Source organism: Callorhinus ursinus, unplaced genomic scaffold (assembly GCF_003265705.2).
Source record: "Callorhinus ursinus isolate GAN/ISIS: 27379988/994484 unplaced genomic scaffold, GSC_fseal_2.0 scaffold6, whole genome shotgun sequence".
NCBI lineage: Eukaryota > Metazoa > Chordata > Mammalia > Carnivora > Otariidae > Callorhinus > Callorhinus ursinus.
The window spans coordinates 20,532,573-20,604,661 of NW_027397068.1; the positions used below are offsets into that span (position 1 = coordinate 20,532,573).

General features: G+C 38.3%; 1 protein-coding gene across 1 annotated transcript; it reads right to left on the reverse strand.

The window, feature by feature from the left end:
- Positions 1–27,141: 27,141 nt before the first annotated feature.
- Positions 27,142–54,812, reverse strand: MCHR2 (melanin concentrating hormone receptor 2). The gene is made up of 6 exons (XM_025860357.2): positions 54,781–54,812; positions 51,354–51,561; positions 43,156–43,365; positions 38,979–39,173; positions 36,355–36,474; positions 27,142–27,457 (listed from the first exon to the last, which is right to left on the reverse strand). The coding sequence occupies exons 2-6, from the start codon at positions 51,533–51,535 to the stop codon at positions 27,142–27,144; spliced, it is 1,023 nt and encodes a 340-aa protein (XP_025716142.1). The 5' UTR covers positions 51,536–51,561; positions 54,781–54,812.
- Between the last annotated feature and the right edge of the window lie 17,277 nt (positions 54,813–72,089).

Consider the following 72,089-nt stretch of genomic DNA (forward strand, 5'->3'; position numbering starts at 1 on the left):
ATTCATTAATTATTGCATCAAGGCTACCCTTTCCTGACTATTATAGACTAAATATCTCTGGTAAATAATTGTCTAGGTCCCTGACTACGATGAATATACCCAGTTGCTAGCATTTGATAGCAAGAGTGTGGAGGAATGGGTGAGAGAGCTTCTCTTACTGCAGAGGTGACAAAGGGGGTTTAGAGGTGTGTAATTATGTAGTATAAAGATGTGCATCACCTCTTTTATTCGGGCTTGTGCTTCCCTCTCTTATCCCCAATACTTGGCCTTTTCTGTGTTCTGCTGGGTTTGCTTCTCTTTGTCATCTCTCTGTGTAAGCACTTAGATTTCAACTTCTACTCTTCCATCACTTACCACTTTTCTATTTGCTTTCAATTTTCCTTTTTTGGGTATTGCTCACTTACTTTTGTATTCTCTTCGCCTTGCGGATTACACGTTTTCCCCCTTTTACTGACTTTTTGGTGCAGAAGAAAGAGACCATAAAAATGCAGGCAGAATTAACCATATTTATCTGGAAGTTTGCTTTCATTTTCAATACTCAGGTTACCATTTTTGATTTCAGAAGGGATTTCTTGCTCTAGATATCATATTTCTGTTGATCTTTGTGGCTATTACTGACCCTCATGATAACTTTCAGGTCTTGGACAAATTCTGATGCCTGAATGTACATATCTCTTTGCCAATCAGATGTGTCTGTGGGGAAGGCTATCCTATTGAGGGCGATGGCCTAGCCTCTGAGCCTAGTATCACCCAACATTCCAACATCTGCCTATTGGTCCAGCACCTATCTGAGTTCTCTCTAACCCTTCTGGCCCATTAGCCCCTCCTGGTCCATATTCCAGTAAATCTGACACAAAATACTCTCCAAAACTTCCACATGCATGAAATGCCCTCTGCCTGGCTTGTCTTGCCCTATTTTATATACCTGGTGAGCTTTTACTCAGCTATCAAGAGTAACCCGAGTGTTCCCACTTGTTTTGTTTTTGCTGATGCCTTTCCCGCTCTTACCCTTAGGTAGAGGCAGAATTTATCTTCTATGCCGCATATCACCTTGCATTTATTTCCAGTATGTAGCACTGATTGACTGATTGATTAATTTTTACTGGTCTGTTTTGACTTTGAGGGCAGTGAGTTATTTATCTTCGGATGCTAGTGCTTAGAATTGTCCTTCCCACCCAATAAGCACTCAGGACATGTTTGCTGAAAGTATTCAGGACACATTTTTTTCCATTCTTCTGCTACTTCAGAAAGGAAAGTCTGAAACATCCAGAACCCAGGTCTCTTGGCATTTGTCTTGTAGAGAGATGGGAAAGGAGAAATTGTGATTCTCATTAGAAGCCATTTACTCTCAGCTGGCAAATTTTCCCTAATTAACTAAATTCTCTCAAGCTAAAAGGAAATATATATTCCAACCCCAATATATTCCCCCTGAAGCACATTTCCCCTTCTCCTTGCTTCTCCCTCCCCCTCATTTTTTCTTTTCTTTTTGTTATTTTCTGAACCCTATAAAATAGTATTGTTAAGGTGAGAAAAAAAAAAAAGCGAACCTAATCCTCTCTCTTGTTGGAGAAATGGCTGTGTATAACACTGGGGTCAATCCTCTGTGGTTTATGCAGGGTAAGGGGATTACCCAGTCTCTTGACTAGCATAGAAAATGGTAGATGGCACTTTTTCCCAGAGCAAATACTCCAAACGAGTGCAGAGGGGACGTTGTCTCAGCAGGATGCTAACTGCTTCAGCATACCTGCTATGTCATCTTCTTTGCTTCAGAGAACAATGTCTGATAGTTCAAGCCAGAGGGATTTAATATTGCAGAGATAAACTCAGCTACTCTAAACCTGAGTCAAGGTGAAATCAGAATCCTATGCCTGTCAGCTTGCTTTTGGTGTTTAAGAGAATGTCAGTGAATACATTAGAGAGGGCCACTCTTTAAAAAAAAAAACAACAAAATAAATCAAAACAAAGCAAAAAAAAAAAAAACAACCAACCCTTCCTTGAATGCTAAATGTATTGCAAAAAGAGAAGATTCTATTTTATCTGTTCTACTTAATCTTTTTTATCCCTAATTTTTAATAGCATAAAGCATAAAACAAACACTTAAACCCTACTAAGAACCTATGATTACAGATTTATTGTAACCATATATACAAAATGCACTTGAAACCTGAATGGATAACTCTCAGTTTATAGTTTTAAATAACATGAGAAAGTAAATCAGAATAATAGATTTTGTGTTAATAATAATACCTAAACATGGGCCTTAAAATCATGTAAAAATCTTGTTAGTGGCTTTTTAAATTTATTTTTTAAATTGAAATATAGTTGACACTCAATGTCACATTATTTTCAGGTGTACGACATAGTGATTGGACAACTGTATACATTATGCTGTGCTCACCACAAGTGTAGCGACCATCTGTCGCCGTACAGCACTATCACAGTATCATTGACTGTATTCCCCATGCTGTGCCTTTCATCCCCATGACTTATTTATCCTATAACTGGAAGCCTGTAACTCCCACTCCATTTCACCTGTTTTGCCCACCACCCCCCTTCTGGCAACCATCAGTTTGTTCTCTGTATTTGTGGGTCTTTTCCCATTCATTTGTTTTGTGTTTTAGATTCCATATATAAGTGAAATCATGTGATATCTGTCTTTCTCTGTCTGACTTATTTCCCTTAGCATAATACCCTCAGGCCCATCCATATTGTTGCAAATGATAAAAATCTCATTCTTTTTTATGGCTGAGTAATATTCCTGTGTGTGTGTGTGTGTGTGTGTGTGTGTGTGTGTATCTCACATCTTCTTTATCCATTCATCTATTGATGGACACAGGTTGCTTCCATATCTTCACTATTGTAAATGATGCTGCAGTAGGGCACCTGGGCGGCTCAGTCGGTTAAGTGACTGCCTTCAGCTCAGGTCAGGATCCCAGGGTCCTGGGATGGAGTCCCACATTGGGCTCTTTGCTTGATGGGGAGCCTGCTTCTCCCTCTAATCCTCCCCTTGCTTGTGCATGCTCTCCCGCGTGTGCTCTCTCTCTGTTAAATAAATAAAATCTTTAAAAAAATAATGCTGCAGTAAACATAGGGGTGCATATATCATTTTGAATTAGTATTTTTGTTTTTTTAGCTAAATACTAGTGGAATTACTGGATTGTATGGCAGTTCTATTTTTAATTTTTTGAGGAACTTTCATACTGTTTTCCATAGTGGTTGCACCAATTTACATTCCCACCAACAGTGCATGAAGGCTCCCTTTTTTCCACATCCTTGCCAACACTTGTTATTTCTCATCTTTTTGATGATAGCCATTCTAACAGGTGTGAGGTGATATCTGATTGTGGTTTTGATTTGCATTTCCCTGATGATTATATTCTACTTATTCTTAATGAATTGAAGTTTTATGTGAAAGAGGAAACATGAATATAGATAGTAACTAAAGCAGAATTCACAAATTCAGATGCCTTCAGATGACAGACATGACAGACAAGTGACTTAAAGGCTTTATGAAGCCCCAAGGTATAATACTAGCAAGGAGTGGGCTCTGAGGGAATTGGTGAGTGTGTGTTTCACTTAAAGACATTCAATTCAAACTTTTGAAAAGCACTTTGTGGGCTATAGCCCATAGTCTGTGAGTTTGGGATTTCTGAACTAAGATGATGCTATCGAATCAGGCACATGATCATAAGTATTACTGAGGTCTGGTTAAAAGCAAGAATCCCAGGGATATCCCCAGAACTTCTAAGCCAGAATCTTCCGGAAAAGGTTCTGTGAATATCTATCTATCATCTCTCATCTACCTATCTCTATCTACTATTTAATTATCCACTACCCAAGTGATACTTTTGATTAGGAAATCTTGGGACGCTTTGAAATACAATGCATAGCCTCGTGCTTCATAACCAAATGCAGAGCCATCAGATTGGGGAAGAATAGATGCAGAATGATGGGCTGACTTGGGATGAGTGTTAAGAGATGGCAGTGAGGTCAGGGAGGATATCCTGAGTGAGAGATGTGGATGCTGTGAATACCTTGAATATAGTCAAGGAAACTGATAGGGGTATGGTGAGATTATGCATGTGAGCCAGTGGGTTTGCTAATATTTCCACAGTCATAGGGAGTGGTATGAGATGTTTAGAACATGATGAGTAGAACTGCCTTTGAATGTGTTTTGTCCCTACCAGAAACATGCTTGGGACATGGAAATGGAGGCTTCTGCTAATAGACCAACTTGTTTTTTGGATGCCTCAGTTGTCATAAGGTCTGTTTGCCATTTTTCTGGATAAAAAGATTCCAAAAGTTGTCTAATTTTTATTTTTCATTTATAAAGGTCATTGGCAATAGATCACTTAATCTGCCAACTTTTGAAGGCAAAATAAAATTCCATCATGAAAAATCGATGGCTTTCCCTGTGCCTTACTGAAATGTCATGTAGGTATTAAGACCAAGACTAAAAATGACCCTACTACAACTTGGCATATCAAAGGTAGAACAGTTGTCAAGCTATAATCACTTGTTACTTTGCTGCAGAAAAATAAGGTAAGCTTTTGATAAATGTAAGGGAAAATTAGACAACACAGTATGGTAAGTAAAAATATTAAAAATACTTGCTTTATAGATTCCACAGATAAAGTGCATAAATACAGACACTATCTGATCAAACTTGAAAAGTTCAACACTTTGTTTTGATAACAATCTAACAATTGGATAGTGGGAACAGGCAGAATTAAAGAGATTCAAGCTCTGGTTTGTTATTAATAATGACTAATTGATAGTACTACTCATAACAATATGGTTATTAATAATGCTACACAGGCTTTTGTTCATTACCAAAACTACTGCTATTGAGCACTAAATATATGTCAGCTACTATTCTAGCAAATACCACTTTTGTATTTCGCTATTTTTTTTTTTTACAGCAACCATCAGGGTGGGTCTTATTATTTTCATGATGAGGAAAACTGTGACCCAGAAGGGTAGAGCTAGGGTTTGCAACAATCAGTCTGACCCCAAAGCTCCTATTTTTAACCAACTGACTGCCAAAATCAGCAATTAATCTATTAATTGCCTACCATGAGCAGGTCACTAGGCAAGGTATCAGAATATAAAATAAGGAGCTGGGAATATGAATGAGAATGATGATGAATAACAACTTAAAATGGCTACAAAAGCGATGTAAGTTGTAAAGACGACATATGGCAGGAAAAGTCAGTGGAAGGAGTTATCATTGAGGAGTAAGGACAGACTTCATGATCCATCCTGGAGGGAAAAACAGAACTTGGACAAGTAAAAAGACAAGCAGGGTGAGTGGGACTGTGATGTAGTTTTTGAGGATTAACCTGACTTCAATGAGAGAATGGATTTTTCTTGGAGCAGGTGAACGGCCGACGCCTGAAGGAGTCTATTGCTACAGCCTCCTTCCTATGTCCGCGTCTTGTGGTAATGATGGTCTAGAAAAGTGAAAATGAAAAGAGAGGTTGTGGAAACGTAAAATCATAAGCCTTGCGTACTTTACCTCAGCTTAGTCAAAAGCATATGTTAGAGCAGAAATTACTATCCTTAGTTAATGGCTATAAATTAAGAACCTTGGAAAAAGGGGGACTATGGACACAGGTGCTTTGGGAGGGTAAGCATGCAGCTAGCCCTTACTTATTGTTAGATAAGAACAATAGTAGTATTTGACTACCTGTCACTAAAAATTTTAAATTTGATAAATATTTATTTGTATCCTATCACTGTGAAGTTATAATTCTCTCTAAGACATTTTGCTAATCAAGGGGAAGACTTTTCTTACAACAAAGAAAAATTTTAAATACTTCCAAACTGTACACACATTACTTTTAGACTAGAATGTTTATTGTAAGAAGCGACATTTACAAGAACATTGCTATATAAAATTGTGTTCACTTAAGGTTATAAGCTATATCAATATGCCAACTTTGGCATTTATTAATTTACTATAGAATTATCTGCTTTATTATATTTTAGCTTTGATAACTCAATCTGGATAAAAGCCTGTGAAAATTTTCTTAAAAATAGACAGCTGAAGGCAGATATTCCCCTTGAAAACAAATTCACAAGTAAAATACAGTTTCTTACAGATTGGTTTTTTAACCACAACTTAGAATTTGTTGTTGGAGTGGAATGGATTCTGAAGACCTAGGAAGGGCAAATGAATGTGTGATTCACTGACTTTAAGCAGAACGTGATCTGAGTTTCCTGCACACGGTGACACATTCCCAAGATCTTGATCCATGCGCACTTGAGGCAAAATGACCTGTATAGGGGCTCAAGTTCTTATCCTGACTGCTCAACTCATCAATGTGGATAAATCTTTGGATAAACCTTTTTATAAATCTTGTAATATCTTGAAAAGTTTTCTGAGGTCTGATGAATTTCTTAAAATGCTATAATTCTTTGATTTTATCATTTTCTTGGGACCAGTAGAATATATTCAAAGGGTAATTGTTTGGGGTTTGAGAGCAGCCCAATGGCATGAAACCAAGTAGAGCTAACTGGCACTTACAGAGAATGAAACCATGGTTCTGTCACCATGCTTAACTGATTGCTTTCAACTATATCTGACAGTTTAAAAAAAGACATTATGTGGTTCTTAAGACTTTTAACAAAATCTCTGATTGCTCAGGCAACAATACTATTTGCTGCTAGTTAGTTTAAATCACGGTAGATAAAAAATGCCTTTGGAAAAGGTAGTATTGTCATTTTATTCTGGTGTTATATTTACCAAACTGAACATTTCATGCTCAACTCCAAACACGTTTAGACTTGGTTTCAGTAGTTTCAGGGCCCACATGTGTCTCAGAGATAATTTAATACCATATTTCATTTAATGTTCACTTATATGGTCTGTTTTTGCCACACTTTGTTCTAAATTGATTCAGAAGAGTTAATCTTCAAACACTCTTATCTTCTTCTGCCGGCTGGTCTCATTGTAGGTTCTTTAGACGATATTGGACTGGTAAAAATATTATTTTGTTGAGTGGCTATTCTATCATCAGAAGATCAAAACAGACTCTAGTCCATTTTCAGACCAATCAGTTAAATCTTCTTGTGTATAAATGGGCAATGTGATAGCTATCTGAGAGTTCTAAAACTCAGGAATAATTTATTTGGTTAAAGTTTCCTTACCTGTAAAAAGTCAAGTATTTATAAGTACTTAGCATATTTATAGCATTTAATTTTATAGTATTTGTAAATTAATAAAATATAAGGAGTAAGTGGAGAAACATGGGCAATGACGGTAAATATGGTCTCTATTAGTGAGGATTCAGTCAGGAAAATAGAAAGCACTAAATATTTCAAGCAGAGAGGAATCAATGCAGAGAGTTGGTTGATAATTTGTTGGAAGGATGGAGGAGCAAATCAGAAAAGAGTATGTTACCCAGACATCAGCTTCCACCCCTGGTACTGTCACTGCCATGCTGCTGTTGGAGCTGCTGCTTCCAGAAGTTCTTACTCTAATAGGAGGTAAAAAGAGGTGAGATGTTTGCATTGAGCAGCCAGACATCCAGAGGTGAGACGTGTGTCGAGAGGGCTAGAAGAATACTCTGAAGATGGACTGGGGAATGATGGCTCTGTATTTCTTGTAAATGAGAAGTAATGAAGGAGGTACACTCAAGGATAACTGAGACATAATACATTTTTACATAAAACTGTTGAATCAAGGACATTATAGCCTACCTCAAGAATTTGGGGAATTAATTTATTTTGATACTATAATCAGGATGGATGTTCTGTTTCACCGGCATGGGGCAGTTATATTTCCTTTAGTTACAAAATGCAAGCTGTCTCACATGCCCAAGGTCTAAACTTTTCTTGGAGTTTCTCTTTGTAATTCAAAGCATAACTTACTGGGTTATGAATTAGTCCTTGTTATTTAACTGCTACAAGTATTCAGGAAAGAAGGAACATTCTTGGAGACCATCACATCCTTGAAGTCCACACACCTAATGGGCAGTTCTGTCTGTTGGGCCCTTCTGCCTTCGGTACTTGTTTTCTGGAAATCCTTCCTTCTCGGACTATTCTTTTTCTGTTTATCTTATGTATTGGTCCTGAAAAATGGGTGGTTGACAAACATCCCTGTTCTCACTATGGTAGAACTGAACCTAATACACTGACATAGAAATAAATGCTATGAAATTGAATCCTGGTTTTCTTATTTTGGGGGCTGGTGGCTGGGAATGGATCTATGTAGAATGAAGGAATCAACCATTTAAACTGGTTTGATTAATTAGTTATGCCAAATACTTGTGCATTTTCACTAAATTGACCAGATGTTTGACAGAACAGAGTGATTAATTAAATAAAAATGGCTATTTTAGCACTTCATTCTACCTCTGTTTGTTATTTGAAATGTATTTTTATTACAACCAGTGAATTACTGAATACTGGTTTGGAAATAATTTGCTTTGTATGACAAGATAACCACTACAGCTTAATATATTTCCAAAGATTCATCCAAGATATAAGGCCTGAAATGCAGTCATCGACATTTATAATTTTCTTTATACCCTTCCCTTAATCAGTCACTTCTTACCAACTCCTCTAAGTCCAATCTTTTCCCAGTATTTGTCCCTCATAATGTCTCTGTCTTTCCCCTACTTTTGCTTGGCTCTACTTTTGCTTCAGTAGGGTGATTGCAGTGCCTATCTGTGAACACCTAGATCTGTTCTGCATCATTTTGTTGGTGGAGGAACAGAATATAGGGCTTACCATTATAGAAAATAGGAAGTATCTTATTCTCATGACTCCCAATTAAGAGCTCTTTCTCTTGTACAGTTAGTGGGGTTGGATGTAACCTTGAAGGTCTATTGCAATTGAAGGAAAAATAGAAGAATGCTGAGTGTGTTTAATTCTGTTCAATAAACATACCACCTTACAGTAAATGATCACAATATTTACCCCCCAGTAAGTCTCTCAGGAATTGCGAGAGTGTCTGAATGATCTGAGGAAAAATTCCAGCTGCATTTGGACGAGTAAACAAGATGGAGTTTATTATAGCTGATGCATCTCACAGGTTAGTCTGTGAAGTTTGTAATTTACCATGAGATTCCAAATCAAATGCATGGCCATGAGGCACTGGAATTTATTGTTGAGAAATGGTGTGATATAAACAAAGAATATACTCAAGAAAGGGGTTGCAGGGTTTGGCAGAAATCTCCTTACTAGGGATGGACAGGCAGAGGTAGAGTGGGAAGCGGGTTTGGCTAATATCAGAGACTCAATCAGGCAAGTCTGGGATGGTGATCTAGGAGCTTGAATTCCCAGCAGTGCTTTAGGCAAGCATTTGGCACCTTGTGTCTAAGCCAAAGAGGCAAGAGGAACATGCCAATGAGAATATATGTGCATGCCCTCATTTTATCTGTGAGAGTTTTACATGAATAATTCACACTGTAGATAGTCCATTTCTAGATAACTGGGACTTGGCTGTTGAGAGAAGAAAGTTAAGAAGGCATGCTGTATAGATGAAATTTTATGCTTCCTGAGTCTGTGCTTTGACCTGATCTAAACTGTTGTCATCAGAAATAAATTACAATTGACAGTTCATTCTTAGTCACAATTCAGAAATCTTATTCCATGTTCTTGAAAAATCTTTGGTTTGGCAAATAAAAATTGGCAGCCACTATCTATAGAAATCCATTCCCTTAAGGTGAAGTTGACAGCACCATTTAATTAAATCCATTTTTTTCCACACAGGAGATGAATGAAGTCATTTAAAAACATTTCTTTGATAGCATATGGTAGAAAAAACTTTTAAGAAAAATATTATTATGTCTAGGTTTTGGTGACAGGGACATTTTTTCTTAAATAAATGGGAATCTATCATTTATTGATCTCTATTCTCTAATCTGTAAAAGAATATCTTTCAAATATACTTGATTTTGACCTAGAATATGAAATACATTTTATATCACATATGGTGCATGTATATGGATACACAACACATGCATATATACACAAACTCTATATGTTCTATTAATTAAGTGGGGGGAGAGGAAAAACAGCTGGTCGAGAGCCACTAACCTGGTCTCATGGCTCTCTGGTTTGATCTGCACCTTGAAAAACACTATTAGTAATATTTTATATAAACAGATAAGCATTAAAAAAGCCATATGCCAAAACCCTTTATAGTAATAATTTAAAGCAGAGCATAAACTCAAAAAAGTGTTTAGAGCAGGATTCTTTTCTTTAGGGATCTAGAGGTAGTGATGAGTCTATAACATGTTACCTTTGAGTTCATCCTAACTGAGCCCTGTCTTTCCCATGGGTTTCTGAACTTTCTTTATTGCTGTGGGTGATGTAGCAATTAACAGGCTAATTCCCATATCTAGTCTATATGCTATTTTTGATAAATAATTAGATTATTTAAAAAATAATTAAAGATATTAAAGTTATTTCACATGTGTTTTTGCATCCATATGCACATTTTTTCCTAGAAAACAACTACATACTCAGTTCTACACCGCCCCTTCCATTGTTATAGGAATCTAGATGGCAGGTTGGACAGTCCCCAGAGACATTTGCCCATGTTGGCATTGGAACATTTCTCCAAGTCAGAAGCAATAATATGTCTGCTCATTTGCTTAGCTTTGTCAAAGTGGCCAGTTTTGTGGAAATACTTTATACTTTAATGATTGTCTACACAGAAACTTTATACTTTAATGTATGACTTATACTTTATACTTTGACTTTATACTTTATGCTTTAATGATTGTCTACACAGAAATTAACTACCATCTCTGTTTCCCCAAATTAGAAGGTCTAAACACCAGTATAGCTTATACTTTACTATATGCTTTTTATTTTTATTTTTTTTAAGATTTTATTTATTTATTTGACAGAGAGAGACACAGCAAGAGGGGGAACACAAGCAAGGGAAGTGGGAGAGGGAGAAGCAGGCTTCCCACTGAGCAGGGAGCCCGATGCGGGGCTCAATCCCAGGACCCTGGGATCATGACCTGAGCCGAAGGCAGGCACTTAACGACTGAGCCACCCAGGTGCCCCTACTATATGCTTTTTAAAACTTAAATTCTGCCTTCATTTTTAAGGAGCACTCTGTATTCAAAATCTCACAATGTTTCAGCAAGAAATCTGTATAGAGCAGTGACATGCTGTTTTGATTATGTCTCAGCTCATCCATTTAAGAAGGCTGGAAAGTTGTTTCAGCAGATTTCCTGCAGGTGTGCCTGATTACCTGGGCTCCACTGTTTCAGAAAGATAAATGGAAAACTTAGATCTTCATGAAATAGGGGCTGGAGGGAGAAATTCTGCAGTGAACTGTCTTAAAAAGCAAAGAGCTTCCTATCCCTAGAAATATTTAATCATAGATTTGGTGACTGCTGTTGGAGATATTTTGGAGAGGATGGTGATATGGGATTGTAAGGCTCATAGGCTTATATAGTCATATCCAATTGGGAGATTTTATGAGTTTTAAATTATGTGAAAAGATTGACACACTAGGACTTAGGATCTATTGAATTTTCAGTGACAAACACATGGGTTGGTGCCCAGGTAAGGCTGGCACCCAGTGTTCTAAGTTATCACCGCCCAAGTTTGGGTTCAGCATGACAGCATCTTCAGAAAAGATTATGCTAAATTTATTCTTTGACTTAAAAACATCAGTCACTATTCTTTCAGCCTATTCTTCTTTGTGGGATGTCAAACTCTGGATTTGAAGAAAGGTTGTTAAAGTTTAAAGACTGGGGGATCCAGATAGTGTCAAATGTGAAAAATCCTTGAAGAACTCATGATTCTTAAGAAAATGTATTTCTTATTCTAGGTCAAAATCAAGTATATTTGAAAGACATTCTTTTATAGATTAGAGACTAGATAGAGACCAATAAATGATAGATTCCCATTTATTTAAGAAAAAAATGTAATCTCATAATCTTAACTTGATTTTGGAATCACAGGTCTTTTCAGAATCTATCCAGAAAAGTGCACATTGAATTTTATAGGCTCAGAGGACTCACCCCAGATTAAGAATACTTGTAAGGAAAAATATATATGTTCTAAAGTCTCATATTTTCACTTCTTAGGGATTGCCAGAACACACCAATTACTCCTCAAGTTATTCTCATGAGGCACTGAGTCCTTTTCTGAAAATTAAATATCTTAACAGAAGTAATAAATACCCTCTCCCACCCAACAGTAACTGTGAGTTATGTTTACACTAAAAGTCATCTCAGAATTGAAGAAGAGTTCATCAAGCCCTAAAAGCAATCTAAGAAATCCAAAGTAAAAAGGCTAATGGACGACTATATAAAATGAAAGACTGTTCATCAAAGAAAACTATAAACAAGATTAAAAGGAAAATGAGAAGTTGGCAGGAAAATAATTATAATAAATATCTAGTATATAAAACGGCTTTTAGAAATCAAAAAGAAAAATGTTAAAAACCAAATGGTCAGAATGTGTAAAAATACGATTCTTTTTTACAGCAGTTATTGAGTGATTACAGTGTGGCAGAAAAACACCCCTGTCCTCAAGGGGCTTAATTCACAGTAAATGAAATACAAATGACCAATTAACCTGTGAAAAATGCCTAACTTCACTTCATAATTGAAGAAGTGTGCAAAATTATTAAGAAACAACCTTGGCCTGTCATAATAGCAGAGACAAAAATAATACTGAGTATTATTGAGGAGATGGGAAATAGATGCTCTTATCTTTTTTTAAAAAGATTTTATTTATTTGACAGAGAGAGACACAGCGAGAGAGGGAACACAAGCAGGGGGAGTGGGAGAGGGAGAAGCAGGCTTCCCGCTGAGCAGGGAGCCCGATCCGGGGCTGGATCCCAGGACCCTGGGATCATGACCTGAGCTGAAGGCAGACGCTTAACAACTGAGCCAACCAGGCGCCCCTAGATGCTCTTATCTATTGCAGGTAGGAAGTTCCATAGTGGCAACTTTTTGGAGAGTAGCTTTGTAACATGTATTAAGAGTTTTAAAAACTAGGTACTCTTGATCTATTTATTTCTCTTCTATAAATCTGTTCTAAAGAAGTAGTTAAAAACTCAAATACCTACATACAAAGTCCACTGCAGTATTAGTTATAACCTCAAAAAAAAAAAAAAAACAAAAAACCCTGGGAGTAACTTAAATTCTATTTAAAAATATATACCATGGTCCAATATGTGTTAAAACAACATATATACTGAGGAAAAACTAACCTAGAAAACACTGTGATTTTCATTTTATTTTTTGATTTTGTATTTCTAAGTTTTCTATGTTCTTTTTCTTTTTAAAAAAATATTTATTTTAGAGAGAGAGCATGCAGGAGGGTAGGTGGAGGGAAAGGGAGAGAGAGAATCTCAAGCAGACGCCTGGCTAAGCACAGAGCCTGACATGGGACTCGATCTCACAACCCTGAGATCATGACCTGAGCAGAAATCAAGAGTTGGACGCTTAACCAGCGGAGCCACCCAGGTGCCCCTCTATATTATTTTTCTAATTAAATATTATTATAATAAAATATTAGCAATAATTATCTTGGGCTGCTGAATTTGGGATGATTTTTATTTTCTTCTAAAGAAAATCACTTATTTGCTTCCCAAATTTCCTATAGTGAGCATTTTTATATCTTTTATAAATTCAGAGAAGAAATAAGCATGTTTAAAACATATCTTGACAGCAAGAATATATTCAAATGCCCATCAAATTATAATAATTCTGTGGAAGCAAGAAAGAACTTATTCATATAGAGAAAACACTTGGTAGAACTAACCATCTTTAGAACCTGTAGTTATTTGCTTGATAACATTTATGGGATTTTGATTTACTGAAAAAGAAGACAGAATTGAGTATTTTCTGTTTGATACTTGATGTAACTATATAATTTTGAAAAGGTTATTCTTTGAAGTTTCAAATGTTCTTAAATGTACTAGGCATTTTTGAAGTTTAGAAATTGGTTTACAGAGGTCCAAGCTTTAAGTTAAGCACTCGCAACATTTATCAAATATTGTTCTCGTAGATTCACAGTAAGGCATTTGAAACCACATTAAATCCTTTTATCTCATTTACTTATATTTTTTCACATTAAATCTTAAGAAGTGCAAATCAGATGCCTTTTAGAAAACCCTAGGTAAAACCTAACTAAGGCAAAATGTCTGCAAGCATTTTAATACACAAGTGATATACCAGTGCTTTATTGCTACATTCAAAATAAAAAATGAAAAGAAGTTTAAAGAGATTTGTAACATATTTCAATCACAAAAGTCTTTTCATAGTTTATATGAGAAATTTTCCTATATGTTAACATTTAGATATGTATTTTTCCATGCCCGCATATGACTATGGATACACACACAAACACACACACACACACACAACACACACAGACACCCCAACATCTCTTCAGGTATTCTTTGTCTCCTTTCCTGATTTATTTACTCCATCAATTGAGTGTTTCCTGGGCACTTGTTATGTGATAGATACCTAAGTATAACCAGTACCAAGATGAGTTAGATATGTTTTGGTTTGAGGAGTTTACAAATACAGTGGGTAAGACAAGTACATAATGCTATTACTGATTATACTATACATAATAGAGGACACCACAGAGTAGTATGTAAATAACAACAAGGAAATGATTAATTTGGCTTGCTTTGGGAGTGGAAGTGTAAAGAAATGACAATTACATTGGGTCCGAAGAGCAGGAGTTATGTGGAGAGGAAAAGAGTATGCTAGGTAGCAGGAATGGCACATAAAAAAGAATGGATTTGTGAATGTATACTCTGTGTATATGACTGACCAAATTGTAGGGTGAGTAGAGGGGAATGGCCCTTAGGGTTCAATTGTGAAGGGCTTTGTAGACCAGGCTATATTTAAGTCTCAGTCACAGTGACCTGGGACATGACCATTATCAAGCTCTTCAAGGCTAAGGGTCATCTTCTCCCCTGTCTGATCTAATATCCCAGAGGGTTCTGTTTGGGAATGCAAATAAGGCTTCCTTGGTGCAGAAAGCAATCCTCCATTCCTGCTGAGGAAGTGCTTTGCCTAAGCCCATTTGTTTCTTCAGGTGTACCTTCTTCAGAGTCAAATAGTAAACAATCCCCAGAGTGCTTTCACAAGACCTTCTCATTTGCAATGACCCAAGAAACCCAGCTTTGTTAATAAGCAGTGAACACCTACTCAGGCTGGCAACTGGGTCAAAATGTTAATTACTCTTCAATAGCCACATTTTTTTTCTCTCTTCATTTGCTTTTTCACCTCCTCAGAGACTTTAATCAAGTTTGAATTTTCCTTACTGCTGAGACTAGTGTAGTGTTAAAAATAAGTTAGCCCTTTGCCTGTCTCCTGGGCACCTATAATCTCAGGCGTCATTAGCTTCTCTCCCTTTCCAAGTTAATTATATTCAGTGTGAGCTTGAATTTTCAAATCCATCTGCTTTCTCTCTCTGGAGATAGTTTATTTATATCTACTATTTTAAATAGAAAAGAGATGGAACAAGAGTTTCCTCATACTTTAAATGTTTTTAGTTTGATGTAATAGCCATTTCTTTTAAAATAAAATCAGTGGGAGAGAATTTATTTCACAGCATCTCTGTGTCTAAGCACTGACAAAAAACTGTCCAGTACAACTAAGGTATGTCTCTGTTATTCTCTCCTCTAGGCACTTACCACAATTTATAATTATATATGTATTTCGTTGTTCACATTTGTAATGTTAACTGGACCGTAAGCTCTGTAAGGGCAGGAAAATGTTTTGTTCATCAGTTTATATCTGAAGCTTAGTATATTATCTGGAATATGCTAGATGCTCAATAAATCTTCATAGAATGAAGGAAGAAAGGAAGGAATCAAGGTTTATAATAATTGTAATACTTTAGAGACTCACAATTTTTTTTTATCACCAAGGGCCATTTTATTAATTTTTACTTTCATGGGTGCTATTTTGGTTACCTATTGCTGTGGGACAAATTGCCCCAAAGCTATGACTTAAACAACAACAGTTTATTATTTTTCATAATTCTGTGGATTCATTGGGTGGTTCCTCTGTGGCTTTCATTTGGGTCACTCATATGACTGTGAATGCTGGACGGTCAGCTGAACTGTAAGGTCCAAGATGGTCTCACTCACATCTGGGAGCTGGTATTGGCTACCAGCTTGGGTGCCTCAGTTCTCCTTCCCATGGCCTCTGATCCTCCAGTAGGCTAGACTGGCTTTTTATATGGTGTCTCAGTGCAGGATTCTAAGAGGGCACGGATAGTAGCTGCAAGCTCTCTTGAGGCCTACACTTTGGAATTGACACAACATCACTTCTGCCACAATCTATTGGTCAAAGGAAGTCACCAGGTCAGCGTAGCTTCAAGGCATGGGGAAAAAGACTACTTCTCAATAGGAGGCTTTGTAAAATATTGTTCATACATTTTTCAATTTGTCGAGTATTTTGAAGTGATGATGATAATGAAGATGATGAAGGTGATGATACTAAAAGTAGTAAGTATTTACAATAAGCAGTGTTCTAAGTGCTCTAAGTGTTTACAACGCACAAAAGAAGTATGAATTGGGGGATATCATCATCCTCAATTTATAGACGGGGAACTGAGGGTTAGAACAGTTAAAGAATTTGCTCAAAGCATTACACAAATTTAGGGATGCAAACACAAGATGACTAATTTTATGACCTATAGTTTTCCCCTCCTTCCCTTTCTCTGTACTCTTTATGAAGTAATTAATCCCTGCTATCTGTGGTATGTCTTTCCATGTCACCATCAATCCTGATTTAAGTAACCAGAGATTATTGTTGTGGCTGGGTTGCTAATAAACAATAGAGTTGAATAAATAAGTTGATGATTATGCATTGTTAACTACTACTGATTTTGATAACTTCTAAGAGAGTGGGTTCAGTCCTTTTTATTTATTTTTTTATCTTTATTATTATTATGAATGTTATTTAGCCATTTAAAAAAAAAGTAATTTAAGGGGCACCTGGGTGCCAGCTCAGTCAGTTAAGCATCCAACTCTTGATTTTGGCTCAGGTTATGATCTCAGGGTCATAAGAATGAGCCCCGCGTCGGGCTCCACACTCAGTGGGGAGTCTGCTAGAGATTCTTTCCATCTGCCCCTACCCTACTCACGTGCTTTCTGTCTCTCTCAGATAAATAAATAAGTCTTTAAAAAATAGTAATAAAATTGATTTAAGAACAGACAGGCAGAAATTATTTAATGAATACAGATTGCAGCTGGTCCTCCTTTTGGGTTACTATTTCAATTGGTAACTTTCCCATAGGCTAGAAATCTCAAAACAAGTTTCTCTCTCTAGTCTTCTTCAGTCTGCATAACCATCTTTGTTTTTTTGGAAGGTTTCTCCTGTCTGTCTCCTCTTCTGCACTTCCTTTGGACATAACTCCTTGCAGCTCAAAATCTGGTCTATGGACCAGAAATATTGGCATCAACTGGGAACTTGTTTGATATGCAGAATCTCAGACTGCACCTAGAACTGCTAAATCAGAACCTGCATTTAAAAAGAAAGAGAGAAGACAAATAAAATTAGAAATGAAAGAGGAGGGCGCCTGGGTGGCTCAGTTGGTTAAGTGACTGCCTTCGGCTCAGGTCATGATCCTGGAGTCCCGGGATCGAGTCCCACATCGGGCTCCCTGCTCAGCAGGGAGTCTGCTTCTCCCTCTGACCCTCTTCCCTCTCGTGCTCTCTCTCTACCATTCTCTCTCTCAAATAAATAAATAAAATCTTTAAAAAAAAAAAAGAAATGAAAGAGGAAACATTACAACTGATACCACAAAAATACAAAGAATCATAAGAACAATGAAGATGAACAGTCATATGCCAACAAATTATATAACCTAAAAGAAAGAGATAAATTCCTAGAAACATACAACCTTTCAAGATTGAGTCAAGAAGAAATAGAAAGCCTGAACAGGCTAATAATGAGTAAAGAGACTGAGTCAGTAAAACAACAACAACAACAAACTCCTAACAAAGAAAAGCCCAGAACCAAATGGCTTTACTGGTGAATTCCACCAGTAAACTCTTCCAAAAACTTTCTTAAACTCTTCCAAAAACATAAGAGGAGAGAACACTTCCAAACTATTTAATGAGCCTAGTATCCCCATATACCAAAGATACAGCAAGAAAACTACAGGCAGAGATGCCTGGGTGGCTCAGTCCATTAAGTGTCTGTCATCAGCTGAGGTCATGATCCCAGGGTCCTGGGATTGAGCCCCACATCAGGCTCCCAGCTCAGCCGCTTCTCTTGCTTGTTCTCCCCCCCCCCGGCTCTGTCAAATAAATAAATAAAATCTTAAAAAAATATAGGCCAATATTTCTAATAAATTTAGATGCAAAAGTCTTCAATAAAATGCTAACAAACAATTCAACAGTACATTAAGAGGGTTGGACACCACAATTCAGTGGGATTTATCCCTGGGATGCAAGGATGGTTCAACATACACAAACTGCTACCTTAACAGAACGAAAGATAAAAACCACATGATCATCTCAATAGATATAGAAAAAGCATTTGACAATATTCAACATCCACTCGAAATAAAAATTTTCAACAAAATAGGTTTAGAAGGATCTTACCACAACACAATGAAATCCATATATGAAAGGCTGGCAGCTAACTTCATACTTAATGGTGAATAACTAAAAGCTTTTCCTTTAAGATTTAGTAAGAGGCAAGGATGCCCACTCTTGCCACCTCTATTCAACACAGTACTTAAAGTCCTAGCCAGAGCAATTAGGCAAGAAAAAGAAATAAAAAACACCAAATTGGAAAAAAAGAGGTCAAATTATCACTATTTGCAGATGACATGATCATATATGTAGAAAATCCTGAAGACTCCGCAAAAACTGTTAGAACTAATAAGTAAATTTAATAAAGTTGCAGGATACAAAATCAACATACAGAAATCAGTGGCATTGCTATACACTAACGACAAACTATCTGAAAAGAAAATTAAGAAAATGATCTCATTTACAATACCAACTAAAAGAATAAAATAGGAATAAACTTAACCAAAGAGGTGGAGGGCTTATCTACTGAAAATATCAAATATTGATGAAGGATATTAAAGAAAACACAGATAAATAGAAATACATCCTTTGTACATGGATTGGAAATAATATTGCCAAAATGTCCATACTACCCAGACTGATCTATACATTCGGTGCAATCCCTATCAAAATCCCAATGGCATTCTTTTCAGAAATAGAAAAAACAATTCTAAAATTCATATGGAAATACAAATGCCCCCAAATAGCCAAGGCAATGTTGAGCAAGAAGAACAAAGCTGGAGGGCATCATACTTCCTGATTTCAAAATATATTTTAAAAACTACAGTAATTAAAATAGTATGGTACTTGTATAAAGATGGACATGTAAACCAATGAAATAGGATAGAAAACCCAGAAACAAATCCATGCATTTATGGCCAACTGATCTCTGACAAGGGTGCCATAAACACACAGTGGAGAAAGAATAGTCTCTTTAATATAGTGTTGAAAAAACTGGATATCCACATGCAGAAGGAAATTGGACTCATACCATGTAGAAATGTGAGATAATTGATACAAAATCAACTCAATATGGATTAAAGACTTAAATGTAAGACCTGCAATATAAAACTACAAGAGGAAAACATAGGGAAAAATCTTTTGACATTGGTCTTGGCATTGATTTCATGCATATGACACCAAATGCATAGGTAACTAAAGCAAAAATAAACAGGGCGCCTGGGTGGCTCAGTCTTTAAGCGTCTGCCTTTGGCTCAGGTCATGATCCCAGGGCCCTGGGATCGAGTCCCACATCAGGCTCCCTGCTCTGAGGGAAGCCTGCTTCTCCCTCTCCCTCTGCCCCCTGCTTGTGTTGCCTGTCTGTGTCTCTCTCTGTCAAATAAATAAATAAAATCTTTAAAAAAAATAAAGGAAAAATAAACAAATAGTATTGTATCAAAGTAAAATGCAGCTGCTCAGCAAAGGAAACAATAAACAGAGTGAAGAAACAACTTATAGAATGGGAGAAAATATTTTCAAACCATAAATCTTGTAAGGGGTTAAAATCCAAAAAATTTAGGGAACTCAAACAGCTCAATAGGAAGAAAACAACCCAATTAAAAAGTGGGCAAAGGATCTAAATAGATTTCTCCAGAGAAGACATACAAATGTCCAACAGATAGAGGAAAAGTTGCTCAACTTCACTAGTCATCAGGGAAATGCAAATTGAAACCACATTGAGATATCACCTCACACCTGTTAGAATAGCTATTATCCCAAAGACAAAAGATAAGTGTTGGCAAGGATGTGGAGAAAAAAGGGAAACCTTTGTACACTGTTAGTGGGAATGTAAGTTGGTACAGCCATTATGGAAAATGGTATAGTGGTTCTTCAAAAAATTAAAAACAGAGCAGCCATATGATTTAGCAATCCCACTTCTGAGTATATATCCAAAATAAATGAAATCTGGAAGAGATATCTGCACTTCCATGTTTTTGCAGCATTATTCCCAATAGTCAAGATATGGAAACAACCTAAAGGTCCATCAGTAGATGTATGGATAAAGAAAATATGATACACACAGATGACACACACACACACACACACATATACACATACACACAGGAATATTATTCAGCTTTTAAAAAGAAGGAAACCCTGGGCACCTGGGTGGTTCAGTTGGTTAAGCAACTGCCTTCGGCTCAGGTCATGATCCTGGAGTCCCAGGATCTAGTCCCGCATCGGTCTCCCTGCTCAGCAGGGAGTCTGCTTCTCCCTCTGATCCTCCCCCCTCTCATGTGCTCTCTCTTTCTCATTCTCTCTCTCAAATAAATAAATTTTTTTTTTAAAAAAAGAAGGAAATCCTGCCATTTGTGACTGCATGGATGAACTTGGAGGACATTATGGCAACTGAAGCAAGCAAGACACAGAAGGATAAATACTGCATGATCTCACTTATGTGGAATCTAAAATAGTCAAATGCATAGAAGCAATGAGTGACATTGTGGTTGCCAAGGGCCAGGAGGTGGGGTGCATGGGGGAGATGTTGGTCAGACTACAAAATTTCAGTTCTACAACATGAGTAAATTCTGGAGATCTAATGTACAGTATGCTGGTTATAGTTAACAATACTGTATTGTATACTTGAAGTTTGCTAAGTGGGTAGATCTTAAATGATGGGTATGGATGTTAATTAACTTGATTGTGGTAATCATTTCACAATCGATACATATATCAAAACATCAAGTTGTATACCTTAAAAATAGTATTCCTATTTGTCAATTACACTTTAATATATCTGGAAAAAATCCTCTGTTAAAACTTGGGGAAAAAAAGGAATCTGTATTTTAACAGTATCCCCAAGTGATATGTGTGCATTGTAAATTTTGAGAAGCAATGGCATAGTGAATGGATAAGAGCATCAGATCTGGGTTTGAATTCTGAGTGCCCCTTGCTAACTATGTAATCTGAGGCTGGCTACCTCAAGGTCTGAGTTCCTCATCTATAAAATGGTGACAATAACACAATAACAGGATGTAGCTTTGAGGGTTGGTGTGAGGATTATATAAGATTATGCTCAATATCTGGCACATCTAGTGTACTCAACAAATGTTAGTTAAGCATACACACTATTGTCATTGTCTAGTTGGCAGCATTTTTTTTTTTTCTCCCAATGGACCATTGTGGTAATTTCCTGCCTGCTTTTCTAGTTTTAGGCTCTTCCCATTCATTCTATCCTATACTCCAGTGCCAATTATTTCCACTAGCAAAGATCTGATTGTGATACTGCTCTCCTCAAAAAACTTCAGGGCCTCCCACTGCATTTATTAGCATTTTACTGCATTTGTGAGCCAAACTTCTTTGCATGAAATTTACCGCCTCCTACTGTCTGCGTGCAGCCCAGAGAGGATACACTGGAAACAGGGAAGGTGCTTCAAAATTTTGCCCTTGTTTTAACAAGTAAAAGCTGTTTGACTTTGTCTACCCCTCTTTGGGCTCCAATTTTTCTAATTCATACAATTAAGTAGTTTGGTTAATAATTTTTACCAAAGGTCTTTTATATCTAGTGACTGATGAGGCTGGAACTGAAACCAACTCTACTGCACATTAGGAATTCCAGAGCTTTTGCACAACACTGAAAACTGAGGAGAAGGACCCCATTCCTTATTTCTTATTCCTGGAAATAAGTTTGTCAGCTGTTTGAAAATGTTAAAAAGAAAACCACATGTCCAAAAGAGTGTCACTTAGACCAGGTTCCCAAACCACGGCTTATTACCTAACCTCATTACAGTTTCAACCTTCCCCAGAAACATCGTCTTAACTAGTTGGTCAGAAATGTTTTGATCAGTGCCAGCAGGTCTGTTGCATGGGCCCTCTCCATCCCCCAAAGGAAGATGAGGTCATCTTCCTGGTAAGACCTCTTGCCTTTACCCCTAAGAGAAAGCAGTCTTGCCTGGAATAAACCCTTTCTTTCGTTAGTAACTTTCTTGCCCCACGCTCCTTCTGTAAGGACCTTCCATTTTGTACAACTCCTTGAGAGCCCTTCTGTTTGCTAGATGGGATACTACCTGATTCATGAATCCTTTAATAAAGTCAATTAAATCTTTAAAATTTACTCGCTTGAATTTTTGTTACTTAACAGGAACAAATCTACATATGATATTTTAGAAAACTTATTTTTTAAAAAGATTTTATTCATTTATTTGTCAGAGGGAGAGGTAGAGAGAGGGAGAGCACAAGCTGGGGGAGCGGCAGGCAGAGGGAGAAGCAGGCTCCCCGCTGAGCAAGAAGCCTGATGCGGTGCTGGATCCCAGGACCCTGTGATCATGTGATCATGACTGGTGCTGAAGGCAGATGCTTAACCAACTGAGCCACCCAGGAATCCCTAGAGAGCTGTTATTAAAAAGTGCCTACTATTACTTAAATCTTTTAGTGAAAGAGATACTTGTCTTGAATTTTTTTTCAGAGAAATAGCAAGTGTATTATATTAAATTAAGAGGAACAACACATTTTATTATATGTGTTAGAGAAACAACTGTATTCTCAGTAAAAATCATGCATTTTAGAAATGTTTTTTGCTTTTGATTAGGACACGACTTCATACTTCTGAATAGGTTTCTTTCTTTTTTTTTTTTAAAGATTTTATTTATTTGACAGAGAGAGAGAGACAGCGAGAGAGGGAACACAAGCAGGGAGAGTGTGAGAGGGAGAAGCAGGCTCCCCGATGTGGGGCTTGATCCCAGGACCCTGGGATCATGACCTGAGTGGAAGGCAGACGCTTAACGACTGAGCCACCCAGGCGCCCCTGAGTAGGTTTCTGATATAAGAGTATACCTTTGAGGCAGTCTCCCAGAATTACATTCCCAGTAAGGAGTAATGGAGCCCAAGTTAAGTTTTTATTCTCAAGAAACTTCAAGTTTTATTTTCAGGGTGCCATGTTAAGTTTTTCAGTGGTTAAGGTAGCAAGTACTTGTGGCTTTGTTGCTATAGAAATAAAATTTATTTCAAAATTATTTACATTTCTTTCTCAATCCTGTGCCTGAAAAAAAGTAAAACATTTTGTGAGGTGTTTAATTAATTAAGATTCTTTTATATGATTCTTTTATGTATTTGGGTTTAGGTATCATTAGTAGGGAGGAAATCAGTTGGTAGAGAATTGTTTCATTGAATGATAGAGAAGAGTACATTTAATCTTAGAAAAAAATGCAATGATGAATTGTCAATATATTTTTTTCTCAATTCAGTGATGTGCACTTTACCCACATGCTAGTGTTTTTGAAATTAGGGTATGTCTTACTATTAATGTGAATGTTTAATGTTGTATTTTTATTTCCCAAAGGCAGTTATTAAATTAATGGTGCATTTTACACATGAATTGTATTTTAGAATTGAGAAATCACTGGAGATGTTTTCTGCATCACCCAAGTACGTAGAATTGATCTATAGGAAACAGGAGACACTGGATTTTTAATTCTTGAGATTGTGTAATGTTTTAGGCCTTAATCCCCCCCCCCCCAGCCCAGCATAGTGTCCTGGAGGCAAATTGTTATGTAGATACCTGTTGAATAATGAATATACAAACACCAAAAATCAGGATACAAATTTAGCATAATCTTTTGGATGGACATTGCTGTATCTGAGCTAATGGCTGAAAGGGCAAATAAAATAATTTAATACTATCCTTCCTAGGGTGAAGTCATAAAGGAGTCATAGCAGTAGGGCTGTTCCTAGCCTTAGGCAAGGGAGGAGGCTACCTGTAGAACGAACTAGCTTTTTGGTATAGAGAGGTGTCAACAAAGAAACTGGGGATGGTAAAAGAAAATATTGTTACTTTTTATATTTTGCTTTGGGCTCATTCTATACAACTCTGTGAAATAAATGGAAAATTAATCTCTGCCATCCTGACAGGAAGCCCAAGCAAATTATGAAGAATCAGTTTTTTTTTTCTAATTATACAACTTTTAATACATACTTACACAATCTTGATTTACTCATTGAACTCTCAGGAATTTGTTACAGTCATTAAGTGTTAACTTTAATGTTCTTGTTAGTTGTTTCTCACTGTCCCAAAAGGGACAGGAAAGTTTGGTGGAAAGAACTCAGGGCTGGTTTCTAAGTGCCCATTAGGGGTGGGTCTCTGGACACACACTAGACTGCGTTAAAAATAACTCTATCTTAAAACTATACTTTCAGGGATCGTTTCTATAGTTTGTCACTAGAGAAGTTTCTCTGAATGTGCAAAAATAACGATCTTTCTGGGTATTATTTTTCTCATCTGTAGCATCTGATAATCTCTAAAGTATCTTTCAAGTCCAAGATTCCATGACCCCTGTGATACCATAACCCATGAAAAGCAGTAATTTCTAGGACTTCAGGTATAATACAAGTGCCTGAGAATCTGGTGTGATACTGTCATTTGACTATTAGCTATATTTAGGACACATTTGACTAATTCTGAACTCTTATGCTTTGCTAAGGAGAAACTATGTTAAGGAAATATGAAATCCTTTATATAAGAAAGCCTTACGAATACAAGCTACAAGCCAGAAGTAAATAAATATACAAGCATTATTCACTGATTTATATTAATTGGTCAACATTTAAATGAGGTACCTAAAATTGAATAAGCATATAGTTATGATTGTAAGTAATGACAAATAGCCAAGTATTAATTAGATATGGGAAACTGATCATCAACTTGTCTTGAAAGTAAACATGTACACATATCATGGGCAAAAATGCAAAACAGAGAATCTCTATCAGACCACTTCAGCAAATTTGCATCTCTGTGTGTGTGTGTATACACTTATGTATAGAAAAACTGTATAAAGGCACAGAAATGAATTTAATAGCCACCCTTTTTATTTTGTACTTTGATTAAATGCTAAAGTTCTTTACAACTCTTAATACATATAAATTAAAACAAATCACTGACCAATTTACATATTGGAATTATTTGAGGCCTTTTGGTAATGCTATTAGAAAAATGTCTGTGGGTTTAAAATCATTTATATCTTTAAATTCATAATATTTTCTGTATTAAAAAAGACAATGGAGGTAAACTCTTCAACTGTTTTTCAATTACCAAGTGACAACATCTGTGTATGACCCATCCTGTTGGGTCTTCAGATGTCAGGGTTACTCACTGAACCCTGACTATTGCACCTTAGGGAAGTGAGAAGGAATGTCGCTGGACTGTAGCCATGACCCAGCATCTTCTGACATTGTAAAGGAGCACCTAAGCTCTGGGGTAGCTCTGTAGAACTCAGTTACAGAACTAAAATATCTCAGATGTGACCTACATCAGTCTCATGTTGTTTACATGACCTTTAACCCCAATATGTGTTTATATATTACCTTGTTTCAAAATGGTCTTTAGAAGATCTAGAACCAAATACATTGGGTTAAAAGTCATGTGTCTTGACAATTGAGATATAAAACAAATGGACATTAGGTTGTTAAAAAAGCTGGTCTCTGTGACTCTTTTCTGTAAAGGGTAGATTAAAAATCAGTTTAAGACATCCATGGAGCAAGTGATTTTATGATTTATATGAAGGAAGTGGGTTTATAGATTTCATCCACAAACAAAATAACAGTGTTTACCTTTGTTGAAAATACAGGCTTTAGAAGGATTTCTTTCTTGTCTTTCTATACAAAGTGCATGTTTTATATAAACCCAAAGAGGAAGAGATAGATATAATGAACATCTACCAATTAAGGGGTATTACTTTTGTACCCTGGAACAAACACATACTGTACCTAAAGAGAATGTATCTGAGTGTATGCTTAACATCCTGAAGAATACTATTATTAAAATGCAGATGCTGGTTTCTACAATTGATAAGCATGAGAACAAAGCTAATGCAAAATATTTTTAAACCATCAACTAATTTCTTACAGATAATAGTTATTTCCTTATGGGGCTGTAGAAGAAAGCAAAGCCCCCCACATTGTTGACTCTCTCCAGAATGATAGTTACAGGTTGCCAAGGTGGTGCTTTCAAAGGACAGAAACAGGCAGACCTGGATATTAGCCCAGCTCTTATGTAGCTGTGCAGCATCAAGCCATCACTTAACCTTTCTGAGGCTAAGTAAATTAAGGTAATATGTACCTCATAGGTTTGTTACCTGTTATCTTACATATTGCATATGTTCAATACATGGTAACTGTTATGTTAACAGGTGGAGCTGATCATTGAAGGCATTAGATTGGACCATATGAAATTTTATAGATAAAAAATGGACAAATTTCAGACCTCATTGTAAGGTGTTCCCCTCCTAGGAACCTTAAGAGCACTGTTGCAGTGAGCAAAGCATGGATGGCAAGGCCAGATTCCTTGGTGCGTTTTCAGTTAATAGTCATGGATGGCCTTTTTATCAGTGACTCATTTATAATATGCTGAAATAACATCCACAACCATGGAGCTCAGTTATCTTAGACTATTCAGTTCCTTACTTCCAATGCAGACAAATATTTTACATCTTACTAAAGTTACCATATTAAACTCATTGCATTTGAATGGTTACGCTTCCGTTCCATGCTACTAAGAGTCACAAGTACACAGGAAGGATGGACACAGGCATGCTGTTTAACCTGCGCTTTCTAATAATACCAATAACATAGACAAGCCTATCTAGACTTTTGGTGATTCATGTACTCTCCTAAAAGCTTGATTTCAAGGTATTTTCTATATTGTTGATTTCCCTGTCAGTCACTCTCCTTTGCACTTGAGGCAGGCGTTTCCGGAAATTCCCACTCAGCACAATATAGAGAAAAGGGTTAATGCTGCTGTTGGCATAGCTGAAGCAGATGGAGAGATAATAGCCTACATGGAAGGCCAGCGTGGGCTGCTCCATCTGTAAGTTCACCAGTTGTATCACGTGATAGGGGGCAGCACTTAGGATAAAGACCGCCACCAGTACAAGCACCATCTTCGTCAGCTTCATCACTCTCTCTTTTGGAACACTAGGGTTGTAACTACAAAGGAAACATTAGGATAGACAGAACATAAATAACCATAGAAATTATGGGCAATGATTTCCTAGAACTTTCATCAACAGAGATGTAATGCAGTTACCTTGTGCCCCCTGATATGTTGTGATGAGAAGAACTGATTTTCCTCCAAAACACGTAACTACAGTCTAATTGTGATACAATATCAGACAAATCCAGATTGGGAACATTCTATAGGATACCTGACCAGTACTCCTTAATACCCTTGAGGTCATGAAAAATAAGGAAAGAATGGGAAACTGTCATAGACCAGAGGAGACTGGGGAGACATGACAACTAAATACAATATGATATTCTGCATTGAATCCTAGACCAGAAAGGGGACTTTAATGGAAAAACTGGAGAAATCCAATAAGGAATAGAGTTTAGTTAGTAGTAATGTACTAATGCCATTTTCTTTGCTTTGACAAATGCATCATGGTAAGGTAGGATATTAATGGAGAAACAATGTGAGGAGTATATAGGAACTCTCCCTACTGTTTCTGCAACTTTTCTATTAATTTAAAATTATTCCAAAATAAAATATATTTTAAAATCCCCAAGTTTTATCATGTTATATTATATTTAGACATTTAATAGAAATGTCCCAGGGACATAGTTGAAGCAGATGAATAAGCCTGAGGAATAATATAAAAAAAGCATGGCAACTGAAAGTCATTGTAAGGTAAAGATTCCTCTGCAGTTTATCTGCAGTAGGCACCATCATTCTTCTAACTTCTTCCATTTTGAGGGATAACTGGCAGTATGAGTTCTGTTTCACAAGATGCTCTTTGCATGTCTGAGAAAAGTGCTGGGAACAAAGTGATCTTCTTTGGAGAACTGTCTTAAAAGGGCTCAAGCATCCTCTCCAGCTGTCAGTGTCTTAATATTCCGTGTGATTCCATTTCAACTGTCTCACTAGCTCAGCTGCCTGTGATACATTTATTTTAGAGGCTAAGTTATTTTTCTATAACTGTGGCTGCTTCCCTTTCCCATTCTAAACAGACCACCCTTTAAGAATGCAGTATTGCCAAAGAATTTCAAGAAGCTAAGTAAGAAAAAATGTAATGGGTCAATAGAACACCTAAAATTTTGGTACCAGAGTTTGCCATGAATTTTGACTCATAGTCAAATTGATCACCCATTTGACTTCTAGGGAAGATGGTGGGTTATAAACTCACTGTGTCCCATGGATACACCTACATAACACCCACATCAGTGTAAATAGCTTAGAAAATGACCCAAAGCCTGGCAGAACAGACTCTCCATGGTTAATCGTAGAGAAGAGTGTATATCAAAAATGGTTGGAAGGACAAAGAAGAACCAGACTGACATGTGAGACTGTCTTCAGGAGGGCAGAAAGCTGCATGCATGAATAAGGCAGAGGAGCAGACCCTACACCAGGTACCCCAGGCAGGGGGGACTTGAACTCAGAAGATGATTCTCCACATTTGGCTTTAAACCAGAGGGGCTTAACTTTACAAATTTTTATAATCAGTGAGGCTTAACACCTGGAACTTAAAAATTAACAAGCTCAGCTCTGGGAGAGCCAAAGGGTGGTAGGAACTGAGTTCCCACGCTTAAGGAGACAGGCAAACAACAGTTTCTTGGAGATATAGAATAGAAGCAGCAGTTTGAAAAATGCATGGGGTTTACTGGAAGATTTATTTACTAATCTCAGAACATTTGCTGGAGGAGCAGAGATCATTAAGAGACTTCTCCAAGAATAAAAGAGCTGGTGGTGCCATTTCCCTCTCCTGCCCTCCAGCCTAGATAAATGGACACCTAGGGAACCAACATGAACACTCTCTACCTGGTATGCTAACAGCGTGCTCCACCCCCCTGCTCTCCTCAGAACTGACCTCTCCAACCGGCCCTTGGCAGTCCTCAAAAGTGGCTACAGGTCCTCTCCCAGAGCAGAACTATGCAAATTTTGCTAACCCTGCGTGCCCCAACCCCACATTCTGCGGATCTGCCTTCTCCAATATGCTTTTGGCTGGAGCCCATTCAAAACACTGCCACAAGCTTGGCAGTGTGCAAACAGTCCTGACAGTGGCCAGCAGCTCTCCAAAGTGACTCCTGCCCTGGGAAGAGGGGAAGATAACCGTATACACAAGTTCCACTGTGGCCCCAGCAGTGGGCTAGGGGCAGACATCTGCTCTGACTGCAGGCCCACCCACCAATGAAAGCTTCTCAGGGGACAACACAGGGAGAGTGCCCTCCAGTTCAATGTGACTGCAACTCTGGCAGATGCCTGGTTTGACCCAACTCAAGCCCAAGGCAGCCACATACTGATCCATTAACAACACAGGAACCAAACCCTGCCCACAGCAGGCAGAGAGAGCCATTGCAGATGACTGGACTGAAAGCAAATGCAGTTCAGCCATAATAGTAAGGCACATGCAACACATATAAGAGACACCCCTGAAGTGCCAGGTTCTGGTGAATAGGGAACATTGCATTGCAGAGCACTATAGGACCTCTTTTTCATAAGGCCACTATTTTCAAGAGCAGAAGTTGTAGCTAACTTTCCTAACACATAGAAATAGACACAGAGTTAGATAAGATGAGGATCAGAGGAATGGGCCGCATGAAAGAACAGGACGAAATCACAGCAAGAGAGCCAATGAAATGGAGATAAGCAATATGCCTGATAGAGAATTTAAAGTAATGGTCATAAAGATACTCACTGGACTTGAGAAATTACTGAAAGTAAAAATACACTAGGGGGAATTAATAGTAGAATAGAGGTATGTGTGCTGGCAAAGTGAACACAAAGTAGTAAAATAGAGGAAGCAGAAGAATGGATCAGCGACCTAGAAGACAGAATAATGGAAAGCAATCAAGCTGAACAGGAGAGAAAAAAAAATTTAAAAATGAGAAAAGATTAAAAGTACTCAGCAATGCAATCAAGCATAATAATATTTGCATCACAGGGATTCCAGAAGGAGAAGAGAGAGAAAAGGGGGCAGAAAATTTATTTGAAGAAATAATAGCTGAAAACTTCCCTAATTGGAGAAAGGCAAAAGACTTCCAGATCCAGGAGGCACAGAGAGCTTCTAATAAAACCAGCCCAAGGAGATACACAGCAAGACACATAATAATTAGAATGGCAAAAAACAGTGATAAAGAGAGAATTTTAAAAGCAGCAAGAGAAAAGAAAACCTTTACATATAAGGGAAACCCCATAAGGCTTTGAGTTGATTTTGCAGGAAAGAAGGGAGTGTCACGATATAGTCAAAATGCTGAAAGAAAAAAAAAAAAAACCCTGCAACCAAGAATGCTCTATTAAGCAAGGCTATCATTCAGAAGAGAAGGAGAGATAAAGAGTTCCCTAGACAAATAAAAGTTAAAGAAATTCATCACCTCTAAACCAACCTCACAAGAAATATTAAAGGGGATTCTCTGAGTGGAAAGGAAAGACCATAAGCAGGAGTAAGAAAAGTAGAAAGCACAAAAGCAGCAAAAATAAGTATATCTATAAAAATCAGCCTGGGGATTCACAAAATAAAAGGATGTAAATGTTAACACCATGTACCTAAAATATTGGGGGTAGGGAAGTAAAAATTTAGTGCTTTTAGATCTAGGGTTCAAACTTAAGAGATCATCAACTTAATACAGACTGCTGTATGCATAAAATGTTATATATAACATAATGATAACCACAAATCAAAAACCAGTAATAGATATGCAAAATATAAAGAGAAAGGAATCCAGGTATATCACCAAAGAAAGCCATCAAACCATGAGAGAAGAGGGTAAGAGAAGAAAGGAACAAAGAAGAACTACAAAAACAACCATAAAATAATTTAAAAAATGACAGTAAGTACATACCTATCAATTATTACTTTTAATGTAAATGGACTAAATGCTCCAAAGATAGGGTGACTGAATGGATAAACAAGTAAGACCCATCTATATGTTGCATACCAGAGACTCATTTCATTCCTAAAGACACATGCAATTTGAAAGTGAAGGGATAGAAAACATTTATCATGCAAATGGAAGTAAAGAAAAAGCTGGAGTAGCATTACTTATATTGGACAAAACAGACTTAAAAAAAGAGACCATACAAGAGACAAAGGATACTACATAGTCATAAAGGGAACAATCCAACAAGAACATATTACAATTGTAAATATTTATGGAACCAGTATGGGAACACCCCAATATATAAAGCCGCTATAAACAAAAATGAAGGAAGTAATTGATGGTAATACACTAATAGTAGGGGACTTTAACACTCCACTTATATCAATGGATAGATCAGATAGAAAATCAACATGGAAACAGTAGCTTTGAATGATACATTGGACCAGATAGACCCAACAGATATATTCAGAACATTCCATTTCAAAAGAGTGGAATACACATTCTTTCAAGTGCACATGGAACATTCTCCAGAATAGATCACATGTTAGGCCACAAAACAAGTCTTAACAGATTAAAGAAGATCAAAGTCATATCATGCATGCTTTTCTGACCATATGCGATGAAACTAGAAATCAACCACAAGAAAAAAATCTAGAAAGCACACAAATACATGGACGTTAAATAACATGCTACTAAATAATGAGTGAGTCAATCAAGAAATCAAGGAGGAAATAAAAAAATATGGACACAAATGAAAATGATAACATAATGGTCCCAAATCCTTGTGATGCAGTAAAAGCTGTTCTCTGAGGGAAGTTTATAGCAATGCAGGCTTACCTCAATAAGCAAAAAAAAAAAAAAAAAAACTCAAATAAACATCCTACTTTTATACATGAAGAGCTAAAACAAGAACAAACAAAACCCAAAATCAATAGAAGGAAAGAAACAGTAAATATTAGAGCAGAATAAATGAAACAGAAACAAAAAACCACAATAGAACAGATCAATGAAACCAGGACAGTTCCTCGTTTCATTGGAGATCAACAAAATTGATAAAATGTTAGCTAGATTCATTTTTTAAAAAAAGGACTCAAATAAAATCAGAAAGAGAAGAAATAACAACCAACACTACAGAAATGGAAAAGATCATAAGAAAATATTATGAAAAATTATATGCCAACAACTTAGACAATCTAGAAGAAATGAATAAATTCCTAGAAACATATAATTTCTCAAAACTTAATCAGGAAGAAATAGAAAATTTGAATGGACTGATTACCAGCAATGAAATTGAATTAGTATCAAAAAACTCCCAACAAACAAAAGTCCAGACCAGATGGCTTCACAGGTGAATTGTGCCAAACATTTAAAGAAGAGTTAATACCTATTCTCAACCTATTCCAAAAGATAGAAGAGGAATGAAAGCTTCCAGATTCATTCTCTGAGGTCATCATCACCCTGATACCAAAACCAGATAAAGACACTACAAAAAAAAGAGAACTATAGGTCAATATCTCTGATTAACATAGATGTGAAAATCCTCAACAAAAATTAGCAAACTGACTCCGACAATACATTAAAATCATTCACCACAACTAAGTGGGATTATTCCTGGGATGCAAGGTGGTTCAATATTCACAAACCAATCAATATGATACATCATATTAACAAGAGAAAGGATAAAAACCATATGACTATTTCAGAAGATGCAGGAAAAGCATTTTGCAAAGTACAACACCCATTCATGATAAAAACCCTCAACCAAATAAGTTTAGAGGGAGGGTCCCTCAACATCATAAAGGCCATATATGAAAAACCCAAAGCTAACATGATACTCAGTGAGGAAAGAAAACTGAGAACTTCCCCACTAAGATCAGGAACATGGCAAGGATGTTCTCTTTCACTACTTTTATTCAATATAGTACGGGAATTCTTAGCCACAGCAATCAGACAGCAAAGAGAAATAAAAGACATCTAAATTGAAAAGAAGCAAAACTTTCACTATTATGCAGATTCATGATACTATATTTAGAAAACCCTGAAGACTCCACTAAAAATATCTACTAGAACTGATAAGTGAATTTAGTAAGTTCGTGGGATACAAATAAATATACAGAAATCTGTTGTGTCGGTATACGCTAGTAATGAGTAGCTAGAAAGAGAAATTAAGGTACCAATCCCATTTACAACTGCAGCAAAATTAACAAAATGCCTAGGAATAAACTTAACCAAGGAGGTAAAAGACCTGTACTCTGAAAACAGTAAAACACTGATGAAAGAAATTGAAAATACAACAAACAGATGGAAAGATATTTCATGCTCATGGAATGGGAGAACAAATATTGTTAAAATGTCCATACTACCAAAGCAATCTACAGATTTAATGCAGTCCCTATCAAGATACCAACAGTATTTTTTTTCACAAAACTAGGACAAATAATCCTAAAATTTTATGGAAACACAAAAGGCCCTGAATAGCCAAAGCAATCTTAGAAAAAGGAGAACAACCCTGGAGCTATGACAATTCCAGATTTCAAGACATACTGCAGAGATGTAGTAATCCAAACAGTCTGGTACTGGCACAAAAAATAGACACATACATCAATGGGACAGAATAGAGCGCCCAAAAATAAACCCACAATTATATATATGGTCAATTAATCTTTGACAAAAGAGGCAAGAATGTGCAATGGGAAAAAGACATTCTCTTCAACAAATGGTGTTGGGAAACTGGACAACTACATGCAAAAGAATGAATCTGGGCCACTCTCTCACACCATGAACAAAAATAAACTCAGAATGGATGAAGGACCTAAATGTGAGACCTGAAACCATAAAAATCCCAGAAGAGAGTACAGGCAGTAATTTCTCTGACATCAGCCATGGCAACATTTTTCTAGACAGGTCTTCTGAGGCAGGGGTAACAAAAGCAAAAATAAACCATGGGGACTACATCAAAATAAAAAGCTTCTTCACAACAAAGGAAACTATCAACAAAACAAAAAGACAACCTATTAAATGGGAGAAGGTATTTGCAAATGACATACTTGATAAAGGGTTAGTACCCAAAATATATAAAGAACTTACACAACTCACCACCAAAAAACCAAATACTCCAGTTCAAAAATGGGCAGAAGATAGGCACAGATATTTCTCCCCAGAAGACATACAGATGGTCAACAGACATGAAAAGATCCTCAACATCACTCATCATCAGGGAAGTGTATTCTTCCCTGATGTATTCTCATACATATCAGAATGGCTAAAATAAAAAAAAAGAAAAAAACAGGTGTTGGTGAGGATGTGAAGAAACAGGAACACTCTTGCACTGTTGGAGGGAATGCAAACTGGTGCAGCCACTGTGGAAAGAGTATGGAGGTTCCTTAAAAAATTAAAAATAGAATTACCATATGATCCAGTAATGCACCACTGGGTATTTACCCCCCAAAATACAAAAACACTTATTTGAAAAAGCTATATGTAACCGTGTGTTTATTGCAGCATTATTTACAATAGCCAAGATATGGAAGCAACTGCAGTGTCCATTGATAGACAACGATAAAGAATGTGTGATATATACATATGATGGAATATTACTCAGCCATAAAAAAGAATAAAATCTTGCCATTTGCAACAACATGGATTGAGCCAGAGAGTATAATGCTGAGGAAATTAAGTCAGTCAGAGAAAGACAAGTACCATATGATTTCACGTATATGTGGAAGAAACAAAACAAATGAAGAAAGCAAAAAAAAAAAAAAAAGAGACAAATAAAAAAAATAGACTCTTAAAAATAGAGAAGAAACTAGTGGTTGGCAGAGGGGATGTGGGTGGGGGGATGGCTGAACCAGGTGAAGGGGATTAAGAGGGGCTTGTGTGTGGGAAATCTAGTGATCTTGTCTGTCCAAAACAAATACAGTAATCTATTCTAAGGACAAATTTTAATAATATTTTTAAAATCCAACATATGTATTCACTGACTCACTCACTTGAACAACTTGGCATAGATAATTTCAAGTAGAAAATAATTTTTTTATTTTTTATTTTTAAGGATTTTATTTATTTGACAGAGAGACACAGCGAGAGAGGGAACCCAAGCAGGGGGAGTGGGAGAGGGAGAAGCAGGCTTCCCGCGGAGCAGGGAGCCCAATGCGGGGCTCGATCCCAGGACCCCGGGATCATGACCTGAGCCGAAGGCAGAGGCTTAACCACTCAGCCACCCAGGCGCCCCTAGAAAATAATTTTTTAAAACGATTTATTTATGTGTAGAGAGAAAGAGGACGCGTGCACAGGAGGGAGGGACAGAGGGAGAGGGAGGGAATCCGCAGCAGACCCTTCCCAACCCCCCACCCCTCAACTGAGTGTGGAGCATAGGCAGGGTTCCATCGCAGGACCCTGAGACCATGAGCTGAGCCAACGTCAAGAGTCGGATGCTTAACCGATTTAGCCACCAAGGCCCCCCCTAGAAAATAATTTAGATTTATTCATAGAGTTTTAGAGACAAATATCTTTAAAGGTTCTTCCCCAGTCTCTTGTCTTAGGGTAAGTCTCTGGTTTTATTTAGTCCTAATTAATCTTGTCCTAATTATTCAAATATTAATGAGATCCCTATCCTCCAAATTAACAATTTGAAACACAAAAATTAGAAAGTTATACATGGCATCTAAGATATTTACATATGTACACAACTCTGCAAAGTGTACCAAAAAAACATTTAAATAACATTATTGATGACAAATACAAAAGTATTCTTTAAATAGTATCTTGAGTTCTGTTTACATTTTTATGAAACCATTACATCAGCGATTGCAACATTTATCACTGAGAGATCCTCAAATAGCTGCTTCAGAACATGTCCTGTTTTCAGAAATTGCTCATGTAGACATTAATGCCCATATGTCTAAATGTGGTATGTTTCAAGTGATTATTGTTTAAAATTCTGTTGTAGATGTCTTAGGATCTCTGAATTGTTCTTTCAACAAATAAAGCAAAATAGGGTAAACACTTACCATCTGGCATCCTTATTCTGTTGATACATCTCCCACGTATAGCATAAAATTAAAATATAGCACACCAAAATCAAAGGCAAAGGGAAAAAAAAAGTTGTTATCGTCAAATAAAGTGTGTACCTGTAAAATGAGAGAGAGAGAGAGAGAAGACATGACTATCATATTCACAATGCCAGGAACTTTTACAGTTTAGGAGGCATGATTCTGTAATTTTTCAGGGCCCAGGATAAAAGTCCTTGGGGGAAAAGTTAAGGATCTTTGCTGCTTTGACATAGAGAAAAATAAAATAAGATAAAAACAGAGAGGGGGGCAAACCATAAGAGACTCTTAACTATAGGGAACAAACTGAGGGTTGCTGGAGGGGAGGTGGGTGGAGGGATGGAGTAACTGGGTGATGGGCATTAAGGAGGGCACTTGATACAATGAACACTGGGTGTTATTATGCAAGTAATGAATCACTAAATTCTAGCCCTGAAACTAATACTACACTAGATGTTAACTAACTTAAATTTAAATAAAATCTTGAAGGAAAAAATAAAAGAAACTGCAAAAAAAAAGTCTTTCTCTTCATTGTTTGCTAGCAACAGTGCTTATCTCTTCTCTAGCCAAGCCTAAGGCTACTGAGTACGAACAGGTGAGATATGTATTACCATTATCTTTTAGTGTTATTAACAACAATACAGAATAGCAGGTAGCATTTATTACATAATAAGCACTGATCTGAGTACTTTACATACTTCAGTCCACTGAATCTCTGTAATCCCATGAGTACAATTGCCATTAATATTCTCATGTTACAGAAGAACAAACTAAGGCACAGTGGGGTTAAGTGGCTTGCCCAAGGTTATCCAGCTAGTAATGAGCAGAAGTGGGATTTGAACCCAGACAGACAGTTTAGCTGCACAACGCACACTTGTAATCAATGCTCCAGATGGCCTTTCAAAGGGCTTGTTGTGAAATGAGCCCGTCTTTTCCTTGGTGCTCCCCCAGGGGAAATGCTCAGGTAAGCCAGCTCCATTTCTGCACAGATGCCAGGTGTCTTCCTTCCTGGAAGAACCTTGGCGTTGGTGGAAGAAGGCAGCCCACGTTGCATGGGTGTGGACAGGGTGGCAGGAAGAGAGAGCACCTGGGACTAGAGGGACTCTGAAAGCCACACAGTGGTTCCAGTCTCAGTTCCCCATGAGAACTTAATTCTGGGAAGATCAACAGAGGCTAGAACCTCAGAATATCCTTTATGATAACCAACCAAAAATAGCAGAAGCAGATGCTGGTGCAAAACAGTGAAGCATTGTTATTTCTTTGACACAGGCTGAAGTCCTACAGTCATCTCAGGTTGTACTCCTCTTTAAGATACACTGCGGTCCATATTAATGTATGGGCCACCAGTGATTAAATATCATTTCACCTTTAGATTGGCAGATGGTTTTTATCTGTGAGTGCAGCCAGTGCTGGTGGGAGAAATAATGAATAAACAATTAATCCTACTGATGTTGCGGTCCTCTGGAGCTTTTCATTACTGGATTTGTAGCCTTGCAAGGGCCTCTATCTCCATCCCTCTTGGGCTGTGACTACATGATGCAGGAATGACTCATCTATTTAACAAGTGGTGGATGGGATAAAGGAATCTTCCAGATTGACTTGAGATAATGTATGCAAAAAGCACCTAGCACAATACATGGCCCTTAGTAGGCCATCAAAAAATTTTAGTCATAGACTCCAATGCTGTGTTCAAAATTTCAAATAAAATTTTTGACTTAATTTTTCCTTTCAAATTAAAATGTCAGAAATCCCTGTGTTGGCTTCTGTATTAGTTACTGAGAGCTGCTGTAACAAAATACCACAAACCGGATGGCTTGAAACAACAGAAATTTATTGTGTCCATTCTGGTGATAGAAGGCTGAAAATAAGATGTTGGCAGGGTTGGCTCCTTTTGGATGCTCTGAGGGAGAATCTGCTCCGTGCCTTTTTCCTCGCCTCTGCTGGTTTCTGGCAAAACCTTGCTGTTATTTCGCTTGTAGATGCATCACCCCAGTCCCTCCCTCTGTCTTCACAGGCTTTCTCCCTGTGTCTCCCTTCAAATCTTACTCTCCTCATGAGGACACCAATCCCTGGATTGGGGGCCGGCTCTAATCCAGCATGACCTTGTTTAACTTGATGATGTCTGCAAAGACCCTATTTCTAAATAAGGTCACATTCACAGGTACTGAGAATTAGGACTTGAATATTTTTTGGGGGGGGGGAACACCATTCAACCACATTCCAGTGGCATACCAATAAGGTCTGAGTCTCAGTAACTCCTAGACCATTTTGGAAATTTTGCCCCTCCCTTGATTTTTGCATTCCTGCTGTGTCTGGTTGCCATGGATCTTTAAAATCCATATTTAAATAAATATATGTGTGTCCACTGAAGCTACATAATTAACCTCCAAATCTTTTTCTAAAGGTTACCCTCCCCTTAAAATCAAGCTACCAACCTGATTGTGGAAAGCAGAAAAGTAAGTGGGGAGACTGCCCCTTAGAGCATCCCCAAGGACACTCTACGCAGCTGCTCACGTGTTGACAAGGAGGATGAAGCACTTCACAACTTAATTCAACTCTATTTTTCTTAAGTTTTAACAACCTACCAGAGTACATCGTCGGGGGATGTTAAATCAAAAGCACAACTCTCCACGCCGTCTTTAAATTTGATGACCTTCGAGTAGACCCAGACAGGCAACGCCAGAATGAAGGAAGCTGCCCAAAGGCCCAAATTGATGCGGACAGTCTTGTACCTCGTTCTCCAACTTGTAAGTCGAAATGGTTGGACGAGAGCCAAGTACCTGCAAAGCCAGTTAAGAAGGGTTTGGGAACAATCAATAAAAGCACTGAGCTCCAAGGATGAAAGGTTCATGACAAGAGTAAATTATTAGTATTATTATCCTCCCTGAAGCACACCTCCATCAAGTTACATTTTTAAAGAGCTGGCTGGTACCCGCAGAGAAAACAACTCTTGACCCTGCAAGTCTGAATAAACCACTCACTGAAATAACTGTCATTTCCACGAACACACTGATAATGGTGAAATTCAGCCCTGTGCAAACTCTCTCTTTACAAAGGTGCTTCCTATATAGGCTAGGCTCTGGAAAACTTGGTCTCTGAGTCGGGGTTTCCTCCAGGAGGGAGAGGCTCTCTTTCCAGTAGGATTTCCTGCCATGGAGGCAGGAAGGAGGCAAGTGCTCTGGCTGGTAGGAGAGTCTGCTGGCAGGATGAGGCTCTGGCCCGCCGGGACAGACATTTTGCCCAGATGGCTTTCCAGTGGGGCCCCGAGGCTCCTGGAGGTTCAGTTCACAGAAATCACAGACAGTGAGGATACACAAACGTGACTAGTACAGACAATGCAAATTCCTCACGGAACTCAGGCTGGAGGCCAGAGAGGGGAAATGGGCTAATTTCATAGGGAAAGGGGTTTTCTTCTCTTTTTTTCTATTTCTGATTCAGAAAAAAAGGATAATCATTAACTAAACTTGAAGTACTGACATATCAAGTATATTTGGTTCTCTAGAAAATCCAAGAAGAATTTCTCAGAGCCAACTGAAAGCCAAAGAGCCTAGACCCAGAAGGAAGAGTATTTGTGTAAGCACACTTTTGCTGGAGGTGCGGGTGTTGGAAGGCAGTGTTTGTAGACATTAAATTAATGTAAAATATGTTTTGATGGTCATTTAATTTTTGTAGAGCTACTTAAGGAAGATTTATAAAAATAAAAAATTTCCTATCCCTTGTTCTTTCAATTTTGCATAAGAGGCAGGACTTTTTAAGGGAAAACTTAGTTAAGGGACCCTTTGGCATGCAGGGAGATTCTTGTGGCCCAGGGTACCCCAGCTGCTGCTCCTCCTCCTGCATACCGCACCTTCATCACCTGTGGCTAAGGAGAGAAGGACCCCTCCCCACCCCTCCTGCCCCTGCTGGGGAAGGGGATGGGGTAGTGATTGTACCGCAGCCCAGCCATCATTCTGTCTGGGATTAAAGGATGATGGAGTCATGGCATCAACAGATTAGCAAATCCTCTCTGATTATATCCTCACCCCAACATCCTCCTTCCGCCAGCTGAAAGCCCCTCACTGGTTTTCCATCGCCTTTCAGATAAAATTCAAAATTCTTACCATTGCTTGCAAAGTCTTTCTCCACCTGGCCCTGCCTGTCACTTAGGCTATAGCTTGTGTCTGTCTTTCTCTGGCCTTCCTTCAAGCTCTTTTCCCTTTGGGGGCCAGGTGCATGCTGTCCTACCTGCCTGGCAGAATCTCCCTCTAATTCCTCTTGCTCTTCCTTTGAGTTTCTATTTAACAGTCTGTGTCTCAGGGAAGCTTCCCCTGACCACTCACTCTATACAACGGGCTCATGACTGTACATGCAGATCGTAGGGGAACTCTCTTTTCCTTCCTAATATGTATCATTGTGTGGAAATACACATTCACCTGTGTGACGTTTCACTTAATGTGTGTCTACATCTCAGGAGTGAAAACCCCACAAAGGCAGGGACCTTGACTATTAGTTTAATGTTCTTTTATCTCCTGTCTCCAGCATAGTTCCTGGCCTATGGTCATACTCAAATATTTGTTGAATGAATGAATGAATGAATGAATGGGGAATTTGGCTTCTACTTACTGACTTTTGATGTTCTAGAGAATTTATTTACCAAAGTAGTCTAGGCAGCTTTCATCTGGAGGTATATGTTTTTAATATTTTGGATGTTTACATAACTTTTTGGTGTTGATTTGGAGGTAGGCACCCACTACTGAAATATTACACATACTTGTAGTTATTACTAATCAGAGAAAGAAGGATGAAAATTATCAGAAACACTTAAAATTTATGCTCTATTGAATTGGCAATTGAAATGACTTAATGTATAAGTACTAAGGCTTACTGATAGCACTGACATGACCAATATCATGTTTATGGCCCTGCAAAGAAAACGCCATTTCTTTTTACAAAATTGCAGATATTGTTGAAGTTTTATGCATTTAGTACAGTTGGAATGTCAAGAAATGCTGAAGAGGAAAAAGTTCAGTTTTATAGAAATGATTTCCCTTCTTTAAAGAAAAAGCCGATACTCTCCTGCCTTCAGGGTACAAGGTATGAAGAAGCTTTTCTTATCTCTGAGAATGGGATTACGATTGGTTAGGACCTGTACTTTAGGTTGCTTTCTTGCAGTGGGCCTGCCCTGTGTCAGCATTAGCTGGCTTCAGCTGAACTAACCAGGCCTACATAGTACATTGATTTTAAAATGTGGTGTTAATTATAAATTGAGAAGCACACTCTATATTTCGAGAATTCTTTTACAGGAAGGCAACATGTTATAAAAAATGCATTAAACATCACCATCATTATTCATGTCTGAATAATAATGATTCCATGAATGATTTCTTTGAACCTTGCTATTCCTTTGTTTATTCATTTGAAATACTGCTCATCACTCCCCACCCCAAAGGCACATGTGGAAGGCTAAAAGAGGCAGAGCTCAGGAAGGAGTCCCGGATGGACCCAGGAAAATTTAACATAGACCTCAAGACTGACAGTCATTCATTCATCAATATTTTTTGAGCTCCCCTGTGCCAGGCAGTGTCACGCAGATACTTGGGATATATTAGTGATCAAAGACCCTGCCTTTGTGGAATTTACATTTGAGGGGCAGGGGAAGCTGAACAATAAACAGTACACACATACAGCCACACACAAAGTAAATTAAACTATGTGATATATTGGCAGCAAGGGAGAAAGATAAAGTAGATCAGAGCAAGGGGGAAGTCAAGTGTGCTAACTTGGGGTAGGGATGGGAAGATGGATGGAGATTTTAAGTGGGTTGTTCTCTGAGACAATTCCTGTTATGCCTATTACTGTGTCTTTAAGGCTTGTTTCTCTTTGGGGAATGCTGCTAAGACCTAGTCTGGAGGTCCTAGCATCTGGATGATGCAGGGACATCCTAGCTTGCCTGCTTCCTACAGAGGCCAGATAAGGAGGTAGTTATGAACAACCTGCCCTCTCTAGAGACAGCCTGGGTCTGAACTGGGCTCCACCACTCACTCGCTCCACAAGTACCCACCATCACTGTCATCTCCTCTAATAACAGTTTACATTGTTGGTGAATATGGTTATGGCACATTCCAGGTCACAGTCAAAAGCACTTCTAATGATGTAAAATGGCAGCATTTACATTAACCAGTCATAACAAGGGGTGTAAAAGATGTAAATACGGTCTTCCTGGTACTGGAACATCTCTTCATAACTATTCAGGAGCCCAAATCTATTCCCCAGATTCCTTCAAGCTGCTAGGTGATAACAGGAGTCTGTGAGACATTGAACATACCAGTGAGACATTGAACATACCAGAAATAGCCCTGGACAGAGTGAGGAGACCTACTTCAGTTCTCAGCTCTGCCAATGACTCACCATGCCCCTTCAGAAAAGCCCCTCACTTCTTGTGTGAGGGGCTCAGCTTCCTTATTGCAAGAAGGATGCACTCATTCTGGTTTGCAACATTTCATGATTTCAAGATATTTTTATCTTGCAGTGAATTATAAATAAAACTGAAGTTAAAAAGAATGATTTGCAAGAAGGAGATTTTACTGTGTTAAGTTTTCCATTAAAAATATATATTTCTATGAAAGTTGGAAAAAAGATTTTTGAGTCCTACAATGAAACAAGCAAAGGAAGAGGAACGTGGCTGTTACAAACTAGCACCGATGTTGCTTAAATTGGGATGACGGTGGGGAAGCACAGGCGCTTCTGAATTATGTTAAGCTATTTCAAAGTTTCTTCACTTACCTGTCCACACTCATCACAGTCATGATGGCACTACAGGTGAGCTGGTTGCAGGTATCCAGGGACGTGATAATGGTGCAGAGGGGCCCCCCAAACACCCATTCTCCTCCCCGGGCCCACTGATGAATAAGAAAAGGCATTCCAATGATGTGAACCAGATCAGCCACAGCCAGGTTGCAGATATAAATGTCAGGAACAGTTTTTTTCCTGGACCTGAAAGAAAAGCACGGAAACTGAGGATTGATATTGAAAGTGTGCCCCTTCTTCAATTTATGCCACCTGTTACAAACTGTTAATTATCAAAATGAATTTTAAAAGAAGTTAAAGGAAAACCTACACAAATGCACATACGAATGCCTAGTCTTGTGCATATTTAAACATTCTGGACTATATATCTGACAACTAACTGTGGGGGCTTAAAAATATGGCCACAAATTCTCCAATACAGCTTTCAAAAGATGGAATCTGGTTCCCTCCCTTTGAGGGTGGTTGAGCTTAGTAACCCACTTTTCACAAATGGAATATGGTGGAAATGACAACGCATGACATAAGAACATAAAGGCATTACAGGGTTCCTCCCTGCTCCTCTCTTGGATCACTTTCTCTGGGGTAGCCTGCTGCCATCTTGGGAGGATACTTAAGCAACTCTGTGGAGAGGTCCACATGGAGAGGCGATGAGGCCCCCCCGCCAACACCCAGCACCAGTCTTCCAGGTGTGTGAATGAGCTACTTTGGAAGTAGATGCTCCCGCTCCTGCCAAGATGACTGTTGCCTTGGAGGACAGTTTAACTGCAACTTGGTGAGAGACTCCGAGCCAGAACCACCCAGCTAAGCTCTTCCTGGATTCTCTCCCCTTGAAATGGTGTGAGATAATAAATGTTTATTGTTTTAAGCCACTAAGTTTTGGGGGTAATTTCTACATAGTAACAAATTATACCAACTCTACGCTCACTCAAGCTGAAGGCTTAGTCCTTGCTTATGCCTAGCACCAAAAACAGCTGAACAGGGAAAACAAATGGTTTCCATTGTATAATGCATTTTTTTTTTCTCCACTCAAGTGGAAGTCAATCCTGATAGGTCATTGTTAAAGAAATTTCAACCTTTACTTAGAAATATTCCAACAAAATCTAACCGAATAGCGAAGACTATAAATTAAGACCCTGAAATCCGGATAGCATGGAGATGAAATCTGAAGAGTAAACTGGTAGAGGGCTCAGAGAATGATCTTGTGGCTCCTGCTGGGGAGAGTGAATTCAATGCTATCTAGATATGACACTCTGTAGGCAAAAGAATTTTTCTAGGAGCAGAAATTTAAATTTAAAATTCAGGTGGTCCCTATGTTCAAGGAGTTGGAACATTCAATAATAAACAGGTAACATCTTTATCTGGGAGATAATATTCATTAATTCAACAAATATTTTATTGAACACCAATTATATGTCAAGCATTATATTGTGTTCTGAGGCTGCAAAGCTAAGTAATCTATAAATTGTAACATTGAGGAGTTTGTAGTCTAGATATGTTTAAATAAATGAGCACTGCAGTGTGATGAGAGAAAGCTAGAGCAAGCACAAGGAGTACACAAAAGGGGCCTCTGCCCCTTCCCCTGGGGACAGTCAAAGCAGATTTCTTGGCAGAAGTGGCATCCGAACTGAGGACAAATAAGACTTTAAGGAGCACCTAAAAATTAGCCCTAAAATATGCCACAACTGCTAGCTCAGGGCTTTGCTCTGTGGATTGGAGGCTAATGTGTGACTTTATTATTCATTGGCTGAAAATTCTACAGCCTGTGACCTTTATTTCTAAGCCAGAGAATCCTTCTGTGAGACTAGTCGGCGAGGATATTTTACCCAGGCCCTGGCAAGTACATGTTGTGTGGGAAGTTGCTGCCATTGATTACCTAACTCAGCAACCGCACTTTGGGCCTTGTTGATGCCACTATAAAGAATGTTGGTTCCTTGTCCCCAGCAGGTGGTGACTCATATCAGAAAGACCCAAAATGAGAAGAGATTTGAAGAAAAGATCTTGTCAACCAAAAGAGCAGCCAAGTGACTGTCCTTGGTCTCTCATCCTCTGTCTTCTCCAGGCCTTTGGCAGGGGAGGGGTGGAGGAGAATAGACCCTGGAGGTCAGGTAGAAAGAGTTCCACATTAAAAAAACAAAAAACAAAGCAAAAACACCACAAAAAACCCCCATAAATCTTAGCCTCTAAACAGATGTTATTTCCATTTGAATTGGGATATAAACCATAAGTGGTTGCTTAGGGTATAATTGCAGCAATTAGATTCACGGCCCTTGCTCTTCTCTAGACAGGCACCCATCATTTACTGATAATGAATTATGGTAATTCTATTGTTGAGGACAGTACAGGCTATTAACTGGCAATTAAAAAGAATTAAATTAAGTGTTTCTAGATGATATTCTGTATAGAAAAAGAGAATTCTGAAGCAAACGGTGATCTGGGCATAAGATAGTAGGGCAATAAAAATAATACATTATGTTTATCATTGCTTTCTTTACTAAAAGGGACAACATAGGAATTAAAACAAAAATAAAGAGAAATTGTAAAGTCTCTACCTATACAACTTACATTCTTTTTTTTAGATCTAATTTATCTCCAGATTTTCTGTTGACAGACTTCATTAGATTTCTCTCTCTCATGACTCAAACATTTAAAATAAAAAATGTAGACTAGTGATCATTTTAGCTAACATGTTTTCCATATGGTTAACATAGCCATATGTAATGCTCACTAATTTGAAGAATGATAAAATAAATTATGGTATTCCACAGTATCCTACAATAAATTATATAGTTGTTACAAATCATAGTTTGCAAGAATATTTAATCAAAGGGAAACATACTGATGAAGTAAAAAAGTCCCAATTATGTATGTAGCATAAATTTATGTAACATTTAAATAATTTATTTCAACATGTGTTTAAAAATATGCTGGAATCGTGTATCAATTTATTACAATGATTACCTATTAGGTAATAGTAGTAGGACTGATTTGACTTTAAAATTTTTCTATTAAAAATGTGTTTACATGTTGTAGTTGGAAATAACAATATATGCTATGGATTAAAGAAAACTGCTAAAACATATAACACCACACATGCAGGAGGTTGCTTTGCTGATCAGCTTGCTCTCAAATCCATTTCCCACCCTTCTCCAGCTGTGTTCCTAGGTATTTTTGTCAACTGGCTTTTGGTTGGTTTTGGCCAATGGGAAGCACTTTTGGAGGGGAAACTGGAAGATGGAGGAGAGGAGAGACCAGCACATTTCCTTGTTCCTTCTGCTGTTGGCATCTCTGGGCAGTGGCTGCGTTCCATCCATGGCTCCATCTTCATCCTGTAGCCCCTATTCCATGGTCCCAGATCCCATTATGGCTATAGGTCTCACCAGGCAGCCCAGACTCCTGCGGTCTGTAAAACCACCTGCCTCCTTTTCTCCATCCAGCTCAGGGCCAGGAGAAGGGTGGTGGTGTGGGGTGGGAGATGGTGGTAGAACACAGTAGTAGCTTCCTGCTTTTGTGTATCTCTGGGTTGCCTTACCAGCCCCTGTTGGGCATTTAACTCCAGTTGAATTAAATTCCTATTGTGAGCCAACCCCAGTGGGTTAGTAGTGATTTTGTGGAGCACTGTGCTAAGAAGAATTCTGAGTCTTCACACACACAGGCACTAGTTACAGGACAAACCTGCACACAGATTAGAGATGATTGGCATGGATGGGAGAGTTTAGGGTCGAGTGGCATATTTGCCAACCTTGCTCTAGATACATAGTACAATACAGTTGAAAGAGAACCTGACTGGGAATTCCATTTTCATTTCTACACCCTCGTGTCCTTGGGCAAGGCATTCAACCCATTTAGATTCCAGAGTTGTCTTGGTGCCCTGGACCATCGCAAGGAGGCTCTGTCAACAACTTTCCAGTTCAGGGGAATAGATGTAGCTGAAAGGTTCTGCAGTATCTGAAACATAGTGTATGTGTGCAGCAAGAGTATGGTCAACCCCAGCGAGAGCTTACATATGGCTGACAGTCTGAGAATGGCTGAGGGTTTGGTCAGAGGGAGCCAGTAGTTATGATTTAAACGGGGTGGGAGAAAGGAAGAGGCCTTGTTCTAAGTGTTTCCCCTCCCCATTTGTCTTAGCAACTGGTCTTCCACCATTAGATCGTTAGTGTTCCTTCAGGTTAATGCACTGACCGTCTTGTAATCTCTGTATAAAATGTAGATACCATTGGGAGGGTTTAAAGTAAGGTGTTTCAGTAATTCATGATTTAGTGTGAACTTGTTGACAGGGAGTTGAGGTCAGGGAATGACAGAACGAGGAGGACTTTTTATTTATCAGGAAGAAGGCCATCCCTTAGAGTTTTTGCCCACATGAAGCTGTCTGTCAGGTGAAAGATGTGTTCAGGAGATGGGGGTGATGGACTGATGGAGAAGGACATCCTCCCCTTTGTGGAAGTAGCGCCCAGGGCCCACTGTGACTGTGGAACTAATTGTGTAATGGAGTTCACCAATCTCTCTCTGAAGAATAAAAGGGAGAAATGATGATGTTATAATTGGCCCAATTTCCCTCCTACATTTTCTAATCTGGCTTCCTTTTGACTAGCTGTGAATTTAACACGTGACAGACTAGTAATCATCTGGCCTCACTACTTTATAGTCACCTTCCTAATGCACAAATTACTTCTTACTTTTAAAAATAGCCACATAGAGGGCGCCTGGGTGGCTCAGTCGTTAAGCGTCTGCCTTCGGCTCAGGTCATGGTCCCAGGGTCCTGGGATCGAGTCCCACATCGGGCTCCCTGCTCCGCGGGAAGCCTGCTTCTCCCTCTCCCACTCCCCCTGCTTGTGTTCCCTCTCTCGCTGTGTCTCTGTCAAATAAATAAATAAAATCTTTAAAAAAAAAAATAGCCACATAGAACCTCTTATTCTGGAAACTCCATCTTCCTTCAACCTTTTTTTTCATACACGTTTCTAGTCTTCCTTTGCAAAGTCAGGAGTTAGTTCATTGCTTGCTTCCCAGCATTGCTAATGATCTTACTCACTTTTGGTTCTATTCTTCCTCTTCTGAGACAAATACTCATCATAAATGGGAAAGTCCCTAAATCTTTAAATGTATCTATTTCTCCTTATTTTTAGTGTAGTCTTAGGATTTTAATTAAGCCACCCATCTGGTAAGAAGGTAACAAATAAAAGGTCATGGCAAGGCATGATGAAAATATTAATACAAATTGCCTTAAAATTTTTGGAGAGCAATTAAAAAAAAAGGTTAGATAAATTCCAAGCCAAAAAAAAAATTAAATTAATTTGCTTTCACATGACTTTTGAAAGACTAATACATTTTTGGAGAGCAATTTGCCAAGAAAAATATTAAAGTCCTAGTAATAAAAATTAAAATTAAGTTGCTCCCAAATGTTTTTTGAGAGACTAAAAGATTCATCTTAAATGCCCCACTAACATATATCTTCTCACGTATTATCTATAAAGTGGTACTGATACAGAGAAAAGACAGGTTTTTCACAATCATTGCAAATAAATTAGTCAGGATGATGGCTCAGGTTTTCTTTTTTCCAGTTAAATGATTATTTGCTTTATGTTGAGAATCTGGTTCCAGGAATTATACCTCAGTATTGACTTCTAGAAGAGTTCATTTTCCACATTTCTTCTTTTTTCCAACTTTGTCTCCAGATGAGTAGATAGGATCAGGCCATTATTTATTGGTGTAATTTGAGGGGAACCAAAATTTTCTCTGGCCCCAAATACCTCTTCAACAGCTTGTCACATGGTCTGAATCTAACATTGAAGAGTCTTTGCATATAAAAGTTGCCTGTAAAAAATGCAACCATTTCTGCAGGGCCAACACATTATAAGAACTTGATTTCTCCTCAGTGGGGCCAAGGCTCTATGGGTGTGAGGCGTGAGGCATGCTACATATATCTCTAAGAAAGGACAGTAAAAATACTAAGGAGTATGAGGGGAAGATGGAAGGAGAAGTGGACAGGAGCAACCGGCAAACAGGAGCGAGCTAGAAACATTCTCATGTTTCTGACTATTAACTTTCTACTTGGCACTATTCCCTCCTTGAGGCTTCCTGAGAATATCTGATTACTTTTATTACCCTTCCCGGAACTCATTATGTGAGCCATCCTTTTTTTTTTTTTTTCACTTGATTGTTTATAATGTCTTGTATTGTTTTTCAAATTTATATGTTTAAATCTTATCTTTTCCACTGGTCTATGAACTTTTTAGAATCAGATGCTGCCACATTTTTTGGTATTTTCATAACCCTTGGTGCTGGGTTTGCAGTAGGCATTAGTAATACGTATTGCATTGAACAACTTCTAGCGCTTAAAAGAATTAATGTAAAATGCTTGATATTCCAGAAACCGATATTGCACTGTATAACTACCTAAAATTTAAATTAAAAGAAATAAAATGTTTGATATTCACAAATGGCTTTACAGAACACAATAAAAAAATGCCTGAATTCATTGAGAGTAAAATTCTAATATACTAAATAAATTTTCAATTATGGATGGTGTAAAAATACCATTCATAATGCTACATTTAATGGCAGAGATAATGACAATAAAAATTTGAAAGTGGGCTTGCTGGTGAGAAGCCCCCTGGAGAAAGTGACCAGTTATGAGCTTTCTCAGGGATGGTGGCTGTCATCTCCATCACCATCCTGAAGGCTGCTCTTACTCTTAATTGGTTCTGTGAGGATTCTTTTATACACATGGTAAATCCAACCATCTTTCTAGTTTTGATGATTTTTTAAAAAAATTATTTATTTAATTTATTTACTTAAGAAAGAGAACAGGGAGGAGCAGAGGCAGAGGGAGAAGCAGGCTCCTTGCTGAGCAAGGAGCCCGATGTGGGACTCTGTCCCAGGACCCTGGGATCATGACCTGAGTGGAAGACAGATACTTAACCAACTGAGCCACCCAGGTGCCTTGATTTGTTTGTTTTTATCAGTGTGAAGAAAATAGCCTGGTATTTGCAATCATGGGATCTGAGTTCAATGCCAGGACAGTCTGGCTGTGTGATGATGGACAAGTTACTTTCTCTCCTAGGCCTCGTTCCCTAAATGGGTATAATAATAGTACTGCTCTTCTGAGGATTAAATGAGATTGCAACTGTGCTTTGTAAGTATAATATGCTACACAAAAGATTGTTGTAGTTATGTGTTAATATAATGCTGAAAACACCTACTAGGAAGTACTTTTGAATGTGTTTTCTTATAGAGAAGCATGGATGAAATTTTCTTTAATGATGGTTATAAGCATGAATAGAGACTAGGGCAATAACATTTAACATCTTATGTTGATTAAAACAAGTGAAACTTAAATGTGAAAATAATCAGGATAGCAAAGATATCAAGCAGTGATGGGGCACACTGACTCTGTACAGTAACTCTGAACCATGGGAAACAAGTAAATCTATTCTTATTTTCCGGGTTGAGCTCTATGCCCTGGGGTTGAGAGGAAGGAGGAAATTACCTGAATGAAGTGGGAGATGTGAAGCAAAGGCAGGAGGTGTTGGGAGCTGATGTCTCTCAGTTTGACCTATATGGGGCTGGTCTATACCGAGGGGAACAGCCCACACTCTGTGATGGACTGAATCTTTGGGCAATCTGGTGGAGTCTCTCTCTCTCTTGCCCAAATGAGTACAAAATAGTCTCTTTCACAGCCTGAAGAGGACAGGTTGTTGTTGTTGTTGTTTTTTAAATAAATATAGAAACTCCATCTTTATTGGCTGTACAAACATCTCTGGGCTGTACACAGGATAACTCTTATTGTTGAAAGTTGAAAATAAAATGGTTGCGTTGCAGTTTTACTCCATGCCTGGGCTCCAGCTCTAGAGATTCTGAATCAATTAGTCTAGGATGAAACTATGTATTAGAATTTTTGAAAGCTCCCCAGGTGATCCTATATGGGGCTAAGATTGAAAATCACTGCTCTAAAAATTCATTAACCCAGCAGTAAGCATTGGCTTAGGTCTTTTCATTTTGAGTTTTGCAACTCAGATGTTACTTAATACATGATGCAAATATCTGTAGAATCTTCTTCAATGATCTTAACCAAATATTTCCAAAACCAATTTCATTAAGAACAATCCTATAGAGGGAAAAGGAGTCATTTAGTGAGTATAGAATGTGCCTAAATTATGGAAAACAGTAGAAGCTCTTACCTTATTATAGTGAATACGATGAGGATGTTGCCAACCAGCCCCATTGAACAGATAATCCCAATCATAGAAGGGAGGATGATTGTATCTACAATGCTGAGGGTTTGATAAGCAAACTCTTTATTGCAGGATTTGTTCAAAAGTTCAGCAGAGGTGTTCCAACAGGATGAGGGCAGTGAATTCATTGTTCATGAACTTCCAGTGGTTCAAGCTGTGAAGGGATAAGAAGTGGTTTATTTAATGAATTTTTGAGGCAGTTCCATGAACATAATATTTCTTTAACGTAATTGAAAAAACTATTTATTGCGGCCTTCTCTGCACCAAGAATCCATGCAACATAAGATTCCAGGTGATGAATATGACTACTCCCTGTCCATAATGTCCTCACAGATTATCGAAGGGGATATGTAAACAGCAAATTAGAGAACAGTGTACTGTGATAAATATACATTTATCATCACACCTTATTGTAGTACATTCTTTGAACATGCTGATATTTACTCAGTATATGCTGGTACTGGTTGTTTACAGCTGATATCTGTTCTTATTGTTTCTGTGTGTCTACCTGTACTGACTAGTACCCCTGCAATACTTAGGTTGTTAAATATATCCTCTCTACAACAAAGTGCATGGGGACACCAACTCTGATTATTTGAGAATAGAATGCAATAAGACTTCCTGAGATGATTCCTGGACTATCTTAAAGGATGAATAAGAGTTAGCTCAGTAGGGGTGCCTGGGTAGCTCAGTTGGTTGAATGTCTGACTCTGGATTTCGGCTCAGGTCATGAGATTGAGCCCTGTGTTGGACCCTGTGCTGGGTGTGGAATCTGCTTAAGATTTTCTCTCTTCCTCTCCCTTGTGCCCACCTCCTCTCAAAAAAAAAAAAAAAGAAAGAAAGAAATGGATACATTTTTAAAAAAAGAGCTCAGTAAAGGACAACGCAGGAAGGAAAAGTGTTATAGCTAGGGGGGTACCACATACAAAGTATAATTATGGCACAGGAAAAAATGAGCTAAAATACAAGTAAAGAAACAAAACCAAATAGATCTGAAAAATTATTTGCTTGACAAAGACACTTAAAAGTGCCATCTAAGTCTTGTTTCTGGTAATGGTAAATTGGGTAACCCAGATTAACCCTCCCACTGAAAACAATAAAATTTGCTGGACAAAAGTTCATATGTATATGTTTGAATATGTGCATGTTTGTGTATACAGCAGTTCAAAAATATTCAAGATCTGAAAAGTTACTGGGACCTCCCTGACCAGTGTTTGGATGAGATCTTGTAACTGGGAGGTAAGCAGAACATTAAAGCACCAAGGCTATCTTTATCCAGAAGGCACTTATTGCTGCCACAGCCATTTGAGCTCTGCGTCCAGGTCTGTAATCATGTCCAGAGAGAAGTCAAGGCCCACAGCCTACTAAAGTGGAAAATTTTGCAGGAGAACCCTTCCTCTGAGCTGGAGCCCCAGATGTTACATCCTCAGGTATGGATGAATTGGATTTAGATTTTTCTCTCCTACCTCTGCAGCCATTGGGAACTGCTCAGATGGCTGCCTTGCTATCCTTGGAATGGAGAAGAAAATGGATCTCTGGGGTTGTGGCTTCCAGAGACCTTTCCTTAGGAGGGTCCAGAAGAATCCTCTCTCAGATTTCACCCTGAGTAGGCAAAGCCTAATTAGACCAGGGACACTCAAGACTTGAATTTAGCCTGATATGGTTCAGGAGTGTGAAGCCTCTAGGTACCAGGCAGATACAAATGTAAAACCTTTTTGAAGGGGAAAGCAGTTATCCCAAGGCCCCAGGGAACTCTCAAAATATTTTTTGAGGTTAATGGCCAGCAAGCAGTCAAAGATATAAGCATTGTTTATATACTGCTTGAAATGTATTAGACTTAAAAGTAAGACCCCAAATTGTAAAACCACAAGAAGAAAATGTAGGGAAAAAGCTCCTCAACACTGGCCTTGACAACAGGTTTTTGGAAATGTTTCCAGAAGTGCAAGGAACAAGAGCAAAAATAAGTAAGTGAGACTACATCAAACTAACAAGCTTCTGAACAGCAAAAGAAACAGTCAGCAAAATGAAAGGGCACCGTATGGAATGATAGAAACTATTTGCAACATTCCATCTGATAAGCGGTTTTTATCAAAAATATATAAGGAACTCATACAACCGAATAGTAAAATACAAAGAGTACAATTAAAAAATGGACAAAAGATTTGAATAGACATCTTTCCAAAGAAGACATACAAATGGCCAACAAGCACATGAAAAGATGCTCAACATCACTAATCATCAGGGAAATGCAAATTAAAACCACAATGAGATCACCTCATACCTGTTAAAATGGCTAAAATAAAAAAGACAAGAAATAACAAGTGTAGGCGAGGATGTGGAGGAAAGGGAATTTTTTGCACTATCGGAAAAATATAAATTAGTATAGCAACTATGGGAAACGATATGGAGTTTCCTCAATGCATGAGAAAAAGAATTACCATAAGATCCCGCCATCACAATCCTGGGTATATATCTGAAGGAAAGGACATCAGTATCTCAAAGAGATATCTGTATTCTCATGTTCATGGTAGGATTATTTACAATTGCCAAGACATGGAAACAGCCTAATGGATGAATGAATAAAGAAAACATCACACGCACACACATGCCACACACACAGAGGAATATTATTCAGCCATGAAAAAGAAGGAAATCCTGCCTTTTGGGACAACATGGACAGAATTTGAGAGTATTATGCTAAGTGAAATAAGTCAGACAGAGGAAGACAAATACTGTCTGTTCTCATTTTATATATGGAATCTGAAAAAGCTAAAGTCATAGAAATAGAGAGAATGGAGGCCAAAGGTAGTAGAAAGGGGAAATGGGGAGTTGCTGTTCAACGGGTATAAAGTTTAATTGTGAAAGATGAAAAAGTTCTAGAGATCTGCTGTATAACATTATGCTTATCATTCAACACTAGTTCACTTAAAAATTTGTTAAGAGGATTGATAACTCAATAATAAAAAAGGTATGTGAAAGGACAAAATGGATGTTTGAGAAATGGGGCAGAGTGACTATTTCATGCTCTAGATGGAATATTTCAGTCCGTAGCCTATTGGTAAAATATGTTCACAAAAAATAAAAGGTAACATGGAAAGTAGAAAAAAAGATATTATTAAGATAGCAAAAAGGCAAGCCTCACAGGATATTTCTAAGACATATAGCCGAGAAAAGGCTCTTGTTCAGAATATATAAAATATATATATAAACCAATACGAAAAATATAGACAGCTCAACAGAAAAATGCCCATAGACTTCAATAGGCATCTACAAAACAGCTTTCCAATGGTCAATAAACATTTTGTAAGGTATTCAATATCATTGGTGATAAGGAAAAGGCAAATCAAAACCACAATGGGATATCTATACATACCTATCAGGTTGGTAAAAACTTTCAAGTCTGAGAATTCCAAGTGTTGGTGAGGATATGCAGCCACAGAAACAACCCCCACTGGTAGGAATATAAATTGATAAACCGCTGTGGCAAACAAGGAGGCATTATTTATTATAGTTGAATATATACATATTATTCCATGACTCAGAGATTTCCCTTGAGATGGGATATACCTAGAGACACGTTTATAGGTACCAGGATGAGTGCTCCCGCGTGTTCATAGAAATATTTGGTTTAAATATCTTAAACTGAAAATAGTTAAAATGCCCATTAACAGTGGGATGGATAAATCAGTTGTGATATACTCACACAATGAAATGCTTCACAGTACTAGAGGGAACGGACTACAAGTACACACAATAGCATGGATGACTCTATTGACTTAAGGTTAGGCAAAAGCAACAATTCATATAGCATGATTCCATTTACACAGAATTTAAAAACACAGGCAAAACCAATCTATATACTTAGGGATAGATATAATAATGGTAAAGATATAAAGAAAAGCAAAGGAGTGATAATTGGAAAAGTCAGATTAATGGGAAGGTTTTACGTATGGCTCTGCAGGTTATATTAACAGTAAAAATAGCTTCTAAAATGCAGTCTGATATCTAACCATATGGCTTCAAGGCAATAATCTGAATCTCTGTTCTTTCTTCTTTATTAACACTTACCTTATGCTTAATTTTCCTGCTTTACCTCTGTGTTCTTTTATTTTTCTATCTTGTTATTTCAACCATTAAAAATCAGCTAATATAAATGTTAACTTTGATTACGTTTCTGTTATGCTGAAATTTGATGTCAAAACAAAAGAAATTTTGCAAAAGAGCCATTTTCAAGTGAAACAGTTTTATATGACTGACTGACTGAACTCATTGAATAATCTCACACAGAGAAACATATTCACAGTCAGGCACCTCATGTTGTTTTAAAAGCAACAAATGTGGCTATTTGTAAAAGCCAAGATAACTAATTTATTTCAGTTTTCATTCTGTTATTTAGATCATGAAAAACCAATGCTTAAGAAAGATTTTGGGGGGCACACAAAAATCTAGTGTTTAACAGGTGAAAATGAACTTTTACAACAATTGTTTTTAAGTATTTCCACAAGTTCAATAAAGGAAATGTGGTTTACATGTTCAAAATAATAGGTTTGGGGAACATATATGCATTTTTGGAAATGATTTAAACTTAAGACGTGGGTAAACATTTTCCAATGAATTATGTATAGCAATATCTATTATCTCCCAAATCATTTATGTATTTAATTATCTCTTCTCCAAATATAATCTACAGGCATATGACTCCCCAAGTTTTAGCCAACAGTCATGCTAATAAGTATGTTTCTAAGACTAAGGGCCTCATGTCTAAGATTTGGGAGTATAATTGATATGGCTATGTGTTATTTTTTTTAACATTTAATAAAAAAAAAATTGCAGTCAGAAGGCTCACCTGTGATCGACAACTCCTGGGCTATTAAAAATCTCAGCCCAAATCCCTTCAGCCTCACCTTTCCATCTCTCTGTACCTCTTCCTTTATTTATCCCGGTTCTCAAGTTCTCTGAGGAAGATAGGAATGTCAGAGAGTGAGAAAAGAAGTTATCTGTAAAAGAATACTATGTGTGGAAAGAACCCTGAAAGTAAACTGTAACCTTTAATCTAAAACCTTTGCTCATGTCACTAAAAACCTGACAAGGTGAAGAGCCCTGTTACTTTGGCGGTTAGTGTTTTTCTTTCAATGTCAACCAAAACCTTTGTGTAGCATCTTCTGTAAATGTTGGAATTCAAATTGCTGAATCTGTAAAAATTCTATACAATTAAAATTTTATGAATCCTTCTATCATATTTATAAGGGATTTCTTGCTTTACCAATTCACCTAATTTCAAATTTGAGAAATGCCTCAATTGAATAATAAGCCCCTGTCAAGGAAAATGACCTTCTTGTCCTTTACCTTGTTAGCGGTGGCAGGCAGTGGCCTGCTTTCCCTCTAGGTATATGAACATGAGAAAACTAAACATGAAAAGCTACTGACCGACAATATTTGGTGCTTCATCAGGCTCAGCAAGTACCATATTCTCGTCTTTTCTTATCCCTATCTCTCATCCTTATGCCATATTCTTATCGAATCCTGAATAGAAAACTGCTCATTAGTTAAATATACAAAAATGAAATATTAATTCACTGATGGTTGGTAAATATTAGCTGTTGAAAGAGTTTAAAGCATTATTTATTTAAATTATGTTCATATTTTAAATATTGTTAATATGGACTCAGAAGCTTTTTTTTTTTTTTTGAATCTTTTAGACAGAGAATCTCTCAATTCTTAAGTAAGATTTCATTATATCTAAGGGCTATTTTCATCCAGGACAAGTCCCTCTAATTTTATCATGAAAGCCAGTGCTTTCTCTGACTGACTTAGTTTGCTTAGTGTTAAAACTCTAGCTCCATCCACATTGTTGCAAATGGCAAAATTTCATTCTTTTTTATGGCTGAGTAATATTTCTTTGTATATATATGTATACATATATATACACACACCACATCTTCTTTATCCATTCATCAGTTGATGGACATTTGGGCTCTTTCCATAATTTGGCTGTTGTAGGTAATGTTGTTATAAACATCAGGGTGCATTTCACTCATCTGTGGAATTTAAGAAATAAAGCAAATGATCATAGGGGGAAGAAAAGAGAGGCAAAGCAAGAAACAGACTCTTCACTCTAGAGGACGAACTGATGGTTACCAGAGGGGAGGGGGAGGGAGGATCAATAAAGTAGGTGATGGGGATGAAGAAGAGCACTTGTGATGAGCACCAGTGTTGTACCTAAGTATTGAATCACTAAAATGTACACCTGAATGTAACATTACATTATATGTTAACCAACTGGAATTTAAATAAAAATTTAAAAAAATGAAAAAGGGAACCCAGTACTTAAATAACATTAACTTCAGGACACCTGGGTGGCTCAGTTGGTTAAGCGTCTGACTCTCGATATTGGCTCAGGTCATGATTTCAGGGTCCTGAGATTGAGCCTCTGCATCGGGCTCTGCACTGGCATGGAGCCTGCTTAAGATTCTCTCTCCCTCTCCCTCTGACTCCCCGCCCCGCCACGTGCTTGCATTCTCTCTCTCTCAAAAGAAATAACAATAAAATTTTTAAAAAGATTAACTTAATAAATACTCCTTTGCAGAAAACTATCTGTATTGTCTCTATCTGTTCTCATGTGGTACCTCGAGGGTAAATCCATCCTCCCAGGTATTAAATGAAAGTAATTTCCCCTTGAAACATCTAGGTGTAAAACTCTTTCTCATTTATTAAATTGCAAGTTGTGACATTTATGTGAAATATAACTCCAGAAATCTGGGCCTAAATAGTTGAAGACATCTTTTGTAGGAAGATTTTCTTCTTAAAAAAAAAAGAGGGGGGGTGAAATTTATGCTTGTGAGGTTGGTGTTGAGAGAAGACTGACAGTGTCAGTTTAATATATTCTGATTCACATTGTTCGTCTATGTACACTGACATCTTCATACATACACAATTTATTCATGATGACTAGGACAAGCAAAAGGAGGAATGGATATGAAGGAAATTAGATTTTTTTTTTTTAAGAAAAAGAGAGAGTGTTAAGAAGTCTGAAAAGTGATAGGAAAACGTACATGGCAAAGAAGAGCATGATGTAGAGAATAAATCAAAAGAACAGATGATGAGTTTACGTACATTGCAGTGATATTTCACATAATTTTGATTATTTTAAAAAATGAATCCTAAAATAATAATCCTCAACTATATTTCAATGAACATAATCATGTTGATGGGATTAAGTGAATCTGATGGGCCAGCTTTATGGCTGTTTGTCTTGTTACTTCTTTCAGGTTAAATATCAGAAAAAAAATTATATGGGAAAAAGTTCTGCTGCTAATAACTAGAAAAATCAATAAGGATGTTTTAATAGCCATAAAGCACAAAATATAACACTTACATTTACCTATTATACCCCTGCCCTTCCCCCTACACACCTACAGGTCCAAGTTGTATAGATTTGCTTTCTAAGTTATGGCCCAACTCATCGGGATTCTTTATTTTTCACCTAATTCACCTATCTCCTTCCATTCTATTAAAACCTCTCTTTGGAGAATCTCTATTTTATTTGAATTTTTTTGAAGATTTATTTATTTATTTTAGAGAGAGAGAGAAAAAGAGTGTGAATGGGATAGGGGCAGAGGGAGAGGGAGAGAGAATTCTCAAGCAGACTCCCTGCTAAGCAAGGAGGCTATTGCAGGGCTCAGTTCCAGGACCCTGAGATCATGACCTGAACAGAAATCAAGAGCTTAACTGACTGAGCCACCTGGGTGTCCCAGGGAATCTCTATTTTAATTAACTCCAGGCATGCTCTATGTCATGTCACTTACCCATTCATCAAACTTTATGATGTCTATAGCAAAGAACAAGATCAATAAGATTTCCACCTCCTGGAATTATTCTAATATATAAGGGTTTATGCTTTATAAAAATGTACTGAATTCTGCCACTTGCTATCTGTAACTTTGGTTAAGTAATTTCTTTAAGTCTAAGTCCACCCCTGGTAAAACAGTAGTCATAACAGTACCTATCACAAAGTATGGTTGTGATGATTAATGTGATCATATGAAAAAGTGCTGAGCACAATGTGTTCTAGTTAAGTGTTCAATTAAACTAGTCATCATCATCATCATCAAATGTAATAGAGCCTCCCTATGAGGATCCTTGAGGATGGGGACAGAGTGACAAGAGTTGTAGGAGGGGGAGCTGTGAACCAAGGCAGCGCTGAGGTTAAGGATCTACTTTTTTTTTTTTTTTTTTTGAAGAGAGAGAGAGAGCAAGATAATGACAGTGGGGTGGGGAGAGAGAGAGAGAGAGAATCTTAAGCAGGCTCCACACCCAGTGCAGAGCCCAAACCAGGGCTCAATTTCAGACCCCGAGATCATGACCTGAACCGAAATCAAGAGTTGGACGCTTAACTGACTGGGCCACCCAGGTGCCCCAAGGCTCCACTATTTGTTTATTTATTTATTTATTTATTTATTTAAAAGATTTTATTTCTTTATTTGACAGAGGGAGAGCACAAGCAGGGGGAGCAGCAGAGGGAGAGGGAGAAGCAGACTCCCCACTGAGCAGAGAGCCCAATGTGGGGCTTGATCCCAGGACCCTGGGATTATGATCTGAGTCGAGGGCAGCCCCTTAACTGACTGAGCCAACCAGGTGCTCCTCCACTTTTTAAACTTTAATCCACAGTGAGTGGCTTTAGAAACTGTTAAAAGGTATAAACTGAGGCACATTAAAATGTTTTTCAAGAGTTTATTTGAGCAGACATCGATTGGAATCAAGTAACATCAAACTGAAAGTGGTTAAAAGCGCCCCACCGACAGGGGCAAGGGGAAAGGTTTTTATAGAGAAGATGCAGAAGCAATGCAAGAAAGTTATTTGATTGGCTGTAGCTTATGGTTGTCTCACTTGGGAAAGCCGCTATGACTGGTTGTTCTGAAGTGTTATTTTCTTGGATTCAAGTGCATTGACTTCAGCTTAGGGTTTGCTTTTATTACATAAGCTACGAAGGCATTAGGACCACCTCAGTCGAATGGCCTCCTTACTTAATCACTTTAACAAAACATAGTATCAGTTTTTTTTTTACATTTTTTTATTTTATTATGTTATGTTAATCACATAGTATCAGTTTTTAGCTCAAAACACTTCAGACAGTAAAGAGAACCAGAAGAAAAGGGATCACTCCCATGACCCTGTCTCTATCTATTGATTGTCTAGACAGCAGCTACAATGACCTGATCTAAGCATGGGAAATCAGGCTTTGGTCACCTCTCACAGCTAGAAAGAAAATCTTCTAGGGGTTACTCTCACTTCTCAGCTTCCCATATATCTCTAAGTGACAAGGAGAATCTGGAGAGAAGGGACTAACAGAGTTTATCCTAATGAAGATTATACCATGAGTTGGTGATGATGATGAACAAATATGGCCAGATTGGCTGGGAGTGTGTTTTGAACATACACACCACTTCCTTTCTACCTGTCACCTGTCTCCTTTGAGTAAGTAGTAGCTTAACACTGTAATCAATGCAGCCTAACCCATCGAACTTTATGGTCCCCCTTGATTGATACAAAGGCATTTCACTTTTTACCTCAAACATTCACACCACCCTTCATTTGGATTCTTTTCCCAACTAACCAGAAAGAAGGTTCTCTTCACTGGAATGATGAAGGAATTGGATCTCACATCTAGTGGTGGGTATGCAGACGGTTAGGAACCGATGCAGATTTGTGGGTCCTTTAGCTTATTCAATGGGGAGGGGTGCTGTTTAAGTAAACACAAAGTTACAAATACACATTTCAGTGCAGATGTTTCTTTAGAATGAGAAAAGACAGGACACACTACAAATTTTAAAAAGCTAAAAATACTCTAAACACAAAATCCAGGAAAGTATCATAATATTTTTATTAATTGCCTAACAAATACCTTTCTCCTACATGTTTTGGTTGCATAATCTTTAATTATCTCTACAAATGACAATGATTGTAAAATATCATCTCTGTCACAGTTTGGAATCTATAGCCTTAGGAAACTGTGATTTTACACAAGTCTCAACCTTTTTTTTTCCTTTTTTTAAGATTTTATTTATTTGAGAGAGAGAGTGGGGGGACGAGTAAAGGGAGAGGGATAAGCAGACTCGGCGTAGAGCGTAGAGCCTGATGCGGGGCTCGAACCCACCACCCTGAGATCGTGACCTGAGCCGAAATCAGGAGTCGGACACTTAACCAACTGAGCCACCCAGGGGCTTCGGCTAACTGTGTGATTTTGCACAAGTCTCAACCTTTTAATGTCTGAGTTTTTTTTTTAGCCTAAGTAAAAACCGCTTATAGTCTGGTGGACACCAATTCTGCATGGGTTTGGGGCAACTGTGGTTGGCACCATTGCTCTAGGAGCTGAAGCCACTGGTGGGGATGAATGGTGTGAAGGAGCCTGGTTGCTGTAGGCACTGCTTGTGTAGCCAGGCTCCTCCACAGCTCAGTCCTTCAAACCCCCAGCTGCCCATGCTATTGTTCCGAAATGCTGCCTTAGGTCAGGCTGCTGCGGGCTGGCCAAGCTGCCATCTTTCATGAAGCTTCACCTGTAGCTTTTTGACACCTTTCCCCAGCTATCTCATGTTTATTGATGAACCTAGGGTCTTTGAGCCCCTGGGTCCTGCCTCAGCTCACTTTCTGGTAGCTGCTTCTGTATGAGCACCTTTCAGCCTCTGCGTCTGGACTGCTCAGGCCTTGCTAAGGTGAGGAGCGCTGGCTGGAAGCCGAGACCTGCTGCTCACATTTGTTTTAGTTTAAGGGATTTGCCTCCTTCACTAGAGTTCTTGCCTCATACACTTGCTGGCCCCTTGCCACACACATTTCTTTGTCAGCTACTCACACATTCCACATCAAAAGTGATCTTAGGCTTAGAGAGACCATGATGCTAATACCTACCTGACTTACTGATTTTGTTTTAAGTTTAATTTCACTTTTATTATGAAGTTATATTAGTAAATTTGGTTTGATATAAGTAAATGCTTAACTTTTGGTAAGTGATTACGGTCTGGGATATAGTCTGACGTGTTACCCCACTCATTCATGAATCACTCTCAAAATGTGTGAATAAAAATGAGTCTTCCTCTGCCCAAGCATTATCTAACATTTTAATTAGCACGTTCAAAATCTCCTTTGACCTTGAACTGTATTAGCTGGAAGGGAATGTTCTTTGCAGATTACCAAACTGGTTAGAGTCCAGACTCTCACATTCTAGGCCTCCTTTTTCTAAACTCTTCAGATTCTTTGGAAAACACCAGCTTATCATTTTGTGAGAGAAGGTTTTTTTTTTTTTTTAAACAATAGTTGGAAATAAAGTTTGAAGGAAATATACTCTTTGCTTAGGAAGAACAGAGTATCCATGAGATTTTTCACAGGAGTTGTGGTATCAGCCAGAGTAGGGCTGTGTCAATACTTTCATTGATCCTAGATAGTTTTGCTTTCATAAGCCCCTTCCTCCATAAAAACTTAAACATTATATCTTATAATTGCATTGGTATAAATACAGATATGATCCAGGTTGGATTCTATTTATTTTTCCCTTTTGAATTTAGAAAAAATTAAAACATTTTTATTGGCCTCTACAAATTTTGTGGGCCCTAGGGCTTTGTGGCTTCTGTGCCTAATGGGTAAATCAATTTTGCTTATCTTATGTTAAAAAAATACAACAAAGTGTCGACTTAGAAACTCAAAAGGTCATGCTGTTCCCTCAGCTTTGAGTGAAGACGACTCACTTGCTTAGAAACAAGGCTATTATTACCAGTCAGTGGAACCACGGTGAAGTTTTCTAGATGATGAGGGTACTTTATCATGCTAACATTCAGTCTTGGGCCATATTATGTTTATTTCTGGAAATAAATATAAACTGAATGTAAGTGCTTCTAATGTGTGGTAAACTCAATAATTATACCCACAAATTGGGTAGGCAAGAAAAAACACACTCCAAGAATCAGCTTCAGCGGAGAGTCTAGTGTTAGGTGGCAAAGGCATGGAGAAATGTGAAGGAAGAAAGTACAACTGAACAGCCCGTCGGGGGGTGGGGGGCACACCCAAAGACAGCCTTTCAGCAGCCCGAGGAAGATGCCCCTCCACTAATGCTTGATGATGCTTGAAACTAATTTAACTGAGAATGTCCACTTTCGTATCTATAGTGCAAATATTGCTTATAATGTGTACACCCCTGAGAAAATGAAGTATTGTACTAAATGCGTGATACAGAATTAAGGATTGCCATCTGAACTTTCTCAGAAAACAGCCTGCATTAAGGGGGAATGTCCCGGTTTTGCCTAGCTTTTGGAATCTGGAAGAGGCGATGGGAATTCAAGACAGTTCTTTAGAAGTATAGGTCATCCGTTGGCCTACAGCATGTTGGGGGTGGGGTGGGGGGGTACAGATAAAGGAGGTCAGGTACCCTTCTTAATAACTTGTACTATAATCAGAGTGAGAGGGCCGTGGACTTTCTGAAGCAGTGCTGGGGAGTCCTGTTCTTCTGGTGTTGGCTGGAGTGTGGGCAGGGAGGGAATGGGGAGAGGAGAAGGTGCCATGGCTAGAATTGGGCCACGAGAACCAACAGTGCTCCTGCTACAATTCTGCAGGTCGTGCACTGCTCAAGGGTGCCACCTCTAAGGGAGGGTGGTTTATTTACTTTGTAGACATCATAGGTTTATATATTTATTAAAACAGTTTCCTGGCTGATGGTAGTAGAGTACTTTGTTTTAATAAAATTGGCATATTTTGTCCATTTTCTGACAGATGGAAATCAAGTGTCTTGGGAAGGAGGGGGTCTCTAAATTGCAGAAAGGCACATTTAGGCTCGTAGCCCTGTACCCCTTCACGAAGTTCCTCAGCCTGAAAGAATTCCTGCATTTTGCCCTTATTGAGGGCAGGACTCATGTTTTTTTCCATCATTTTCTCCTATCACATAATATAGCACAGTTTACCTATGAAATTGTACTTTCCCCAAAACCAAGGTAGCCACTGGCCACATGTGACTCCTGAGCACTTGAAATATGGCTTGTTTGAACTGAGATGTGCTATTGTCAAATACACTGAATTTTTAAGACAAAGTGTGAAAAAATAGAAAATAGCTCCTCAATAACTAGTTCATAGCCATTATATATGGAAATGATAATTTTTTATACAATGGGTTAACTAAAGTATATTATTGTAAAATATTTTATTAAAATTAATTTCACCTGTTTCTTTTTACTTTTTAAATGTGGCTACTAGAAAACTTAAAGTTACAGATGTGGCTTGCATTGGTGGCTCCTATTTCTGCTAAACAGAGCTCGGCCTTAGAAAGCCGACTAGAAAAAAATCCTTGACAATAATTTATACAATAATCATTTATATTATCACCAGTTTAATACCCTTTAGTCAATATAATTCTGATCTACTTCATATTATCTCTAAGAATGATATGAGGCATAATCTTAAATAGGGTTAAAGAAAATTTCTGAAAAATGTATGTTTCTTCATGGTGAAGACATTAAGTTGAAAAGAAAAAATAATTTTTTTATGGCTTGGCCCTTTGCCCAGATGATCTGCAAGTTTTTATTTGGAGAAGAATGCTGTTTGTTCCTGAAAATCGCTAGCATTATTTAAGTAGCCTCATATGAACATAGTGACTCATGTTTGGGACAGATTTTTGTTAAATTTGATCATTTCAATTTATTACTGTTTATGGTTTTACCGTTTTATTATTTTGTAATAGTTTATTGTTTTGTAGTTTATCTATAAAGTAATGAGAAAGTAAGCATTCTAAAAGCACACTAGCAAGCTTTACTCAAACAACTAGGGACCTTTGTTAAATACAATTTCTAGATATATGACTTTTCCTCAGCACCACAGACTCTCCTTTGGGCATGAGTGAGATGGACCAAAGGAAGGGCAATATACTCTATTGAATCTGGACTTTTCTCATGCTTACCTGGGAGCATCTGGTTGCCCGGTCAGGTCAGGGCAGGCTGAGATTGAAGCTGCTTTTGTATGGGTGTGTGTGTGTGTGTGTGTGTGTGTGTGTGTGTGTGTGTGTGTGTGATAGAGAGAGAGAGAGAGAGAGAGAGATTAAGAGAGAGGAAGAGAAAGAGAACTTTCTGATATAATCTTTCTAAGGACTAGACATTACTGCCAATAAAACACCATCTATATTGGGATTTTCGGGGTTGAATCAAACCCTGGTTGTCCTAAAAAGTGAGAGTGAGATATATAACAGCAATGACAATATGGAAGAATCCTGTATTCTGTCAATATCCAGTGGTCCACCTACAGGTACGGCTCACATAAAACTAATTTCCAAAACATCAAAGAGAAGATATATTCATTCAGATGGTACAATCCCAGAAGGGATGCATGAACAATTTAGTACTCATTTCTGCTGCAGGTTTTATGATAAAAAGTTATTATGTATTTGAGTAGATGTCAAGATGGTGCTGTGAATTTAACAAAAGAAACCCTTAGATAATTTACACTTCTTTCAAATAGGTCAAATGCTCATAAAATGAGACATTTTTAGTTTGACAATCAGAAATCTACTACAGTAAAAAAACAAGGGTCTTCCTAACTGCTAATCCTTAACTTGGTCATCAAAGGTAATTTGATTCATCTGCTTGTTTATTTTTATTATTATTATTATTTTAAAGATTTTATTTATTTATTTGACAGACAGAGACACAGCAAGAGAGGAAACACAAGCAGGGGGAGTGGGAGAGGGAGAAGCAGGCTTCCCTGCGGAGCAGGGAGCCCACTGCGAGGCTCCATCCCAGGACCCTGGGATCATGACCTGAGCCGAAGGCAGACGCTTAACGACTGAGCTACCCAGGCGCCCCTATTATTATTTTTAATTCAAAAGTACAGACTGTTCTAAGCTGTGGTCCAAATAAAGTGTTACCAATTCATATATCTATCACTTACTATTCTATACTGAAGACAAAAAACAAAGATGTTTTATTTAATAGTGAAGAAATAACTGGGGCGCCTGGGTGGCTCAGTCAGTTGAGTGTCTGACTCTTGATTTCGGCCTAGATCACGGTCTCAGGATAGTGGGATCGAGCCCTGTGCTGAGCTCCGCGCTCAGCGGGGAGTCTCCTTGAGATTCTTTCCCTCTGCCCTTCTCCCCCCCACTCCCGCCTTGTGCTCTCTCGCTTTCAAATAAATAAATAAATAAATAAAATATTAAAAAAATAATCATGGGCACCTAACCTCCCCATTTCAGGCACCTGGGCCTGTATCCTGGGAAAAAAAAGTTGCTGAAAATCTGCTAGCTTTATTTAAGTAGTCTCGTGTGAACATAGCACCTTTTTAAAAATTTTTTTTTGGGTCGACACATTTGATTTTCATCCCAGGCTTTTTAGGACATGACCCTCTCTCTCTTGAGTGAATTGAATGGTGCCCCATGATAAGGAGTGCTTATGGGAAAGAATGCTTAGTATGAACCCAGCCATAGCCTAGGAAACATTCCTGAAGCCACTGAAATATTAAAATAATGTCACAAAAGACAAGAGGACTTAGAGGCTTGTCTCACGATTAAGAGTGTAAGCTCTGGATCCTGAGTGCCTGAGATTGAATCCCGGCTCTGACACTGTCTGTGACCTTGGGCAGGTCATTTCACTTTTCTATGCCTTAGAATCTTCATCTGTAAATTGGAGAATAATAATAGTACCTACCTCCTAAGGTTGTTTTGAGAATTGAATGAAATAATGCATTTAAAGCCCTATGCCAGATGTAGAGTAAGTATTCATAAATATTAGTTAATAATTTAATTCTCCTCATGGTTCTATGCCCATAGCCTTTAAAGTATTGGTGCAGAAAATGAAACTGATAACTATTAGTTTATTTAATACATTTCCTAAGCGTCTTAGCTCACTGAATTTCCAATGATAGAAATATATCTGTTGATATAAATGGCCCACTCTTTTCCCCAAACTTTGTGCTTTTGCCTTCCTTTTATGGCACCTTCTCTGCCTCCTCTCTCACTCAAACTTGCCACCTCCCCCATGAGTACCCTGTGTTGCTTTAAGATCTCAGAGGGCCGGGTGCTTGGTAGGCACAGTCCATTAAGTGTCTCACTTTTGGTTTTGGCTCAGGTCATGATCTCAGGGTCATCAGATCAAGCCCTGTGTCAGGTTCCACACTCAGCGTGGAGCCCGCTTGAGGTTCTCTCTCCCTCTCCCTTGTGTTCTTTCTCTCTCTCTCTCTAAAATAAATAAATCTTAAAAGAAAGATTTCAGAGGGCAAAAAAAGGACTCGTCAATTAAATAAGTGTTTGTAGATGGAAAGGGGCACTTCTCCTACCCCATCTCCATATTCTATAATTCCTTCTCCTGTGTATCTGGGAGATTGCTGTGGAAAGAAGGGACCTGTAAAGGAGGTTTTGTAGATGTTCTATTTACTAGAGTTGAGATAAAAATGATTGGTATTTTTCTGCTAAACACTTCCCTGCAGAGGTAAGAGTTTCAAGAACAAAGAAGAGGGTGGCCATAAAGAAAAGACATTCTAATCCTGGGCATCAGCTTGTGACCAGAGCTGTTTTCCTCAAAAGTGGGGTCTGGCCTCTGGGAAAATCCTCGTCCTCAAAGGGGACCTGGCCAAAGAAGTGTGGGTATAAGACTGGGGACGCTGGGGCTGCATCCAGATTCTACCTTGCCAGGACTGAGAAGTGGGCAAATTACTCAACCTCTTGTAACTTCAGTTTCCTACCCATTTAATGAGAATAATAGAGCCCATCTCCTAAGGCTGTTTTGAGGAAATGAGATGGTATAGGGGGAGTACCTGGCACACAGTAAGTGTAAAATAAGTGCTGGTGATTGCTGTAGTTACTGTTAATTTTCTATCTACACCTTTGCTCGTGTTCTCTCTGCATGAAAGTACCTGTCCCTCCTTGATGATGTGGAGAACACCTCTTTTTAGGAATGCCTCACCTTCTTGGAGAAGTAGCCTCCATTTTTTTTTCCAGGATCGTGAGTCTCGCTTGCCTCTATGTTCTCAGGTTTTGTATGGATTTCATGATTTTTAGTGCTGTGTTCACATTCCTCTTCCCCCAAACTGTAAGTTACTGTAAGCACGTGACATATGTTCAACATCTGCTTTTTGACTGAATAAACAGACAGTTTCTCTCTCCCACCCTTGATCCCCCTGACAACTTCCCATATACCTTGCATCTGATTCCACATTCTGGACTGTAATTTTGTGGCCCCTGAGGCAACTTGCTCCCCACCTGTCTTTGTGTTCCATTCAGATGGGTCTTCTTTGGGTTCTCCTTCTCATGGCCCCACTGCTTCCTTCGGTTAGGGCAGCTTCCTCTCCCACCACGACAGAATTCCTCTTCAGTCTTTCATAGTCCACCTCAAAGCTGCCTCCTAAGTTAAGCCTTAGTTAATGACTCACATCAGCTCAGCTCTTCCCAACTCTACTCAGGGTGACTGCTCAGAAATGTAAGTACCAAGGCATGTTATAAATGTAACATCTCAAAAGGTACTTTGTGGTGAGAGTGGTCTTCCTCAAGGTGTATGTAGCTGGTGCCAGCCATGACATTAGTGACCCCCCCCCCCTCCGGAAAAGGACTTTTCTTGCTCCTGGGTTCTCATGCTTAGATGCTTGTTCATAGAGGATGTCATGAGTAGAGAATTATGTCTCAAAGCGCCAGCCAAGCCAGCAGAATATGCGTGACAACCGTCCTTCCTGTAACTAGGACCCTCTCCTCTTTTATTATCCTTCTGTCAACTACTCTAAACTTTCAGAAGCAAGCCTGCTCTCAACTGTTTCAAAAAGAGAATTTTTTGTTATTTTTAAAAAAGGTTTTATTTACTTATTTGACAGAGAGAGAGAGAGCACAAGCAGGGCGAGTGGCAGGCAGAGGGAGAGGAAGAAGCAGGCTTCCGGCTGAGTGGGGAGCCCGATGTGGGACTCGATCCCAGGACACTGAGATCACGACCTGAGCCGAAGGCCGACCCTTAACTGACCACTGGCTACCCAGATGCCCCCCAAAAAGAGAATTTGAGATCATCACAGTCTCGCTTTTGTCTCATCATTCCAATGAAACTGTTCTCGTCAAGCTTATATACTCTGATGTTTGACTACATACAGCGAATTCTTATTTTAGTTTATTTCCTGGCAACGGCTAACATCATTGCATAATGCCTCCTTAAAACACTCTTTTCTGTTGGCTTCCTTAACATCCCACTTGCTTAGTTTTCTTGTTACTGTCTGGATGTTCTGCTCAGTCTCCCTTGCTGGTTTCTCTTCCCTTGCCAGTCCTTAAAGTGGTGACACTCCTTAGTGTTTGGTCCTAAGCCGCTACCTCTTACGTCTTCTCCGTCCTCCTCCTCTGCAAGGTCTTATGTATCCCTGATTCCAACGGTTCTGTGTGTGTGTGCGCGTGTGTGCATGTGGGTGTGCGCATGTGCGCGCATGTGTGCGTATATTGCTGCTAAAATGATAATCACGGTGTTGATGAAGATGATAGGGGCTGAGCTCTTATTACATGCCAGGCTCTTTAAGAATTTCATTCGTATTAAGTGGTTTAATCATCACAGTGAACCTATGAGGTAGAACTATTATTAATGCTATTTTACAGATAAGGGCGCAGTCAGGAACTGACCAAACAGTCTGGCCTTGGATCGTGCACTGTTAGCACGCTGCAGTGCCTCTTTCCATCCTGGAATTCTGTCTTTATTCCTGAATATCACCCTTGGATCTCCCACAGGCACCTCAACTAATTATACATTAAGAACTAAACTTACCATCCTCCATAGTTCCCAGTTTGCAAGGATGGCACCACTTCTGCCCAGTTGGCCGAGCCGCACACCCGGCATTGTCTCTGCCTTCATTCTCAACTGCTATTTAATTAGGTAGCAGATTCTCTCCATTCTGTTCCTTTCCCCAGATCCAACTACGTTTCTCTAGCCTCATTGCTACTACCCTGATTTTTGACACTCTAAGTACCCTTTTGTCTCTGTTACTATAATAACTTCATAACTGGCTTCCCTGCTTCTTGTCTTGCTCCCTCTGAAGTCAGTACTAAACAGATGATACAATTTGTCTGCTTACATACCCTTCAGTGCCTCCACATTGCCCCCCAGGCTTGAGGCACACCGCCTCAGTGAGGCTAGATGACAGAATTGGCTTCTCTCTCCTGCCTCAGCTTTTGCACCTGCTCCTCACACTGTTGGTTCAGCTCTTGGAACCTGCCACAAACTGCTCCATCTTTGCATCTTCCCACTTGCTCTTCCCTTTGCCTTTAAGTATCTGGCCTCTCCTCTTTTCTCCATTTTGGGTCAACATATTATACTTTTAGTTTTTAGCTTTGTACATTTTAGTGTTTTTATATTTTAAATGCTTGTTTTGTCAGCTTGGGGACATTATCCTTTGACTCACATGTATCACACAAGAAACCTCCCATCTTCTTTCCCTCTTCCTCTTCCAATTTTGATAGGTATGTAATTACAAATGTTCAGGGCCTCTAGCATGCCATCCGAATCCTTGCACTCAGTTTGGGGTTGGTTCCACAGTTAAATACATTCTGTGCCCCCTGCCATTCCTTTTCTGTAGGTGAGGAATTTGCCAAAGCCCCACAAAAAGATGGCAGAGCCAGTATTTAAACCAAAGTTTGACAGAAAATTTTGTGTTTTTTCCACTACATCATGCTTCTTTTGAAAGTAGAAACAAATACATATTTAAAAGATAAACTATACTGAAAGCAAAAGAGATCAAAACAGTACACAGGAAAAATAAACAAAAATATAAAAAGAGATAAAAAGGAAAGATGATAAAATCTAAATAAATAAATATATGAAAGAGACTGGCATAAAACATGTAAAAATAAAAATTATTTTAAAAATTCTATGTGAATACAAAAGATTATATGTATTTTTTATAAGATATTTGCAAGCCAATAATAAAGTCAAATAAAAGGAAACAAGAGATTAAAGCCTAGGGAGGGATAATCTTTTTTTTAAAGGCATTAAAATAAGGTTAAAAATCATTAGGGATTAATATGCATTCTTTGAACAAAGACAGTTATAGATGCTAGCAGAATATTTAACCTATTCACTCTCCCAAGGAATAGCTTCTTGCAAGACATTTCTGGTTTGGTTTTCCTTGGCTGGTTAAATCATTTGGGATGCCTTCAACTTCAAGTTTGAGAAGAACCAACCCTAAATAGCTTAAACATAGCAGACAAGTCCAGATTCACGGTGGTGGATCTAAGATTGTTTATTTCGATGACCTAATGGTGACATCAGGTTCTAAGTCCTTTCCATCTTTCTCCACTGCAGCCCCCTCATCAGGTAAGCTTTTTTCCAAGGCTGGTCCCCTCAGGGATACAAGAAGGAGGCAGCAGCTCCAAACACCACATCTTCACATAACCACAAAAACCAGAAAAGAAACCACCCCTTTTTTGTGGACAGCGTTGGAAAACATACACTCCTTTCCAAGCAGCCTCTCCTGCAGACTTCCCCACAAGTACCAATGGCTGGAACTGTGCCACTTGCTCATTGCTAAACTAATAAGTAGTAAGTGGAGCACAGTTACAGTGATTAGTCTAAAGTAATCTAGATTTCCTCCCTGGCCACCCCAGGGCTAGGGATGGACATAGACTCACCTGATGCACACAGCCACACAAACCCAATGCAAGGAGAAGAAAATAATCAACCAACAGCATTTGTCATAGGTGGAGACAGAACA

Bases quoted from the DNA above. Each gene is read 5' to 3' on its own strand.
- MCHR2 (XM_025860357.2), bottom strand. From the start codon at position 51,535: ATGAATTCACTGCCCTCATCCTGTTGGAACACCTCTGCTGAACTTTTG. The intron at 39,174-43,155 runs GTAAGTGAAGAA...CTGGCTTTGCAG, and splicing joins ACTGTGATGAGTGTGGACAG to GTACTTGGCTCTCGTCCAAC. The intron at 36,475-38,978 runs GTAGGTTGTTAA...CTCATTTTACAG, and splicing joins TCCCCCGACGATGTACTCTG to GTACACACTTTATTTGACGA.